The sequence below is a fragment of the Coptis chinensis genome, chromosome 3 (assembly GCF_015680905.1).
Source record: "Coptis chinensis isolate HL-2020 chromosome 3, ASM1568090v1, whole genome shotgun sequence".
Lineage (NCBI taxonomy): Eukaryota > Viridiplantae > Streptophyta > Magnoliopsida > Ranunculales > Ranunculaceae > Coptis > Coptis chinensis.
Window position 1 is genome coordinate 45187506 of NC_141458.1, and position 72089 is coordinate 45259594.

The window sequence follows — 72089 nt, forward strand, 5'->3', positions numbered from 1 at the left end:
CTTATCTCCCGCATTACTCATCCTCTTCTTCCATAAAGAAGTGAGGTTCCTTCGCGTCCTGCCATGCCATGATAATTTGCCAGGCTTCCAGCCATTTATCATCTATTATTGCTAACCTATTAAGAGCCACTTAGTCTGACGGGGTGTAGGGTGTAACCTGATGAGGTTGTATCCTCCACCCTTGCCAAGTCATTGCACGGAACGATCGAATAATACTATTGGTGGGTCGATGCGATTAATGACCGTAATCCAATCCGCGGAACGTGTACAAAAATAGGAAAGAAACATAGCATAATATGGGAAATTAGAACAGGCATAAGAAGGTACTTATGCCTCATGCTATGAGATCGAGCTAAACTAGACATCAAGGTTCGGGGAAGGTCATGACACATACGTCCCGTGGCTAAAGCAAGGAAGACGCTGCAAGTGGCATCATTCACAGAAGAAAAACGTCATTCCCCTAAAATGTTTAGCATGATCCAAAACATAACAGTTCCTACGTTCATGGACAGGCTACCAAAGGCGACGTTATATTCCCCTTGGTCTTCGATACGGAAAATGCCCGCGCCATACGACTCATGCAAAAACTCGTAAGTGTAGATATACATATTATCTACCCAATAGCACCATGGGTCTTGTATTTCAAATGGGCATAGCAAGTCCAAAACAAATGCTAGCAAGAACCCGTAATTTCCATTGGTTCATTATCAATGTTGATGGAGAACACTTGTTCTCCATCCGGTCTTTCAAAGAAAATGTAGTTATCGTAAAAATAAGATGCTAGTGTTGGAGAATAAAGTGCATCAGTCTTACCATAAGCGGCTCCCGGCCAATGTATGTATGTGATTGCCTCGCAAAACCAAGCACCATAAGTAGTGCTTTGGAACAAATCTTCGAAAGACTGTTCGGTATCAATGTTGGAGATGTCATCTCAAAATTACGCTCGAATAGCTGCGAATGATCCGAAACTACCCGCAAAACCGGAATTTTTCAGGTCCACGGAAGTCGGTATGCGAAAGCGCTCTCTTAGAGGCGAAAGTCGCTCAAGATTGGGAATTCCAGTGTTTGAGCTGGTCGCACTCACCTTGGGCCCGAAAAGGCGCTCGACAAAAATCTGAAAAAAAAATTGCAGAGCACGAAAAGTCGCCTCTCCTCTAGCGCTGAAAGAAAGCTTCGAGTTCTTTGAAACTTCGGAAAATGAGACGAAACGTGGGAATCGTGGGAGTGAAAGGTGAGTGATGGAGGTTAGGTGTAATGTGAGTTGTGAGTATAGAATGTATGAAGTTTATATAGGTTTTAAGTTGCTAAACCGGATCGGGAAGTTGCCAAAAGGTTTTTATGGCAGTTTCCGAAAATACCAAATTTTCCAAACCCGAAAACGGAAACAACTCATTTTCTTGATTCTAAAACAAACCTAGTATCTTTTAGGTTGAATTTATGATAGAATCTACCTATTTAATCGAGACGAGGGTCATATACAAATTCTAAGACGAGGGTCATATAAAAATCATGCTGGAATAGATAAAACCACCCCCAAACAATTTGGGAAGGTGGGATCAATATTAAACAACCACGCATAATGAAAATAACCGCATTATATTAAAATTTTCATTCGAAGTACATTTCACTACAAAATTCAAATTACGGAAATAAAACTTACATTAAAATAAATGGTAATAATGAAACTACAAATAAAAATAGAAACATCAAACGATACTATCCCTAATCACTCCAGTACTGGTAACGGAGGGCACACGGTCCGGGGATGGCTCCTGAGCTCCCGATGGGCCAGCACCATTCGTCTTTCGGTGACGACGCTTGTGCCTCGATGGTGTGTCCTCAGAAAGAGAATCCATATGAGGTGGGAATGGTGCAAGCATGTCGGCCCGGAACTGACGCTGAGCTTCTAGCTCGGGCCTCATCTGTTCCCACCTCTCATCCTCTCTCTGGGTACGGATCTCGAAGTTATGATGGATAGTTGCCTGTCGAGTCCGGAGGTCTTCGCAGATAGTGTTGAGCGAACGCATGCCACGATGAATTACGGCCATGCATTCTGCATCTGACCAACACCTCTCCAGGGCATCCGCATCAAAACAAGTCAAGTCCTCCTCATCCTCCGAGGCATTCTCATTTCCACCATCCTCCTCGGTGTTCTCGTTTCCCCCATCCTCCTCGTCCTCTACCCTATCCTCAGGCAACCTCCAAACTCGTTGGACACACTCCTTATAGATGCGAGGATTTCGTGTAGGGTGATGTAAGACCTATCGACGCTTTGTGCTCTCTAACTTCCAAGATGATCTTGGTTATCAACACGGGGAGAGGTGCAACGGACTTCCTACTCCCCTAATCATGCTAAGCAAAAACTCTAATCTAGAACTTCGTATTTCTGCTCCTCGGAGTCTCCATAAAATGTGGAGGCGATTAAGACCGATCTCGACCTTCTCCTTCCCGGACGTTCGACCAATCCACTGAAATTCTGCAGTAGCCTTTGGTTGGTTCTTAGGGATGCCGGCGAACACAATGCGATCTCGCATTGTAGTTCCCTTCGATGGGTATCCGCTCATCGGTGGCTCTACCCCATTATATTGGGACTCTGCAACGCGTCATCGGATGGATTCTAGGCGGAATGCCTAGAATCTCCGCCAACAACCCAATAGTTACTTCCTTTCTCTTCGCCACCATTACAAAAATTCTAGTCCCTCCACCTCCTTCGTGTTTGTAAAACCGTTGGGCTAAGTCTTCGTGGTAAAAGGCTTCGGTCGAAGTACCACAAGCTATTCCAGCCTCTATCGATCATTTCAAAACCGTGTAAAAAGACGGCAAACGGTCGTCGCAAGAAAAGCTTGCTCTGGCAAAATTCGACGTTGTTGAGCCATTTTAGTGTTTGGAATATATTGTTACTTTTTTAAAAAGAAAAACAATAAACAAGAAAGACATAATTCACCCCATAGAGAAACATGACTCAAAAATCCAAGAAAACATGCAAGAGTGGAAAACGTGAATTATGTCAAACGTGGACTTAGGATCCGATACTTACAGCCACACACTCCGTAGGGAGGGCCCGGTTACCTTAATGGTGCACTCACCAATATATGGAAATGAAAGGAAATACACCAAACACAAAAGTTGAGTCGTTTATAGTCAGATACTCGAGACTTTATCTAAACATATGTATGAACATGCAGTTTATCATATATCAACAACCGAAATAGTTGTGGATCATTCCATAAATAAATATCACAGAAAACATATCCAAACACAATCAAGCACCAAGATTTCCTATGACGCAACCTAGTGAAATGAAAGTGAAGTCGGATAACCCTATTACGTAACCTAGCATGCACCTTCTTTTTCATTTTTGAACGAGTGGGTGTTCTAGTAAATAAGTGTGGAAAAGTGAATGGTTGTAGAGAATATGGTGGATATGGATAAGCTGTAGAAGGACAGCATGTAAACAATGAGGATGTGGGTTTAGCACAAAACTCATTCATGGTGTGTGTAGGGACTGTTTCAAGTCTGAAAATGAAGGTGTCAAATGCTTTTGTCTTCTGAATTATTTGTTTACTAGGTGGATTTCAAAAATTATGAAGCACAGAAGAAACAAAATGATCGAGTGCAAACTCGAGATTCCTTTGAAAGGGTGGAAGGAGGGAAGTCGAGGTGTATGTTGTGCAAAGTAGTTCTTGATAGGGTGATTCATCACCTGCTCTAAGAAACTCATCGAATTCATCATCTAGGTTGGTCATATCCTCGTTACTATGATATTCCTCTACATCTTTGAGAAAGTCATCTATCTCATCCTCATCCATAATATGTGTATCGACTAGTGTAGGGATGGAAATGTTGGAGTCTGAACTTCCAAAGGAAAGAAATTTGGGCATATGATTATCATGGAACGTGTTGTTGAAATAATCTCGAGCAAAACTCTCGATCATGCTAACCTCTCCATCCATAGACGAATCGGGTAACTGTGTCTTTATTTTAAAAACATTGACTTCAACAGCAAGATGGCCAAAAGACATGGACATTGAACCATCGCGACAATTAATGAGCGCATTGGCTGTTGCCAGGAAAGGACGCCCTAAGATGATTGGGACTAGAGTCTTTAACGACTTCTGTATCGAGGATGACAAAATCAGCCGGATAGTAAAAATCCTGAACTTTTACAAGAACATTTTCGACGACACCCTTAGGATACTTAATAGACCGATCAGTTAATTGCAACGTCATTTTAGTGGGTTGCATCTCCTCTAGACCTATTTGTCTATACAAATAAAATGGGAGTAACTTAACATTAGCCCCCAAGTCTAATAACACGGTCGTCGTATAAGAATCTCCTAAGGTGCATTGTACAGTAGGACGACCAGGGTCCTTGTACTTAACAATTCCATTATGTTCAGATAGAGTTGGGAATTGTTACTTCATTAAAAAGCGTCTTTTGGTATATTGGTCTTACGCCTAGTAGTACACAACTCCTTAAGAAACTTAGCATGGTGTGGTAGTTTTTTAATAGCTTCGAGGAAAGGAAGGTTTATAGTTAGATTCTTGAAAACGTCCCTAATCTCCTCATAATTAGTATCCCTAGTTAACACGGCTAATTTTTATGGAAACGGTGGTTTCTTTCTATATTTAGCAATAGTATCACCTAGATGTTTAACCGTGGCTTTCTGTTTCTTAGGTTGTGTTGTAACTGGTACCTCTACAGTGGTAGGCTCTTCAGTGTCTATTTCGATATCTAGTAAAATAGCAGGTGTAGGGGCTACTAGTGGGGTACCTATAGGCATAGTTACTTTGTTATCAACCACTCTGCCAGAACGGAGAGTGGTGATGGCCTTTAGCTCACCTACATTTTCATATTCATTACTAGTATTATCGGTTACCTCAAAGGTTGTACCTGTTGTTTTAGGATTAGGTATTTCGTGACCTGGAAACACACCTTTGGGTTGGGCTTTATCTTGAGCCAACTGTTGGGTTAAATTATTAACGGATTGTAGAAGTTGTTGGTTAGATTGAGCCATGGTTTGGAAAAGTTTTTGGCTCACTTGTATGAAGGTGTCAAGACGATCCGGTTGTGTGGGCGTAGTAGTCACGGGTGGTGTGGACCGAACTATTTTACGTGAATTATTTATGGGTGGATTTTGATAGTTATTATTTACCGGAACGATACCTCTATTAGCATTATAATTATTATAACTACCTTGACTTTGTGCTTGACCTTGTCGAGGTTGCACTTGGTTGTTATAATTATTAAAATTACCCTGACCCTGTCCGTGTCGTGGTGGAGCTTGGTTAAAACTTTGTGTTGGCCTAACATATTGATTATTGTACCCTGGAGGTGTGACGTGTTGGTTATTTCTCCAACCGAAGTTGGGATTTTGTCTCCAAGGGGCGTTAGGTTCACTATTAATGGAACAAGCCTGTTCATAGGTTATAGGATAGTGGAAGTCGGGATGCTCAGGGCTCCAACATAAACTACATGGATTTGAATTTACATTCATGACGGGGATAGGCTTTTGTTGAACCGAAATGGCCTCTACCTTTTTAGTGAGTGATTCAATTAGAGTTTTAAGCTCGGGATCGTGTTTAATTTCAAACATACCGGCGACGGCCTTAATCTGTATTAGAAGAACTAGCGTGGCGGTGGATATCGTCACTACCCCCCCGTTGTTATTTAAACTTAGTTTGATCCTCTAAAAATTTATAAGCCTCGAGGCTCCTTTGCTTAAGAAACTACCCCATTCATTATGTCTAGGACTTCTTTATGGTGGTGTAGAAGTCCTTTGAAAAGGCACGAACTAATGTGTCTTTCTAAAGTTATGATGTTGACACTCTATAAGGAGATCGGTGAAAGCGATTCCAAGCCTCTGAAAATGATTCATGAGGATTTTGTCGAAAAGAAATGAATCTTGGAAAGCATCTCATCCGTCTTTAGGGGTGGGTAAAATGTTCAATAAACAAATGAACAAGGTTAGCCCACGAGTCCACAGAGTTAGGCTTGGGCGCTTAACCAAGACGCCCTTATCGGGCTAAGGTGAAGGGAAATACCCTCCGGTTTAATTTGTTCCGTACCAACCATAGGATGATGGAATGTTGTAAGGACTTGTTCAATCCTACGCATGTGTTGATAAGGTTTTTCATGGTCTAAACAATGGAAAACGGGTAACAAATTAAATTTGTTTGGGGGAATTCGAAAATCCCCCACTGGGTCTGCTAGAACGATGCAAGATTTAGGGCTATCGCTCAAGGCTTTGTAAAAGTCGGAGAGAGGAGTCTCTCTTTCTTCAGCCATTATGTTCGGTGTGGTTGGTGGAATAGTAGCTAGAGGTGTAGTGATTGGTATACTCGATAGATTTGTTTGTTGACGCTGACGGTTAATTACGTTCGGTGTTTTTCTCCGACCAGACGTTAATCTCATGCAAGTCTAAGTCTAAACACGACAACACTCCAAACAATCTTGATATTTTAGTATAAACCTCTAACTGGAGATGCGAGGTATGGAAGAAAGGAATACCTGATAGCGTCCTTGCTTTGCTTATGAATAGCGTCTTGTTTACGCGTGTTCAGTGTAAATAACAAGTTAGAACACTGAAAAACTTAAAAATCGAAGTTCGAAACAAACCTGTAGAAATCCAGAAAATTTGGCTTATGCGCTCGCATAGGGCGCGGTCGCGCTCCGTGTAATCTTGAAATTACAGTGTTTTAGGGCGGGTCGGGCTCCACATGGGGGCAGGTCGCGCTCAGTGTTCCAGGCTTATGGGCGTAGGTGCGCTCCGTCTGAGCACGGGTGCGCTCAGTGTAATTTTTCGCGAAACTTTTTAACGATGAAACGGAAAACCACAGTATGAATCAAACAAGGGTGGGTGGGTGAAATGGGACTTTAAGAAAAGTACTTACACTACGAAAACAATGCGAAAGTGAAACTAAGATGGCAGCGGCGCCATTTGATAAAACATAAAATGAGCCTATATTTTATCAAAGTTTTCTACTCTCAATCCTATGAGATATAGTGGAGTAGAGTGATTCGTTCCACTCCTAGTCCTTCCGCATGCTGTGTTCTCTACGTATAAGTACTCTTAACTCTAAAGTCTAATGAGAGATTTACGAAGTGGCAACTAGACTACGATGCAACTACCCACAAGATGCAACTAGTCGATTATCAGAACAACTATGGGAATGCTACGTTGATTCGATGATAAGGAGTTAGAGGGGGGATTGATTCCACCTTAACTCGACTTAATCCTATTAACGACGAATCGTCGTAATCCGAATTTGAACTGCTTCGCAGAACAATATGGTTTCTCCTAATCCCTAATTACACATGGCATTTCTACCAATTCATAACTAGTATGTGAACGAATAAACCCATTCTCATGGTGAACTAATCGTTTCTAGATTGGAAAGGAAATTACGACGACTCTACGATAATCGGAGTCAAGCTTTCATCAAGGCTTCTCAACCCCCTCAATGGAGGTTTAGCTGAGAATCATTGCGCAATCATTTCCGATTAAATTAAAACTAAACATAATACAAAGAATTGAAATTTACTAATCTAAATTAAACAATAATTAAAATCTAATTAATAACTAAGAATTGAATAACAAGTAATAAATGAAATCAGGTCTAACACAATATAAATGACAAGAATCGAAATTGACAAATAACTATTTTATTTATCAAACTAATTAAGAATAATGATTCTAAGAGTTTAATCTAAAACCAAAATTGGATTTGAAACTAAACTTAATTAAAAACAATTAAATCTAGATCTAGAAGCTAATCTAATGGCTACTTTCTATTCTAAGCTATCTTTATTTTCTAACCTAACTTTCTACCATTAACAAAGAGTTAAGCTTTGGTTTTTATACTTTCAGATCCAAAAATCGTGCATGGGCTTGGAGCCATGTTTTGGGCCAGAGAATCAGGCCCAAAACCCAATCTTCAAATCAAAAGGCCTCTTCAGCTGCAGTTGGCTTCAACAGACTTTTCGTCCACTTCTGCTCCTCTGATTGGATTAAGGCTTAGACCATTAGAAAGCTCTTTCCGAGCCGGTCGTTTTGACATAAGGTAGGCCCCATTCCGAGGTCTGAGTCCAAAGATATGGCCTTCGGAAGTTCTGCTGACTTCGGGTGTTGTTTCTGCCCGCGTCGACTTTTCAGCTTTTGACCGGGCTTTAGAAAGGCTTTGTCTTCTTGAATCTTGGCCTTTAATCATGGAACTCCTTAGTAACCGACCTTTGCTCCTTTATCTCGCTAAAGTGGCACATTTCTGCACATAATGGACTTTGAAGCCTGAAATGTATAAAAACACGTAATCAGTGTTAACTCTTAATTATAACTCACATAATTGGTCTAAAAGTATGACTGTTACAGGGTTAAAACTACAGTTTTGGGCTCTTATCATGCAGCCACTACACTACACTATATCTATAATATATATATTAGTTTGTGTGATAATTATGTGATTGTGTTAGAAATTACTGTTGTTTTGAGACTACATAAATATATATGTCTGAGATAGAAGGTGTATATAAATATAGACTTTAGTATATGTGGATCTGTTTTGGACATTAGTGTGTGTGGACTTGAATTTGGGCTAATGAACTATTTGTTTATGATATTATGTATATGAGTGTGGTTATGTAAATTGTATTTGTTTGATTACAAGTTTGTTTACATTCAATGATATTTAAGTGCTTGATTTGCCTTGACACGCGAAAATGACTCTCTGCATGTGTGGTCTGTTTTGACATGATTAATGCTAGTATAATTATAAATGATAATAATGTTTTAATGTGTCGCCACATCTTTAGAACTCTCCATGCCTCAGGATTTGGTAATGAGATATTATGACTTGTGATATCATGTGATAGATGGGTATTCATTAAATGTGACATGAATGACCCGGGTATTCATTGAATGTGCCATGAATGACCCAATAGTTTGGACTGCCCTAGAGAGGAACTAAGGTATTCGCCTTGCGGGTTGGTCGTATTCCTTGAATGTACGGGAATGTAGGTTTGGGTATTCCTTGAATGTGGCAGGAATGACTCAGGGCATTCATTGAATGTGCCATGAATGACCCATTAGTGTTATAATGGGTATTCCTTGAATGTGGCGGGAATGAACCAAGGTATTCATTAAATGTGCCATGAATGACCTGAGATTTTATGGCCAAAGAGGCTGTGATTATGTGTATGGAAAGCCCAGAGATTGGGCTGTGACTCACAAGTTACGAGTTTACAAGATGAAAGTATGTTTCTTGGAGGTGATATCCCGCTTGGGACGTATGTCTTGTAGTGGTACTCGGTGTGAGTGAGGCACACGGATATGTGTGATTTGGCAAATGTGTGTAGTGCAAATCGTGGAGTAGAAACTAAAGGTTAGGTTGAGTCTGTTTATAAATGAGTCAACAAGATAATTAATAAGCAAAGTGAAATATTGATTTTACATATGAGTGAGTTAGTGTCTATGAATATTTATGTATTATGATGTATATGCTTTCTTATAAAGAAATATAGAGGTGATTTGTGTGAGGTTATGGATGTGAAGTATGACTGGGAATAATATTATTGAATGCTTGTGATCTTTTATGTGATTGTGGAATGACTCTAAAATGATATGTTATTATGAAAGCATTATTGACTTGTAATAGTCTGAGATATATAGTTATACACTTGGAAACTTTATGACGTAATGATGTCATGTGAATGACTACCCTGGATATAGGTGGTATGATAAGTAGTATTCCCCAAATATGCGGGACGAACTATGTTGTATTAATTAGACTTCAATATCTTAAATGAGGCTTGATTATGAATGGAAATTTGACTGGCTGAGATAAATCATTTTATAGTGCTGTCTAACTCTGTTTTTGCAGGAGGGTAGGATCTGTTAATCTTTTATGTAGGGACGTAAATATCCTACCCTGAGACGAAGTGCTGGCTTAAAGGTAATGAGTATCAAACCAATATTTAATTAAGTTATCATATATGTATGTAATAAGTGGTATTTCTATTGTGAGTTATCTTGGAAATATATATTGGGATTGAAATCTTACTTTGGAAGAAACTACACACCATTTTGGAAAACGGAACTATATTGTCTTCCAAGTTGAAATGGTTGGTAATGTTATATTTATTAATTTGAAAGATTATTATATATATTTTGTTGTTAGTATACTCATACCAGCAAATTCAATTTGCTGACCCATGTTTGCTTTGTTTTGCAACGTGGGTGTGTTCTTGGGAACATAGATGGTGGAATGCATCGGATTAAGACGCTTGATTGGGATTCGCTCTTGGAGTCCTACTGGTATAAGTTTTATGAAGTATAAAGTCTTTATTTGAAACAGATGTAATAGAGTGGTTTAGTAAATTCTTGAATTTGTATATTAAGAGTTATTCGTTTGGTTTTAATTTGATCTCATATTTTAATATCGTGGTTGATAATGGGTTATTAGGGTTTTGTTTCATCCTGGATTTTCAGAAGATGGAATAGGGTGTGGATAATTCCCTATTTTTAATTTTCTGGAAATTTGGGGTGTGACACTATGTAAGTTGTTTTCAATTTCGGAAACCAACCAATCCTTTACATCTTCTTTGGAAGATGAAATCAACGAGGAGGGGTTATTAAATAGCTTATTAAATCCTCTTCTTAGCAATTTTTATCAGTTCATTATAGCTTATTAAATACTAACATGAATTAGTTTTGTGAGGATATCTATGATTGTCGCAAATGAATTGTATATTATTTAATTAATAGATGATTGAGGAGATATATCTTGAATTGGTTAAGGGTGTTTAATACGTCTTTATCTTAGTATCTCCTTACAATTTGACAAATCAATATGCTTTGTGCGTGAGCAAGATGTATGAAAAGCATGTTAACATATATGCCTTCTTGAATGAACACAGGTGATAAAAATCTATTTAGACGAGAAAATCAAGCAATGGGCAACTTTTATATTTCAATAAATAACTTACTTTAAGGAATTTTTCTTTCTTGAATGTATGAGAGGTTTTGTAATTTATTTGGTTTAGTTTGATGCAGGAAGTGTCCAACAAAACTCTTGGTTTTGGGTTTTTGAAGCCCGAAGAAAGAGATTGCTCTGTATGCAATGGTATGATAATGACTTTTGCCAAGTTTTAGAAGTACTTGGAGCTATTTTGATTACTTAGAGTCTATGGAGTTGGGTCTAACTAAGTGTCTTTGTACTATGATAAGAGCCCAAAACTGTAGTTTTAACCCCTTAATATCATTACATTTAGACCAATTATGTGTATAATAAATATGAGTTAGTACTGTTTATGTGCGTTTATGTATTACAGGCATTGGAGTCAAATATGTGAAGAAACATGTCACTTTTGTGAGATAAATGAGCAAAGGTTGGTTGCTAAGAAGTTATGTAATTAAAGGCCAAGATTCAAGGAGAAAAAGGATTTTTAAAGCCCGGTCAAAGCTGAAAAGTCAAAGTCAACGCAAGCAGAAATAGAGCAGAAAAGTCAACAGAACTTCCGTAGGTTGTACCTTTGGTCTCAGACCTTGGAATTGGGCCTATTATATGTTAAAATGACCGTCTCGGAAAGAGCTTTCTAACGGTCTAGGTCTTGATCCAATCGAAGGAGAAAAAGTAGATGAAAAGACTATTGTAGTAATTTTCAATAGAGAAACCCTTTTTGGACTTATGTAATTAGGTTTTGGGCTTGATTTGAATGCCCAAAACGTGGCTCCAAAGCCCATGCACGAAAATATAGACCTAGCCTCTCTTATATAAAAAGGACTAAGGCATACACTTAGATATACTTAGACTTAGATAGATATAATTAATTAGAGATAGATAGTTAGGATTTGGACTTAGTTAATTATTGTTCTTCAGTATTCATTAGATTAATAAAAGTTCATTATTGTTCTTCATTATGTCTCCTTCTTATATATTTGTTTATGATAGTCTAATGACATCTAACTAAACCTCCATTAGAGGGGTTTGATGAAGTTTGATGAAGACTTGACATGTTAGTTAGAATTATTGCTTGTTAAGAGTTTCACTCTAGAAGGATAGTTGATTCGCCATGAGAATGGGTTGGACTTCCTCACATGCTAATTATTAGTTGGTAGAGATTGCCATGAGTAATTAGGGATCAACACTTAATCTTATTTGATTAGGACTACAATAATCTACACTAGCATATTAGGAATACATCAAGTGGATTCAAATCTCCCTAATCCCCTCTCCATATTCACATTTTAATATTCTATTATCATAGTATAAGTTAAACATCTTATTTAAGTTCAATTGCCATATTAGTGTAATTCAATTCATTACTCTCATTCTGTTTTGTTAGTATCGATTAAACTAGCGGAAACTTACGTTTAAAGGACTAGGAGTTGAACGAATTCTCTACTCCATTTATTGCATAATTCAAGATAGTAGATAACTTTGATACATTAAAGTAAAATTACTATAGCATTTACTTCTGTTTAAGTTTAATTAGTTAAGTAGGAGTAAACGATAGTTTTTACATTTATCAAATGGCGCTGCTGCCATCTTAGTTCTGTTTAAATTCGTTTACTTTAGTATTTTCGTCCCTACCAAAATCCCATTAAACCCACCCACCCTTGTTTGGTTCTGACTGTGTTTGTTTGGTTTAGAAATTTTTTTTCTAGAAATCTACACGAAGCGCGCCCGCGCCCATAGTAGGCTATCTCGAGAGCACACACGCCCTAAAAACACTAGACATTGGTTCAGGTAAGAGCGCGCACGCGCCCTTCTACGCCTAGTTCCAAGCGCGCCCACGCCCACTTTTGAATTAGCTTAATTTTCATAGGTTAGTTTCCAACTCATTTCGTTCAAGTTATTCAGTGTTTCCAACTTCATGAATACACTGTGATCGCGTATACAAGACACTATTCAAACGCGTAGCAAAGAGGCATTCAGGTACTCCTTCTTCCACTCCTCACCTCTTCTGTTAGAGGATTAATTCTAGCATATCAGGGTTGTTTGACTGTTGTTAGTGGTTTGTTTTTTTATTGGCCTTAGCCTTGTATGAGATTAAGGTCTGGTACTAGTAAACCATCTTTTGTTATTTATCGCAAATGTCAACGCACACACCTATCTAGAATACCACACACTACACCTACACCAACGGCTGACGAACTAGAGACTCCTCTCTCTATTTTTACAAGGTCCTTAACGATAGCCCTAAGTCATGCATCATTCTTGCAAACCCAGTCCCCCGGAATATATTTAATTTGTTACCAGTTTTTCATAGGTTAGACCATGAGAAGCCTTATCAGCATATGCGTAGGATAGAACAAGTTCTTACCATATTTCATCATCCTACTGTTGGTTTGGAGCAAATTAAATTGAGGGTGTTTTCTTTCACCCTCGCCGATATGGCGATATCTTGGTTAACTGCCCAAGCGCTTAATTCTATGGACTCATGCGCCAAACTTGTTCAATTATTTATGGAACAATTTTACCCACTGCTAAAGACAGATGAAATGCTTCAAAAGATTCATTTCTTCCGCCAGAATCCTCATGAATCCTTTTCAGAGGCCTGGAATCGGTTCACTAATCTACTCATTGAGTGTCCACATCATAACCTTGCGAAAGACACGCTTGTTCGTGCCTTTTTCAAAAGGCTTTTACTTCACCATAAAGAGGTTCTTGACATAATGACTGGGGGTAGTTTTCTTAGTAAAGGTGCCTCTGAGGCTTATAGGTTTTTGGAAGATCAATCTAAACGTCAAAATAATCAAAGGGGGGGGGGTCATGACATCCCCGCTCCAGTAATTCTTCTTCCACAGTTAAGGCTGCCAATATGTTTGAGGTTAAATATAATCCTAAGCTTAAAACTTTAATCGAATCTCTCAATAAAAAGGTAGAAGCCATTTCTGTCTAACAACAACCTACTCCTGTCATGAACGTCAACACTCTTCCATGTAATTTCTGTTACAGCCTTGAGCATCCCGACTCCTGTTGTCCTCTAGTCTATTAACAATCATCCTCTCAATCGGACAATGTTTATTCCATTAATAGCGAACCTAATGCACCTTGGAGACAACATTCCAACTTTGGTTGGAAAAATAATCATCACGTTACACCTCCAGGGTTTAATAATCAAAATATTAGGCAAACACCAAATTACAATCAAGCTCCACCGAGACAGGGACAAGGACAAGGACAAGATAATTATAATAATTATAATAATAACTATAATGCTAATAAAGGTATTGTTCTGGTTACTAATAACTATTGCAATCCACCCGTTAATAATCAACGTGAGATAGTTCCAGTCACACCATCTGTGCCCACTACATCTTCACAACCGGATCGTCTCGATGCCTTCATACAGGTTAGCCAACAGCTTTTCCAATTCATGACTCAATCTAACCAACAAATTTTACAATCCATTAATCATTTAACCCAACAGTTAACTCAAGAGAAAGCCCCACCGAAAGGTGTGTTTCCAGGTCAAGTCGTACCTAATCTTAAAATGCCAAACACAGCTTTTGAAGTAACCGATAATCCTAGTATTGAAAATATCAATGTACGTGAGCTAAATTCCATCACCACTCTCTGTTCTGGCAGAGTGGTTGATAACACCATAACGATGCCTGTTGTTACCCCACCAGTGGTCCCTACACCTGATATTTTACTAGATACCGAAGTCGTAACTGATAATCCTACTCCTGTAGAGGTACCAGTTAAACCTCAACCCAAGAGGAAAACAGCCAAGGCTAAAACTCCTATTGATCCATATGCTAAATATAGAGAGAACCCACCAGAGACTAGCCATGTTACACAAGGATACTAACTTTGATAAGATTAGGGAAGTTTTTAAAAATCTAACGATTAACTTACCCTTTCTTGACGCTATTAAAAAGTTACCACAACATGCTAAGTTTCTAAAAGAGTTGTCCACTACTAGGTGGAAGACCAATATACCAAAAGATGCATTTTTAAATGAACAGTTCCCAACTCTATCTGAACATAATGGAATCGTTAAGTACAAGGACCCTAGTCGTCCTACTGTACAATGCACCTTAGGGGATACCCATACGACGACTGCGCTATTAGACATGGGGGTAAGTGTTAACTTACTTCTTTATTATTTATATAAACAAATAGGTCTACAGGAGATGCAACCTACAAAAATGATGTTGCAATTGGTGAATCGGTCCATTAAGTATCCTAAGGGTGCTGTTGAAAACGTGCTGGTTAAGGTTCAAAATTTTTATTACCCAGCAGACTTCGTTATCCTAGACAAAAATCACTAACGACTTTGTTCCTATCATTTTAGGGTGTATTTTCTTGACAACTGCCAATGCGTTCATAAACTGCCGCGATGGTTCGATGTCCATCTCCTTTGGTCATCTTTCTATTGAGGTAAATGTTTTCAAGATGATAAAACAGTTACCTAATTCATCTATCGATGGGGAAGTTAGCATGATAGAGAGCTTAGCTCAAGATTATTTCAACAATACGTTTCTAGAAAATCAGATGCACCAATTCCTTTCCTTTGGTAGTTCCGACTTCGACGATGACTCCTACTTAGAGGAAGTCAACGCCCTTTTCGATTCTAGCCCTATCTTAGATCCTTCTGTTCCTCCTTCTTCTGAGTTTGAAGACCTCTTACCTAAACAGGTTTTCACTACTCAAGACGAGGATCCTCCGAAATCCTTTTTACCCATTCCTCCCACGCCTGTGCTTAAATCTCTTCCTGCTGAGTTGAAATATATCTAGCTTGATCCGGATGGTAGTCATCTGGTGATCATATCTTCTCAGTTATCTGCTGATGAAGAGGCCCGTTTGATTAGGGTGATTAGAGAACATCGTTCCGCGATCGGTTAGTCCCTGGACAACATTAAAGAGATTGACCCTGGTGTATGCACACATCGCATACATTTGGAAGATAATGCAAAGACTTCACGCGAACCTCAGCATCGTTTGAACCCTACCATGAAAGAGGTGGTCAGGGAGAAAGTCTTACGGTTACTCGATGCGGGGATCATATATCCCATTTCCAATAGTAAGTCCTATTCACGTAGTCCCTAAGAAATCGGGGGTTACCATTGTTCGTAATGCTGCGGGTGAATATGTTTCCACGCGTGTTCCTATGAAATGGAGGTTCTGTATTGATTACAGATGCTTAAACGCCATGACACGAAATGATCACTTTTCTTTACCATTTATAGATCAGATGCTCGAACGTCTAGCTGGTCATGCTTATTATTGTTTTTTAGATGGCTATTCTGGCTATTTTCATATCATTATTGATCATGATGACCAAGACAAGACTACCTTCACATGTTCCTTTGGAACATATGCGTATAAACGGATGCCTTTTGGTCTCTGTAATGCTCATGGTACCTTCTAGCGGTGTATGCTTCATATCTTTAGTGACATGGTGGAGCGCTTTATGGAAGTTTTCATAGATGATTTTTCTATCTATGGATACTCTTTTAGTGAGTGCCTGTCTAACCTTTCCCAGGTGTTAACACGATGTGAGAAGAAAAATCTGGTTTTAAATTGGGAAAAGTGTCATTTAATGGTAAAGAAAGGAATAGTGCTAGGTCATATTGTATCTAGTGGCGGCATAGAAGTAGATAAGGCTAAATTGGATAAGATAGCGTCTTTACTTATACCACGGACTATCCATGACATTAGAGCCTTTTTAGGCCATGCAGGTTTCTATAGGCGTTTTATCAAGGATTTTTCGAAAATAGCTAGGCCTTTAACTAATCTGCTTTTAAAGGATGTCATCTTTGATTTCAATTTTGATTGCAAGCAGGCTTTTGCAACTTTAAAAGCCGCTTTAACATCTGCACCAATTATACAGCCTCCCGATTGGTCTAAACCTTTTGAGCTTATGTGCGACGCTAGCGATTATGTTGTTGGTGCTATGTTAGGACAAAAACTAGATGATAAGTCGACTGTAATTTATTATGCTAGTAAAACTTTAAATGATGCTCAACGCAATTACACTACTACTGAAAAGGAATTTTTAGCTGTGGTGTATGCTTTAGATAAATTCAGCCCTTATTTGGTTGGTTTTAAGAACTTAGTCTACACCGACCATGCAACTATTATGTACCTTCTTGCCAAGAAAGATGCTAAACAGAGATTGATCCGATGGATTCTTCTCCTATAAGAGTTTACCCTAGAAATTAAAGATAAACGAGGGGTAGAGAATGTGGTTGCAGATCACTTATCTAGACTTACTAATGACAGTGATAGTGATTCAGAGTCCATACCGGATTTTTTTCCTGATGAGCATCTTTATGCTATTTTTTCTGCAACATGGTATGCCGACATTGTGAACTACTTAGCTTCTGATATTATTCCTGATATTTGGTCCAGAAATGAACATAAGAGGTTTTTGGCCAGAGTTAAGCTATACTACTGGGATGAGCCCTACCTTTTTAAGTATTGTGCGGATTAGATTATTCGTCGTTGTATTCCCCAGTGATAATATAATGAGGTTTTATCCTTTTGCCATGACAAAGAGTGTGGTGGCCATTTTAGTGGTATGAAAATGGCTACTAAAGTTCTTCAATGTGGTTTTTATTGGCCTACCCTTTTTAAAGATGCCCAAGTTCATTGCAAGACGTATGTTTCTTGCCAACAACTTGGGCGTATTACTAAACGTAATATGATGCCATTAAACCCATTTTGGTGGTAGAAAATTTTGATGTCTAGGGCATTGATGTCGCGGGGTGCGCTCTGAATTTGCCTTGGAAGGGCGCGGGGTGCGCTCTTGCCTTGGACGATGTCCAGGCACTTTAGCATAGGGCGCACTTGGAAAATAGGCCAAAGAGGCGCAGGGCGCGCTCAGTGTATTTCTGCAAGAAAAAATCAGTTCTTAAGCAAACAACCACAGGTAGAACCAAACAAGGGTGAGTGGGTTTAATGGGACTTTGGTAGGATTAACACTACTAAGGGAAATGTAACTAAACACAACTAAGATGGCAGTGACGCCATTTGATAAAATGAAAAATGATAGTTTAACCTACGAATAAGTTGTGAACTCAAATGTAAGTAAAACTAAAACTTTTTTCATGTATATATATCAAAGTTATCTACTCTCGTTATTAATGCAATATAGTTAAAGTAGAGAATTCATTCCACTCCTAGTCGTCTAGATGTGAAGTTTTCTAGTTCGTGTAAGCTAACAAAGTCGTGAGAGTAATGGAATTGAAATTGACTACGATGGTGAATCAACTAATCAAGATGTGATAAATGAAATGACGACAATTCAATACTAACTCGACAATATGAGAATGAATTAGGGGAATTTGATTCCACCTTGATTCAACTTAATAAACTAACGAAGAATTATCGTAATCCGAATTGCAATGTTTTCGCATAACAATTGGGTCTTTTTAATCCCTAATTGTTCATGGTAATCTCTACCAACTAACAATCAGCATGTGAAGCAATCAAATCCATTCTCATGGAGAACTAATTACTTTCTAGAATGGAATAGATTACTACAACCATTTCTACGCTAATCCAATCAAGTTTCATCAAGGCTTCCTCAAACCCCTCTAATAAAAGCTCTTGCCTTGATTTACTGAGTTTTTTTTTTTTTTTTTTTTTTTTTTTTTTTGAACATGCAGTTTTCTCTGATGAAAGCCCAAGTTCGATCCGAGTCACTTTGATGGGTTTATTATCAATATGTGGTATGTTGTATATATATATATATAAAACCAAACAAACTTAGTATTACTCTACCTTATTATTTGCATATAAATGTATTCGTCTAAGTTTTGATTCATCAATGGAACTAAAATAATATTTTTTAAGATATGTGGGTGTCATCTGATGGTGAATGGATTCAATGTGTAGGAAAGATATGCATCTACTTAAAAGCTCTACCTACTTTATTCAAGAAGTTGTAGATACAAAACAATAATATTGGTACTCTTAACATGTTTAAGGGAAAAATCCATGTATATCTCAACATTACTTACTTTTCTCATCAAGTTTGATTTTTTTGGTGTAACTATGTCTTCATAGCTGGAAAGTTACGTTTAGATATAACCTAAAGGAACAAAATCTATGAAACATAATCTTCAAATGATGCAACCACATCATACATGAAAAAAAAAACAACTTAAAATTATTTATGTCGCCACTTTGTTGTTTTTTTTATCTTCACATGGGTTCTTAGTTCTACTCAAGGACATATATATTGAATAGAATTTAACATTTGCCTAATGAAATTTTTGAAATGTTTTTCGTATTTGATGTAGTCATGCCTTTTATGGTACATCAGGTGGAACTTTGGAGTGTTCATGGTAATTTCCCAAAAGAACGAGTCATGTAAAAGCTGCCCAATTATTAAGAAGCGGTGGGAAAGAGAGAAACTGTATAAGATAAAAAAAAACCCCACATTTGCATCTTTATTTGAGTAAATATATATCTGTGTATTAGTTAAATAAGTGATTTATTTTTTAGCATACCAACAAAGATATTAGTCTATGAAATTTCCTCTACTATTGATCATGCATGACTGTTGAGTTAAGTCATTGCAAGTGTAGCATAGTTGATGTCTCAGTGTTAGTCAAAGCTATATCAATTTTCAGGTCAATGCTCTTTATGTTTGTTAGGTATGAGTTTGAGTTATATTTGTTCCGGTAATATATGAAGACATGACTTGATGGTTATAACTGACAAATCTTGGCCTTAAATGGTTTTATGCTCTGAGGCAATTCTCTTAAATGTGGGAAATAGTACTAATTGTGGACTATCTCATAATTAAGTAGGGTCATCACGGTGTCGAATGGGTGAGTGCTATGTCTTTAATTTGAAGAAGCAATATCTATTTCTCCATTGTAGCTTCAAGACACGGAAAAAATATTCCATGCCTCGGTGAAGAATTGTAGTAGAACTATGAGATTTAAAGTAGAGTGATGGCTGCAAGGCCAACTAATATTAGTGGTCCTGGCAAACTAAGAGAGATTTTGGGAGGGGTCGATCTCAAGGGAGATCTCATGTGATACAGATACGCTTTATTTTTAATTATTGGAGTCATCTAATCTTTAGGTTCTTGACATCTAGAATCCTGCTCATGACTTTCGCAAATAAGGACGACGATATCTCCCAGCTGCTATGTACTTCAATTACAAACGGATTACAATCCTTATTTTGTCTCTACTAATCCTTATTTTGTCTCTACTTCTTCACCTTCTCATTCTCAGAGAGTGCTAATGAATAACTTAAGGTGAGTGCTTAAGCATTGTGTTAAATACTGAGAGTCATGGAGACTATTCTATTGCATTATTGTTTTGGTGCAATTGATTTTTGATTCATTGAGTGTTTTAGAAAGCAAGTGGGCTGTTGAAAGTTCATCCAATTACTTAGAGATCTATAGTTATGAATTTAATACCAACAACATGCAAAAAAAGGTGTTATCTTATTTTTTGTTAAAGCTATTGAAACAACAAATGGTTAGTTAGTTATTACAATGATGTTTAGCTTATAGTGATTTTTTCCACTATGTCCAATGCTCCAAAATCAACAAAAGTCACCTGCGTGTAGGCTCTAATTGCTTCTTTAATTTTTATGTTTTTGGTTTTGTTTTGGTTATCATTTTATCGAACCATGAAGTAATGATGATGTTGGTAAGATTGGACTCTATAGGATCTGCAATCAAAGAGGAACCATTCAACTGTGGTGAAAGCCAAATCGAATGAGGTGAGCTTTAAGGGTCTGGTTTCTAATTTTTCTTATTTGGGCTCATTATTTTTGGAGTCATGTATTGATGTCATAATTCATGTCGTTCGAACCTCAAATGTTGTGGCAACTCCTGAACCCAAGTTGGAAGGACCAAAAGTATTCCACTATTTTAGTCAATGGGATAGTGATTTTATTAGTCGTACTTTTATATTCTTTTTGCGTTTTTTGTCATAGTTTGGATTTGTATTGCTAAGTCATTAATGGTATGAACACATTAATTTACCCGATATGTAAGACCAGTAAAACTATTAACCCGTGATTCTGATTATTGGATGAGAAAATATAAATTTAACATATTACAGTATATTAGGTGGTTGATCCAAGGATGCTTTTGCAAGGAAGCGTTACAAATCCTTACTAAGGATGCTTTGCAATTTGTTGCTGACTTGCAACGTGAGTTCCGGAATCACATAAAGTATAATTTAAATAGCTTGAAGAATTCTTTGAATCGTATTTCATTAAAATCGCTACTGATTTCCACAAAATATTCAAAATTCATGATGAATTGTATATTGGATTAGCTATTGATGCCCAAACTATGTAAGTTTGTTATTTGAAGTTATGGGGTTTGAAGTTTGTTGGGCTTTTGTTATTTTAGGGTTCATGATGAGTTTTGTGTTTTTTTTGGTAGCCTATTGTTTTTAATAATTAAGTTTTATTTTCTTTTCACAACATTATGTTAAAATGTATGTGTTGATGGCACTCAACAATGGTGTTTATAAGGTTTTGATTGTATTAGATAAGGTGGCGTTGTATAATAGTGTACTTGCAATTAGTCATATTATGCATGGTTATTTACTTTGTTTGGTTAGTGGTTGATTGTTGGCATCAAGCTATGGCAAGTGGATCGTGCGAGGTCATCCAATAGAGACTGGTCTTCACTTTTGAGATTATGTAAAAAGGGAGCTCAGATTGGTGATATATATGTATATGCAGCTTTCATATGTGCTTCGGTGGATGCAATATGGAGAGAGAGAAATGCGAGGATGTTCAAGAATAATTCAAAGCCTGCGGCAGTGGTGTTGGGTAGAATAATCAGAGAAATGAGAGTTTATCTTCATATTCAGATCAGTGCTCTTCAAGATACGCCTGAGAGTAGAAGTTTATGTCAGTCAATAGGTATTCAGGTACATTTCAAAGCTAAAGAAAGAAAATGGTGCCAATGGCACCTACCGATTGGTCCAATACTTAAACTGAATACAGATGGGGCGTTAAATGATCTAGGTACAGGGTATGGAGGAGTGATACGTGATGGATTGATGGGCGTGGAACAGCGATTGAAGCATATTCAGGTTCTGGGGGGGATGCAATCGGTAATATTTCAAGAACTCAAGGCAATTGAGATAGGACTAATCAAATGTCATGAGTTAGAAGTACAAGACATTGAAGTGGAATCAGATTCTCTATGGGCAATCCAGACTATCAAGAACGTGAATATTGTATGAGCGGCTTTGAGGTTAATACAGGTGGGGTTCTGCCTAACCCTAGCTTACTTTTTTTTTTAAAAAAAGTGGATCGTGTGCAGGTACATGTCGATGATCAAGGAATTAGCATTCGGATTAGGTATTGAATGTTTTTTTTTACCACATTAGCTCTGTAGATATATTTGTTGTGATGCCTTGGGTTGTCTTCAATTTTATGAACCGGGCAAGTGTTTGATCGCCTAAATGATCAAACACTTACCATTGAAGGCTGAAGAGAACAATCGGGTAAGTGTTTCAGCAGTGGATGTACAATAACTTTTATCCAATTGTGTGTGTAGTACCTTATCAGTTGGGGATAATATAATTAATGTGTTCTGTATGCGCTGCAAATACCATTGAAGGCTGAAGATAACAACCTCATCTCAAAGTTCTTTTCGAAGAAGAAAGTTGATAGTGAGCAAGAATCAACTTCACAAATTGTAAGTTCATCAAAAGAATATGTTGATGAAGATCCATAAGTGTTGGAGGGAAAAACATCTTCAACTGATTTTGAAGAACCTAACGAAAGTTCTGACTCTGGTATTTCTCTTATAAATCATAATGAAGCTGAACGGTGTGGAACCAAACGAGATTATGAGTCAATGTCCGACTGAAGCCATATGCCAACAACAACACGAAGCCGTCATTACACGAGCCAAGTGAAGAAGAAAGGCAAGCTGAAGAGTACAGAAGATAAGTAACAGACACAACTTTCTTTCTTTGGAAGAAGCAGCTAAATGAAGCCTTGACATGTATACGAATATATATATAGTAGATAAAGTTAATGGAAGATGTTTTTTTGCTGTATCAAGTCAGCCAAAGAGTAAGCTTTATTTCTTTGGCAGGTTTGAGTTCTTGGACTTTTTGAACTGACTCAACTACTGGGTGATGTTCAATCTCAAAAAAGTTGGTGTTGAATTTTGCTTTGCATCTCTGTATTGTCCTATATAGAAGTTATGTGAGGGTATGCTCTGTTTAGCTTGGAGCAGCCAACTCAACCCAATTAGCATGGCTGGAGTGCATTGAGATTATTGTACACTGTCATGAGTGCCCTTAAATGCCCAATATGAGAATATATCAAGTGACAACATTATATTTCCTAATTTTGAAGAGTATAAATCCCATAGACCAAAATGTTCACTTGATTATTATTAACAAGACATTTTTTTCTCCAGTCTCTATGGTGGATAACCCATTGAGCCTTCGAGTTTGGTCGCAAAACTGCAAAAACGTGTGTTCGTAAAGAGCCTCCAGGTCACGTTTCATCCTTTAATGCGTAGTTTGTTTATGTGCAATTTGATCGGAAATATTCGGAAATAATGGTTTACCAATAGAAATACTTTTTATTTCATTTTAATAATTTATTTGTTAATGTGGCTGAAGGTATGTTTTGTTTATTTAATTTGTCTTAATCCCTTTGATATGTTCTTTCGTGCGGAAGTTACTTGAGCATAACAAACAAAGTGGTTATAATTTTTGGGGTATGCTGAATTGGTAAATGACCTTAATGGCTTTGTGGCTTAGTACCTTACTGATTCCATTTGCAAAGCATGATCTTCAATGCACACTACACCTTCCACACATACATTGCAAGTGAAGATATCTAATGAAGTACAATCTCTCTGCTCAAGCTACGATCTCTCCGTCATATCTCTATGTTTCTATAAATTTGGTTTTCTTTGTGTTCAATCTCTCTCTCTCTTCGTCACCCCCCCTTCTCTCTCGGCTTAAGTTTCTTCAGTTACTATTGAATATTTTATAAATTCATCACCTCTCCCTCTATCTCTCTCTCTACAAAAGTGTTTCTTTTTCGACGATTGTGAGGTCCGCTTCTTTCCCTACCTCATTACATTTCATGATTTTTTCCTTTTTTTTTCCACCCACTAACAATAAGTGCGACTAATTGAACCCATCCACTAACAATAAATGTAACTAATTGAAGTAGGAACTAACTTGATTGCTTTCAGTAAGACTTTGGTTTTTCCTCCTGTTTTGATGGGTTTTATTTTATTCTCTTTGATAGGGTTTATAGGTAGTAACTACTAAACCATACTGGAAGTAAGACTTTGAACAGGAGCTAATGTTTTGGGTAGGTTTGGAGTGTTGAGTCAATTGTTTTAGGATGCTGCCAAAATTACTGAACCTAAGTCATCTTTTATAGTTACTCTGCCTAAGAATTGAAAAGTTTGAGTATGAGTATGACTCCCCTACTCTTGATGCGCACTCTTATTGAAACATACACTCGCCAATGGAGAAAAATCACTTTGATAATGAAACAGTCTGAGCCAGTTACTCACCAACCTCAGGTTCATTTGGAAATAGGTGAGAATGATAAGGATTGTTATTTAGGACAATAATAACCCAAAAATAGAAATAAAACCCTTAAAAAAAATTAGAAAATCATAAACCCTTCAAACAAAACAAAAAATATATATATATATAAGCAATGAATCATTAAATATCAATATACATATATTATTTATTCAAATGGACTTTAGGTTTTTGAGTCATTAGCTATATATGAAGCAAGTCCAAATGGCTAGTTTGTCTAGTAAAATTGGAAAAACCCACCCGGGAAATGGACCTGGTGACGACAGCCTTAACAAGTTAACATAGCCCCAGGGTCGGTCGCGAGTTTCACACTTCCACATCAGCCAACACTGGCTTCAACTAAACCCTCAAACAAAAAAACAACACTTCAAAGCGGTTTACGCTGCTGCCTTTCTTCTTCTTGACAAGCCGGCCCTTTCTTTCTCTCTTCCCCCAGGCCCCCATCTCTCTCTCTCTCTTCAGTCTTCAGTGTTGTTAATTTGTTATACAATTCCTACCAAAAAAAAAAAACAATGGCATTATTCTACTCTCCTCCAGTCCTAACACCCACAAACCACCCTTCCATCCACCCTGCCAAAAACCGGAGGCCACTCCCCCCGGTTCAGTCCCTCTCCTCTTCCAACAACTCTATTCCTGACACGTCACCCTCCTCTAAAACCCCTCCCCTAGCTAAAACCCTCGCCCTCTCCGCTGCTGCCGCTTGCGCCATAGTCCACTCCTCCTTCGGTGGTGGAGGTGGGGGCCTCGGCATTGGGGGAGGAGGAAATGGTGGTGGTGGTGGGGGAGGGTTTTGGTCTAGATTTTTTCATACACAACCAGCCATGGCAAAAGAAGAGGAGACCAATGAATGGGACCCACATGGTTTACCAGCCAACATTGTAGTCCAGCTAAGCAAACTAAGTGGATTCAAGAAATACAAAATATCCGACATTGTGTTTTTCGATCAGTGGAGACGTACTAATATAGGCACAGATGACTCGTTTTTCGAAATGGTGTCGCTTAGACCTGGTGGGATATATACTAAAGCTCATTTGTTGAAAGAGTTGGAGACTTTAGCTAGTTGTGGAATGTTTGAGAAGGTGGATTTACAAGGGAAGACTAAGCCGGATGGGACTGTGGGTGTTACGATAGGGTTTACCGAGAGTACTTGGCAGAGTGCTGATAGTTTTAGGTGTATTAATGTGGGGCTTATACCGCAGTCCAAAGTTATTGAGATGGATCCTGATATGACTGATAAGGAGAAAATGGAGTATTTTAGGAGTCAGGAGAAGGATTATAGGAGGAGAATTGATAAGGCTAGGCCTTGTTTGTTGCCTATGATTGTGCATAGGGAGATATTGCAGATGTTAAGTGATAATGGGAAAGTTAGTGCGAGGCTGTTGCAGAAGATAAGGGATCGTGTTCAGAAATGGTATCATGATGAAGGGTATGCTTGTGCAAATGTGGTGAATTTTGGGAATTTGAATACTAAGGAAGTTGTGTGTGAAGTGGTGGAAGGGGATATTACTGAGTTAGTTGTTCAGTTTCAAGATAAGCTTGGTAATGTCTGTGAGGGGAATACTCAACTTCCTGTGGTTAGAAGAGAATTGCCTAATCAGGTATATTTGGTTATCATTTTATGTATGTAAGTTTTAATGAGTTTATGCATTTAATTTGCAAATAGTAGGTGTGATAAGAACCTGATCAAATGGTTTCTTGTACAGCTTCGCCAAGGTAGCATCTTTAATATTGAAGCAGGGAAATCAGCCTTGAGGAATATAAACTCGCTTGCTTTGTTTTCTAATATCGAAGTGAACCCACGGCCGGACGAGAAGAATGAAGGTGGAATCATAGTAGAGATTAAGCTAAAAGAACTTGAACAAAAGAATGCTGAAGTCAGTACAGAATGGAGTATTGTGCCAGGGTGTAATGGTCGTCCCACTCTGGTAATATGTCAGTTATCTTTAAGTTGTAATTGTGGTTTTTCATGATAGAATTTCCCAGTGGGATGCAATTGTAGACTAATCATACTATTTGAATTTTCTTTCACAGGCCTCAATTCAGCCTGGCGGAACTGTTACAATCGAACATAGGAACCTTAAAGGGCTGAACAGATCCCTAGTTGGTTCGATAACCACTAGCAACTTCATCGATCCTCAAGTAAGATGTACACTGAGTTAATCTTGATTTATCTGTGCTTAGGTGTTGAAGTGTGCTTAGTTATTGAGTTAATCTTGATCCTCACTTTTGTTTCCTCCAAAGTGAGGAACTATTTGTTGCACACCTAAGCAAACATTTTGCCTAAGCAAACCAAGGGAAAACAGTTGGTTAAGCACATTTTTTGTACAAACATGTTGGCGAGGTCAGGATCCGTTTACGTTTTGCCTAAGCAAACCAAGGGAAAACAGTTGGTTAAGCACATTTTTTGTACAAACACATTGGCGAGGTCAGGATCCGTTTACGTCGGAATATGTACACCAATGTTTACACTACCCATTTAGATATTCCATTGACTAATAATCATGAGTGTCAAATTGTGGTTTTGGTTGTGGACTTGTGGACATCGTTGAGTGGCATTAGTGGAGGTAGTGGGTTTGGGATAACTCGTTCATCTTTGAAAGGGATTGTTTTTGTTAGGTCTTGCGTGAGATTCTATTCTAACCTTTTTGGCTCACATATCAACATCTTGAATTTCCCATCACATGTTTTGGTAATCAACCTCATTAGAGGTCTAGTGGGTTGTAAGCTGAAAATGAAAAACAAAGCCAGCTCCTTACTTATTTTCCTCCAAACTGAGAAATTACTTGATTCGAGCGTAAACCAACATTTTACACCCAAGTGACGCAAGTAATAATCTACTGCCTAAGCATGCTTACCAATTACCATACATAGTCACAAACCAAGCGATGAGCCATTTAAGGTGGTATGCAGTAAAGTTTTCACTACTTCATTTCTTCCGATGTCTAATCATCTTGATTGTCAAATTGTTGATATGGTTGTGCACATTGTTGAGTGGCATTAGTAGAGGTAGTGGGCGTTATCCCTTTTTTTTTTTTTTGATTGTTTCTGTTAGGTCTTGTGTGAGATTCTACTGTGACATCCTTTCATTCCATAGCAAAATGTCCAATGCTCTTTCTGTCAAAATCTTAAGGTAATTGTCTTAGTCTCTTAGAGCATCTTTAGGTGAGATACTATCCTAGCATCAAACACCAAATTTCCAATAATTTGGTGTTTTTTCATCTTCAGGAGAGACACATATTGATGAAAACACCAAACCAAACACCAAATCGACCAAAATTTGGTTCCAACTTTGGTGCTATATCAAATCTCTCTATCGCGGTTTTTCCAAAACCGCACGGTTTTGGAAACCGCGCGGTTTTCTAACACTACATGGGCTTGGGCTTCTAAGTGGGCTTCTATGGCGCGGTTTTGCGAAAACCGCGCGAGAGATTTGAAAAGAGAAGAAAGAAGAAAGTTGATGTGCAACACATCACACAGTTTCTGGAAAACCGCGTGGACTTGGGCTTCTAAGGTGGGCTTCAGTGATGCGGTTTTGAGAAAGCCACGTGGGCTATACGGCGCGGTTTATCCAAAACTGCTTCATTTGATGTTGAATATTTGATGTTTCTCCTAAAGTTGGTTGGTGTTTTTTTGGTTTGGTGTTTGGTTTGGTTCAAAATTTTGGTGTTTTCTTGGTTTCTCTCCTAAAGATGTTCTTAGGAGATATAAAAGAAAACATAAAACATGAATTATATAAAAAGAAGGGAGGGGATCTAGGGACAGACAAAATCACTTAAGATTTAGGCCTAAAGATCTAACAAAATATTATGGCTGAAAAAAGAAATCAGCTAATTAAGTTTTAGAAGGGTTTTGTGCTGGTTAAACGCCACCAGTTCAATTGGTTGAAGTTCTCCCCTATGAAATTGAAGACAGAGAGATAGAGAGAGGAGGATGGGCAGGAAATTCTTAAGGTGAAATGAGACATTCGACCAAAAAAATTCTTCCACCTCCTTCCAAACTCTAAAACTCTCCATTGAGAGCAATTAAGCATTCCGATTAATCTTCAAGGACTCTTTTTAACATAAAGAGAAAAACAAAACCTTTAATTGAATCTCTAATATGTTCTGATCTTGGTATTTAATTTAATCAATACCAATTCTTCTTGAGTGTCTTCGTATAATAAAACTTAATCATCTGATGTTCCAAAATCTCGAGGAGATGAAAGGTTGAAACCCCCTGTCCAATTATATAGCTGAAATTGGTTGTGGTGCAGACGATTATGCTAGTCGTAATGGTATCAATCCAGCAAGAATGAAGGCGATGACAGTCTTTGTGAATGGACTGTTGGTGGAAAATGTGTAGTTCCTTAAAGTCAGTGTTATGAGAAGCTTGGGATAGTGTAACACAGACTGTTCAAATGCTTATGACGACGATAACCATAGAAACTCTGGAGCCGAGGAAACTTTTGTGGGTATGCGATCCTCCTAATATGGATTTTGCTTCACAATCCTTGTCTTCCAATGCCAAATGTAGACTCATCTTAACCATGAAAATGGATGGTGCGCAATTTTTCATTTTGTGATGCAATTTTGGTTTGGGTAGATATTTTTGATTTGTCTGATCTTGGAGATGACAGACACATTTGTATAGCTGTTTGTGTCCTCTTTACCTTTTTTCAAAGATCTTTAGGTTTTTAGAATGCTCCTTGGGTTAAGATCCTTAGCTATTTATGAATTTCTTTAGTTCTATAGTAAGTTGACGTGTGAGCAACTACTGAGACTTCAGTGAGTTTGAGAGGTATACATTTGAAGGAAGAGGTATGGCACAAGGAAGTAAAAAGTTAAAGCAAATGGCTACTAAAAAAATCCATGGCATGATGATGGATAATGATTATGACTTTCGGAAGATGATTATCAAGCACATCAGTTTTGTGTTGTCAGTTGTCACTTAAATAGTCTGTTGATTATTTGCAATTTATAATGGGGTTTTGATAAATATAGTACTTACTACTTGTATTTGATGGATTGCATGGTTGTTAAATGTTTTCTTGCTTCTTATATTTTTGTTTGGATGACTAATTATGTTATTGTAATGTGTTAAATATCTTTTGATGGGATTTTATAGTTTATAGTAACAATTCTTATATCATTTATCAATTATTTTTCTTTTCAAATTTCTGTCACCTATGTAGTCGAAAGATTGCCCAGTCTCATGGCCTATGTTGCATGCATGGATTCAGTGTCCATTCTGTTCCTTTTAGCTAATTTATTGCGATTCTCATGTTTCTTGAGCTTACCTGTGAAACATTTTGTCTAGGATGATCTTGCCTTCAAATTTGAGTATGCTCATCCGTATCTCGATGGCGTTTATGATCCGCGGAACCGTACTTTTCGTGCAAGCTGTTTCAACAGCAGGAAACTGAGTCCAGTATTCACAGGTGGGCCAGGGGTGGATGAAGTTCCACCAATTTGGGTTGACCGTGCAGGCGTCAAAGCCAATATCTCTGAGGTGCATTGATGTCTCTATTTTTTCCAAGTCATTCTAATTTACTTGTCGACTTTGTAGTTTTGTCTAGATGGGACTTTGCCAGGCTTATTTTGATGATCCACTTTACAGAATTTCACCCGTCAGAGCAAATTCACTTATGGACTCGTTATGGAGAAGATTACAACTCGTGATGAAAGCAGCCACATTGCTCAGAATGGTCAGCGGCAGTTGCCAAGTGGAGGAATCATTGCAGATGGTCCACCAACAACACTCAGTGGCACTGGCATAGATCATATGGTATTTGCGCAAGCAAATATCACACGTGATAATACCAAGTTCGTGAATGGAACAATGGTTGGTCAAAGGAATGTGTTTCAGGTGAATCTCCTATGCTTAATTTGTGTTTTTTGGTTGTTCGCTAAGCTGCAAACAGAATAATTGTGGATAAAGAAACTACACATCTATGTATACAATTAATCAATAGTGTAATAAGAAAAGAGCTATGCTGAAATGTTTAAACACTAGAGAAACTAGAAATTGAATTTATAACATAGTTCTGCACTTCTGCCTATTTTCCTTAACCTCCAATAAACTAGGATTAATTAGGGGAAAGGAAAATTATTATAGATAAGCTATAGGAAGGAAGAAGCTGAAAGTAGCAGCCCACTTCTTACAATTCCCCACTACTAATACTGCATTCTCAGAATTATAAGGTATGCTGATCTATTTAGATGCTAGTTTCTTACAGTTTATGAACCCAAATAAAAGTCCTCATTCTTTTGCTCTTTGCTCTTAGTTGAAAGAATGCCACCACAGCATAAAAGCTTTTTTTCATATCCTTACATTAAAGGTGATCTTCTTTCACCTTTCTATTCATTATGATTTCCGAGGTACCCAGTAGGTTGATAAAATCTTTGGTGGAAGAGGGACTTCATAATGGGTTCAAGGCATCTAATAAGGAGGGGGTTATCTCTATTTTACATGTGCAATTTGCAGATGATACTAGTTCTTTGCTAGTGCCAAAGTGGAGAATGCATATACTATCAATAATCATCTTGCTTAGTTTGAATTGATTTCCGGATTGAAAATCAATATGTCCAAGTCAAAAGTTTGTGATTTGGGAGATGGTCAACTTGGGTCAGATAGCAAATGTATTAGGTTGTGAGGTGGAGGAGTTGCCAACAACTTATTGGGGATTGCCTTTGGGTGCCAAAAGTAAGTCAAAAGTGATTTAGGGGAAGGTTATTCAGAAGATTGCATGTAGGCTATCTGGGTGGAAGTTTAATTGCTGTACAAAAGGGGGAAGGTGTACTTTGGTCAAATCCACCTTGTCTAACTTCCCTAATTACTTTCTTTCTTTGTTTCCGATTCCTTTGAGAGAAAGAAACCTAAGAAGTTTTCTAGGGCTAGCGGTGTGGATTATACCAAAGTACACATTTCCCAAAAGTAAGTCGAAAGTGATTTGGGTGAAGGTTATTGAGAAGCACCTTGGCTAGTGGGATGGAATTGTAAATGCTGATCAAAAGGGGGTTAGTAATAACTAATAAGCCAATACTACTACCGCTTTCTACCAAGGCATCATGGATAGTGAGCATCTTCATCTTCCTTGAGTGATTGTATGGATTGTGTGGAAGGAAAGGAATGCATAAGCAAGAAGAGAAGGAGATCCACAAAGTAATGGAGGGGATTAAGGAGTAGCTTTACAATTGTGCATGTGCTAATCTTTGTTTCAAAAGGATGACTTACCAAGATTTCATGTGTAATGGGTACTTTTGTAATGTAAATATGTAATTGGGGTCTAGGCCTCTAGGGTACTTCTCGTTGCTCAAGTAGCATTATGTTGTGAGATAGTTTTGTAAACTATTGTAACACTTGTGTTATTTATTAATGAAATTAAATGAGTTTTATCGATAAAATAAAATTTCCGCATTAAAAAAACAAAATAACAATTAAATAAATATTTTAGAGGATATTGCTTGCAACCCAAGCAACTAGGATATCCTGAAATTGGCAGAATGATTAGCAAGAACATTTTCTTTTCTTTAAAAAAACTATAACTGAATCTGCATTACCTGCATCTTTGTTAAGAAGTAGGTGATGTTTAAAAAAACGCACCAAGGCTTACGCCTCAAGCCTCATAGACAAAAGACGCACTGAGGCTTAAGCCTCTTTGTTAGTTGAAGAGGCATACGGGTCAGTTTAATGAGGCGTGTGCCTCAATACCTACACCGCGAGGCTTAAGCCTCTATGAAGCCCCTTTTTAGCCCCTATTTTTTATAAACGAAATAAAATAAATCTATCCTATTAAATATGAAAATTACATACAAGTCCCACACTATGAGTAGGTTATGTTACCCTAAACCCTTAGAATAGGAAACTTTTCTTGTCCACTATATATAAATTATTATTGCCTAGTAATTACTATCTCAATGTTGACATATCACTTATACAGTATCTATGGTGGCCCTAGTCAATTTTCTTGTTCCTTATAAATTATAATCTAGGTAACATTGGACAATTCATATTCTTAAAAAAATTATGTGTCCGGCACACGCACAGAGTCGGACACGTAATGCATACAATTTCAAATTAGGGTTTCTTTTAGAACCTAAAACACCCAAGAACATAATGTAATGACAGTTACAACTTCATGATATACCATTTTCAGAGTAATTTATTTGTAAGGAGGCACTTTTTAAGGTTAAGAAATTGTTGTGTAAATAAAAAATAGTAGTATCGTTTTTTCAATTAGATGTGTCCATGTGTCCTACATCATATAGGTTGCCGTATCGGACACTCTGTATCCCTCATGTCAATGTGACTTGGCTTGTAATAATGTATCTCTTGCTTTGTTCAAGCTTTTTCCTATGCAGCTCGCCAATGTCACTAGCAACTTATAACTTATAGCCTCAATAGCTTTTATTCTTGATTAAGCAAATCTGTTCATATTACATTAAGTTTTATATCTTGATTTATTTATGTTTATTTGCTTAGAATTTTCAATTTTAGGCGTTCACCAATTACGCTTTTGAGGCTAGCTTCAAGCCTTGAGGCCTTGAGGACGGCTTCCGCCTTGAGGCTTGAAGGCGTGTTTTTTAAACTTTGGAAGTAGGGAAATGATTTAAGGTTAGTTCCATGCACCTTACTCCATTAATGGAAGTAGTGCACTTCAAATTTGCATTCTAGGATGTGACAATACTATAGTATTGGTAATTCTCACATAATTATGGCCTAACCCTGGTTTTGTTTGTCTTAGTGACTTTTAAGTCTTCAGAGAAAGTCCGAGCAATGTTCTTTCCTTTGCTAACAATCATAATATTATTGACTTGCAGCTGGACCAGGGCCTTGGCATTGGTAGCAAGTTTCCAATATTCAATCGCCACCAGCTGACATTAACCCGCTTCATCCAGTTGAAGGAGGTCGAAGAAGGAGCCGGTAAACCACCCCCTCCTGTTCTGGTTCTACACGGTCACTATGGTGGTTGTGTCGGAGATCTCCCAAGTTACGATGCTTTTACGCTTGGTGGTCCCTACTCTGTAAGGGGGTACAACATGGGTGAGCTTGGAGCATGCAGAAATCTTGTTGAGGTATGAACTACTCCTGAACTGGTCCTTTGTATCATTGTTCATGGAACGACAGAACGTTGTCATTTAATTCTATCTATCAACAACCTCATCAAAGTGCTACTCTCTAAGATGTGTTGATGTAGTACCACTTGCTTTATAAAATGTTGATCTAGTACATTTGGTTCATCAAAAAATTAGTGAACTATTTTTGGACTGTCTGCTAAACAGCTCTGTTTGTATCCCTTCATTTTCTCTCCGGAATATATCATTTGACATGTTTTTCCTTTGACATGAGAGACATCCTAAACTGAGGCATTGAATGACCCTGCCTGCCTTATTTGATACCCGAAGTTGACTGTATACATACAATGAATAGAATCTAAAGCTTCACACTTTTTTGTGGTTAAAGCATTACATGACCTGTCTGTCTAGTGGAAGATTATTATATTAAGTTGTGCCAACTGTTGTACTATTCAATTTTAATTTTAGTCGTTACAATCGTGTGCAGCTTGCAGCAGAGTTAAGGATACCTGTGAAAAACACCCACGTATATGCATTTGCGGAGCATGGTAATGATTTGGGAAGTTCAAAGGATGTCAAGGGTAACCCTACAGAATTCTATCGACGAATGGGGCATGGCACATCTTATGGAGCTGGTGTCAAGTTGGGTCTTGTACGAGCTGAGTATGCTGTCGACCACAACTCAGGTACTGGTGCCGTATTCTTACGATTTGGTGAAAGATTTTGAGATGGCTTTCTTACGATTTGGTGAGAGATTCTGAGACGGCCTTCTCATATTTTAAAATAGATTCCCCATGTTATTTGAAAATTTTGCCCAAGATTAATTATTGGTATTTATCTATTTATTATATTGTTTGCTTTCTACTAGCTTGTATGGAATGAACTCCCGGATCTGCTTAAATTAGGTTGTGAGAAGAGTTAGAATTGAAAGATTTGTTTCAAGTTACTTAGTTTGACTCTTAAGATGCTTCAATATATACCAAAAGCAAGATTTGGTGCAAACATCTTAATTAACAGATTAGCGGAGCACTTGAAAAAAAAAATCCTGGGAAGAAGCTAGGGGTCAAGCTCAACCTGCATTACACAAACTCCATAGTACACTATCCGTAGCATACTCCCCTATTGGGCATTGTAGATGTCTAGAGGGAGGGAATACATTACATACATCGTGGCACATACCCAATTTGGATAAGCAATTGGCTGCTTGGTTTTCTCACGATAACTACCAACCAGCCAAAGGCTCAATGCCGTTAATGTGACTTCTAATACCTGCGACTTCAGTCCAACATGTTAGCTACTCTACTAGAGTCAGAAGCACCTGCACCCTCGCGTACCAATTTCAAACTACCTTCAAAAACAGCTTCTATGTCATAGTTCCTGGACCAGAACTGAATTCTTTGACGAGTTGCCTACGTATAGCAATTTAATTGCTCCTTTAACATCTCTCAGTAATCCACCATCGCACTGTTGGTCTGAGTAACAGGTCCATCAATGTTTATAACATAACACGATAATTACACTAGAAAGCAGTGTTTGCTTTGCCTTTTAAGTTCAACAACTATGCCTAGTCTATCTAGCAAGGTTCTCACACCATTTGAATCAGGTATTTATGGTTTTTCTGGCAAGTAAGTCTTCATGGTTCTTGTAAGTCTGGTTCTTATCATCTGAACATTCTTACACTTGTTCTTGAATATGATTCTTTTCCTATTCCTTTTCGAACCAAATATCATCGAGTGTTGCATAGCCTTCATTATCTCAGCGTCCATTTTGTTGCTTCTGCATCGTCTGATAATTTGGTACCATTCTGAATTGGAGCATAGAACCTGTAATGGCACTCCTAGTAGAGATCGATTTGATTTTTGAGTGCTGTGATTCTCCCTACTAGAGTTGCAAAGGAACTAAGTAGAATGAGTAAGAACATTCCTCTTCACTGGTCTGTCTTGTGTAGCTTGTAAAGAGCGTGTGGCATGGTTAAAACTTTAAAACCAAAAATAATCTGATTTTGTTGTGGAGGCGAGTTATATTGTGAGGACTGAGGAGGTCATATCTACAAAAAAAAGTTCGTCAAGTCTAAATTTTATGAACGCAATAATTTAATTATTTTTAAGTGGAGACGAGTTATATAGTGAGAGATCATATGGAAGAAAGTCAGTAATATTACAAGACGAACGCTGAGATCAATGATTTGGAGAGTGCCAAGAGGGACGAATTACATGGTAAATCTACTTTTCAATGGTGAATGTTCACGAGATAGAAGCATACAGCAGAATCAATACCTGCTAAAATATTCATGGGAAATTCTTCTGAATGAGTTCTCTCTTGCCTTCAATCTAAAGGCTTCTGCTAATGTCAGAGATGACCAACTTGAGTTGAGCCCAGAGACAACACTTATAGTAATAGTAGTGGTACAGTGGAATCTGGTATGGAGGTAGCAACGCTTTTGAATGCACAGAGGTACCAGTTATGGTCAAGGAAAAACTCAGTTGGGTAACTGTTGCTTCATCTCCCCAGGATTGCATCTCTACATCTGTTCTTGTTCAATTTTGCTGAAGATGCCGGTTAATAGTAATACTTGTTGTTTTCATGTACATATCGCACTATCTCAGAAAGTTTTATTTCTTTATTTATGGAATAATCTTTTAAGTTGGCCTTGAAGTGTGTAGGAAATGTGAGGACTTAGAAATTTGTTTTGATGTCCTAGTAAATCCAAAGTAGAGCCGCAGAATTGGTAGTATAGTACAAATTCTAGTTATTCTTTGTGGTATGCAGTAACTTTGTATGATTGAATTTCATCGTAGCAATTAGAAATATTCATCTGAAAGTTTTTTTCGTTTCTATTTCTATTATAAGAATATATAACACACTATTTCATTGACATGGAAAGGTATATGTATTAACAGTACATGTGAAATAGAAACACAAATAGGACCTTGATTCTGCTATCTATCTACATAGTATAGGCAGCCCCATAATACGGATGGCAACCTGATACACAAAATTAACAAAACAAAGAATAAACTTATATTAATCAAGAATCATCTGTGCCTTCATCAACTTCTTCGGTTTCCTGCAACATATTCATCAACATGGAGACCTGGTTCTGCAGTACTGTGTTCTCTCTTTCTACATCAGCACGTTTGCTGCGTTCTTGCAGTAGTTGAAGCTGAAGATGTCCTATGATCCTTGCATCATCTTCTAGTTGCTCATTTAGGCCATTAATCTCCCTGTCCTGAAAAACAGAAGTGGAACAAGGGTCTGTCATTGACTAAACATCATCAGTAGTTAAAAATAAGTCTTTAAAGGTGGGAAGAAGACCTTCCTATTCATTTCTTGTACTGCGATTCTCCTCATGCTCTCCACAACATCGACATTTACCAGTTTCCGTTTCTTCCCTATCAACCAACCTTTGGGGTAGCTTGCAGCATCAAAGTCTGGAGGAGGTGCTAGGGCTTCATCCAAGAGCCTACGACCAAAAGTTGGTTCTAGCGGTTCAAAGAGAGCCTTCCTTCGCTCAGAAAGAGCTGGCGGTGTAGAGGCCGACTCTTGTGCATTCTCGATCACTGGGGTTTTCTCAATCATTGGAGAATCCTCTTGTTTGTTAGGTTCTGCATTGAGGGGGTCTTCTGTTTCCTTGGGTAAGTTCTGTCCGTTGGCTGCCGAAAGGCAACTAGTTAAGTGATGTCACATCAATTCAAGCATCCTCATAATACAACCCACTAGATCCCGCATCACCAATCTCATATTGCCATAAAAAAAAAATTCGTTTGAAAGATCAATAATGAAAAAAGAAAAAGAAAAAGAAAGAAGAAGATTCCCACTTAAAAAATGAGATAAGACCACCGACGACAACCACCATACCGGCTAATGCCTTAATATTGGTTTATTTTACATGTTTCAATTAGATCACTGTTAAACCGACACCTACTAAGCAGATATATGCAGAGCAAAATATGATAGGTGTCGGTGGAATGATGTAGGTGTAGATCACACTCAACATCTAAAGCAACAAACTTTAACAGTACACTCCTTATATCTGGGATGACAAAAAGCTCTCCTTACTCAATATAGAAATATGCTTTTTAGTTCCACACATACCATTCAATTAAAATTTATGCAATATATGGCTACTTCAAACTAATTCCAAGAGATGGGTGTGTCAAATATAGAAAAATACTTCATCACAACTCCTGCAAACTACAACCAAATAACGTTGACAATAAAAAGAAGGAAAAAGCTGGGGGGAGGACGAAAGAAGTACCAGAACTTTTGCGAGAATTCCAGAAAACACGAGTCTCCGAAATAGCTGAGAAACCATCCATCAAAGAATCTTTCTCCTCTGACTTCATAATGAAAAAAATGGATGCACCAAAGCTTAGAAACTAAAAAGTTTTCTTGCTAGGAAGGAAGTGTGGGTCGATGTTTACAATGACGTTTTTCTCATGTGGAGTTAAGTTAGCTGGGACGAATGGATTGTGTTGGTAAGAAACGGAGTTTTATTTCTGTTGCATTTTTCATCATCATAAAAAATGGACTTGTCTTTCGGTCCAAGTCTTTGTCGTGTCGTAAAAACTTGATAACTCCCTCTCACTCTTTCATTCGGTTTTTCTTTGTTTTGATGAGGGTTGAGATCAGCTACTCCACCATACACTCTTGTTCTATGCGCTACAGAGGTCAGCCTCAACCTGAAGCCCAACTATTCTGAGCTACACTCGAATTGGGTTTCGGCCTTTGGGCTCTACACTGCACAATAACTAAGACGTTCACGATTTTGAAGGGAAGAAACTACAGCTGCAGATCAATGCTCAGAAGTCAGAACGGCCTCCACTGCAAGGCCTGTTGAACTTTAGTTCAATCAAGTGGACGATGCCTGAAGCTGCTGCGGCCCCGGATATTCAGCATCGGTCAAATCTAACGAAACTTTTCCCTGGGATCCAACAACAAAATGGTCAAACTGGTGGGTGTCTTCTACAGAACTATAAGCAACCAAGATTTACGGAGAAAAGAAGACTATTTACATGCATAGCAGCTGCAATGCTGCAAGTTCTTGCTTTAAAAAAAATGCTTGATCTGTAGGCGCATTCCAACTCTTTTCAATTGCTTTTCCTATGGTGTTTTACATTTAACTAAAATTCAGAAAAGCAGAACGTCTGCACAAAACCATAATGATGACCAAACTGCACTGAAGACAAAAAAACTAAATTTTCAGCTTGGTTTTACAATTTAAAGTGGCTTCCAACCATTCTGCAGAGTCCAGACCAAAATGATCGTACATGGCCTGTAAGCGTCACAACCCATTCAAAAGCTCAGTGGAAGTAGAGGGAGCTATTCAGTATCCAAAAATTCGAGACCTATCTGGTAAGGAGTTAGAAACACGTGCATATAAGAGACTATTATTCCGTCAATCGTTTTTGACATGCCGTTGTCTTTTACCAAGTACAAGTACGAATCCCATGGACACCACCATTCCGACAGTGTACCCAGCCACTGCTCCATAACTGACACAAATTGGCCACTCCTACAAATAGAAACAATTGTTATACTATCTGTAACAAATATCTAAATTGTTGAATATTTACTTTTTTATCAAAAAAAACAAACAAACATATATCTAGTTAGTTTGCTGATCAATAACAAAGGTAATAAAGATCAACTAACCACTATAGTTTGAAAAGATATTGGATTGACTGATCCAAGGATTCTACAGTTTTTATAAGGTCCTTTCTTTAAACTCACACCAACAAGCTGTTAGAAAGATTCAACTGTCCAAGTAACAAGAGCTGCAAAATCTGATCAGCTTGGTGTTAGAGAGGGGCGTACTAAAAACTACATTGCCCCAGGATCAGACAAGTCCATATTATATGATGAAATGAGAACCAGACAAGGAAGTTTTATCTTAGCTCTCATCAGAATGTCTTTGAGACTGGTCTCAGATGAAACGTCAATCGATATACAGCCCTGAGATTAGCCAAGTCCATCTTATTTGAACGCACAACTATGAGCTATGCCATATTACAGAACCAATATTGGGTCAAAAGGATGGCAGATTCATTAAAATCCAAGGCAGTTTACGTGATTTTCAAGTTTCAGCCTTTATCTTGACCAATAAAGCCTACAGATTGAAATGATTAATGATCTTCTACACATTACAAGTTTACTTACACAGGAACATAACCGGTGACTAGTGGAGTCACAACCAATCCCTTCTGCAGACGTATCTCATTTTGCCACCACTTAAAGGATTTTCTATTCCATCCAAAAGATTGTTCTGTTGATTGCAATACAAACAATAATGCAGGATTTGTAGTTATTCTTTTTGTTTTTTGGATTTGTAGGATATCTCATCCTTCTTCGTGTAATAGTTTTTCTCAATAGAAATTCTCATTTTACCAATAAAAAAAAAAAAAAAACAATAACGCAGTCACGGAAGTCAGACAGGTTTTGGAGACTCAAGCAGCACATGTTTGTTACTAGTGGACCATCAAACATTGCATTATCAACTTAGCATGGACAAAATATAAAGCTAAAGATCGGCAAAGACAACTGTATTTGACGCAAGCTTCGCTATAAAAAGAAGTTGCCATTATGATCCCTAGTGAGGAAAGATACCTGCCATGGCCTCTCCCAATCAAGTGGCATAGGCCAAGCTCCAAGCCAAGCTCCTATAATAGCTCCATGTGCTGGTATGCAGATTATATACTCAAGACTTCCAGTAGGCCTAAAACAATATATACTCCATCAGCAGCGGAAATCATACAGTAATAAACAATAACTGAAACTGACTCTTATCAAAACGTAAAGCATTAGATTCTCTTAAAAGTCTTTTTCTCTTTTCAGATAAGTAATAATATTTCATCAACACTGCACACTCACTTTGTATTGGCAAATAGACGTTGCCAATCCTTCCATGATGAGCCATAAACAGAAGCTGCTGGGACAAACTGCAAAACCACCAAATTTAAAAGGCTTGTTTTTTCTTTTTTAATAATAATTATAATAATAAAATTATTAATATATTATATTATATTTAGGGTTTATTTCATGAAAATTTGCAAATTATATGAGCCACTGATTTTGTTCCTCAATTCAATCTTTTCCGAAAGCACTGTTTCTTTAGCAAAAGCTTTCTTCGTCAGATTTATTTCCCACCATCCCAGTCGATGTCCTCTTCTGCTGCCTTTTTCTCTTTTAGAAACTTCAGTCTCTGCTCTTTCTAACTGGAGTTTCTACAGCCTACATGGCTACATGTCAATCGACATTCCCTCAGCCTATACTATACTGGAGTACGACAACTGCACCTTTTTGAATGCACTCATTCCTGGCTACATGTCAATCGACATTCCCTCAGCCTATACCTATTACTTCCTTGTCTAATGAATCATCCATCTTAGTATCCTCATTTTTGCTACATTAAGTTTAAGAACATCTTATTTTAACATTCTCATTATCCACAAAATGCTTAGATAGCCATTGTTCTTCCATGTAATCAGAGAACAACAGAAGACTCCAGAAATGTCCACGTCAGTAAATCAGTTACGACAGATGATTCTAGAATCTCCACATCAGCAAATCAGTTACAACAAGCTCACAATTGTAACTAACAGAATCCTTGACAGCTGTACACATTGTTGTATATAAATAGTGCAAAATGCAATAGAATTCTTGTGAGAATAAATTCTTCTTTCTCTCATCTTAAATATGGTATCGGAGCTGCAAGCTCAAAAGAGAAAAAATAATTCTAAGATCAACTACCATTAACAATGGTGATAAAGCTTCAGCAAGCTAAGTTCTCACTTTTACTCAATCTCATTTCTCAAATCTGTCAATTCATAAGTCAATTTCTTTACTTGTTCATTCAATTTTCATTGTTTAATTCTTCAATTTCAATTTCATCTGGTTAGGGTTTTAAATTAAATTGAGTAGAATCAAATCTTGTTTTTCGTAATTCGGTCTTAGAGATATATCCTCAAATCTTGAAATGAATATTCAATCCCAAACTACTGCTTCTTCTTTAGCAACAAATCAATTGTCTTCAACAATGAATCAAACTCCTTCAATGACTTCAGTTAATATTAGTCACTTTATACCGATCAAGCTTACAAGAGAAAATTATTTGCTCTGGAAATCACTTTTCATGCCTGTTCTTCGTAGTAACAATTTGTTACACTTCATTGATGGATCAAGATCTATTCCAAATCAATTTCTACCCAGTGATTCTACTTCAACATCAACAACTGTCAATCCAGAGTATCTTTCTTGGTTAAAAACAGATCAAACATTACTCATTTGGTTTAACGCCACGATTTCAGAAGGAATCTCACCATATGCGATTGGTTCATCTACATCAAGAGAACTTTGTCTTGTTTTGGAGAAGTGATTTGCTATGTCTTCAAGGTCACATATCCATCAGTTCAAAACCAAACTTCAGATTGTTAAGAAAGGAAATCAATCTATGTCTGAGTATCTGCAAAAAATAAAAGAGCTATCTGATTCACTTATGGCTGCTGGTAGTCCAACCAGTGATGGTGACCTGGTCACACGTGTTGAATGGGCTCACACATGAATATGATGCATTCAGTACTTATATTCGTCTCAGGGCAGAAGAAGTTACATTTGATGAGTTGTATGGTTTACTCTTAAGTGAGGAAATTAATGTGCAAGCTAGACAATTGTCATTAGGGCATCTCCAATGGCGGGTGTAAAATTACACCTCCACATAGGCTCCACCTAGGTGCCATTAGGATTTTACAAGTCCAATTGCACACTAATGTTTATATTATAAATATTCACTCTCTATAATCCCCAATGGAAAAGTGTTAAAAAATTTGAATTTTAAACTCAGACGTCACTCCAAGTGATGTTCGAACATATTTTAAATTCGTGCGCCCAAACTTTTTAACAACTTGTATCCAAGTGGGGAATTCCCCACTCCCTCTATTAGCTATTAGCTTATTACCTACGCTTTACAATCCCCGTTGGAACAAGTTTTTTGAAATTGGGGGTGTAAACAGTGCCTCAAGCCTTAGCAGCAAACTTCAATCAAGGACATTCTTCAGAAAATCGTTGTAGAGGTTATCTTATCAACGAGGAAGAGGACATGTTTATATCAGTAGAGGCAGAAACTATAATGGAAGAGGATCTAGCAATTTCAATCCAATGAGAGGATCAGGTTCAAGTTCCAGTACTAGTGATGAAACAAGAGAGCATAGCTCCTTTCCGTCTTCTCAGAACTGAAGGGTAATCTGTCAAATTTGTGGAAAGAACAATCATACTGCAGTTGATTGTTATAAGTTATAACAGGATGGACTATGCTTACCAAGGAAGAATTCCACCAGTGAAACTTCAAGCAATGGCTTCTAACTACAACAGCAACAATGATTATGAAGCTCAATCCAATCACTTCTCACAGCCTAGCTACAACTATGAATATGGTCAAAGCTCTACTTCGTACACTTCAAGTTATCCAAGTTTCTCTGGTCATGAATCAAGTTGGATAGCAGATACAGGAGCAAATAATCATCTCACACCTGATTTGAGCAATCTGATGATTTCTAATGATTATGCTGGGCATGACAAGGTTGTCAGAGGCGATGGTCAAGGTCTGTCTATCTCTCATATAGGAAATTCAATTTTTCACACACCACACTCACGCTTTAAATTCAAAGATATTCTTCATGTGCCTTCCATCTCACAAAACTTATTGTCTGTTCACAAATTTACAAATGATATTGATTGTTCAATTCATTTACTCCATCTTCTTTCTACGTCAAGGACAACAACACAGGAAAGACTCTTTTCCAAGGGAATCATAGAAATGGACTCTATCCCATGACATTCAAGCATTCATCAAAGTTGTTGCACTCTTCGTCTCATCCCTCTACTCAAACTGCATTTGTACTGCCTTCAGTGCTGAAAAAGCATCATAATCTATTTGGCATCAAAGGACAGGGCATCCTTCATTTCCCATTTTGGAGAAAATTCTGAATGATCATCATATACCTATTTCATCATGTAATAAAGTTGAATTCTGTAATGCCTGTTGGTTTGGCAAGAGTATTTAACTCTCTTTTTCTTTGTCTCAATGTACTTCTACTAAACCTCTTGAGTTGATACATTCTGATTTGTGGGGACCCTCCTCAATATCATCTTATGTGGGATATTCATACTATGTTTCTTTTATTGATGATTACTCAAAATTCACTTGGATTTTTCCTTTGTTTCATATATCTGATCTCTTGAATGTTTTTTTTTCAATTATTTAAAGTAAATGTAGAAAACTTGACAGAGTGTAAGATTAACACTCTCAGGTCAGATGGAGGGGGTGAGTACTTAAGTAAGAGTTTCAAGTTCTTCTTGCATAGTCATGGTATTTCTAATCAGTATTCTTGTCCATACACACCTGAACAAAACAGGATAGCTGAGCAAAAACATAGACACATCACTGAAATGGACAGAACTTTAATAGCCCAGAGAAATGTTCCACCAAAATTCTGGCTCCAAGTTTTTCAAACATGTGTATATCTCATCAATAGAACACCTACACCATTTCTTTCATATCAATCACCTTTACAAAAATTATTCAATGTTTCATCCAACTACACCTTTTTTAAGGTATATGGCTGCTCATGTTTTCCTTGGTTAAAACCTTACACAACAAACAAGCTACAGGCTAGAAGCAAGGAATGTGTTTTTATTGGGTATAGTCCTGATCACAAAGGCTATCAATGTTTAGATCCTACTCCTGGTAGAATCTATATTAGCAGGCATGCCATTTTTAATGAAAACTCATTTCCTTTCAAAATTTCTACTGCTACTTCCATTCCCTCTATTCCATCCACAACAAAAATTCTTGTTCCCACACTCCTTACTGGTCCTGTCTTCGGAAAAATCTCAAAACTCTTTCTTCATCATGCATATCTTCAAATCCACACTTTACTCCTCCTCAACAAATAGCTCCTCTTACCTCTCAGTCTGACATAGTTTCTTATTTTGAAGACTGACAATTCTCTTACTTCTGACACACCTAACACTTCTTCCTTTATCAACTCAACCTATCACTCAAACATCAAAATCCATTCCTCACACTATGGTTACAAGGTCTAAGAACAGAAATTCTCAATCTAGTCATCCACCTGACTCATCAATTAACTCAATGTCTACAAGATCCAAAATGGGAATTTACAAAAAGAAAGTCTACACAGCTTCTAAACATCCCATTTCTGCTTACATTTCCTTATCAAATTCTCAAGTCAAGGTTCCTACATGCTACACGCAAGCTGTAGAAGACAAGAACTGGAGAGAGGCCATGACAACTGAATGTACAATGCCTTACTGCAAAACAACACTTGGGATTTGGTTCCATATCATCCTTCTCTCTACTTGGTGGGCAACAAATGAGTTTTTCGATTGAAAGAGAAATCAGATCGTACAATTGATAAGTTCAAGGCAAGATTAGCTGCCATGGGATACCACCAGGAAGAGGGAGTTAATTTTATAGAAACCTATAGTCCTGTTGCAAAGTCAACTACTATTAAGGTTAATTCTCACTATTGCAGTTCATAATGATTGGGGAGTTAGGCAATTGGATGACTCCAATGCGTTTCTACATGGTGATCTCAAGGAAACTATGTACATGACGCAGCCTCTTGGCTTTGTTGATCCAGCTAAGCCTACTCATGTCTGCAAGCTACACAAATCATTATATGGTTCAAAATAGGCTCTGAGATCTTGGTATGAGAAGTTAATGAGAGCTCTAATCAAATATGGATTTGTTCCAGCAAAACCAGATCCTTCTCTATTTGTAAGAGCAGCGAAAGATTCTATAACTTACATCTTGGTGTACGTTGATGACATCCTACTTACAAGCTCAACCCCATATTGTCAAGCAATCATCAAGCAGTTGAGTCAACATTTTGCAATGAAAGATCTCGGTGACATCCATTTCTTCCTAGGCATGGAAGTACAGAGAACAGCTAAGGGCTTCGTTCTATCTCAATCTATCTATACGCATTGGTAGTTCTCCAAAAGGCACACAGGCTAGATGCAAAACCATGCTCCGCTCCATGTGCAACTGCTACCAAGCTCGATAATTTCACAGGTGATATTATCTCTGATCCTTCTCTTTTAAGGTCAATTGTTGGGTGTCATTACAGTATCTCATTTGGACAAGACCAGACCTAGCATACGCAGTTAACCAAGTGTGTCAGTATATGCAAACACCAAGAACAACTCATATGGCTGCTGTAAAAAGGATATTGCGCTTTGTTAAAGGATCCATTACTCATGGTATTCGGCTTACTAAAGTCTACAGAACTATTACAGCCTTCTCTGACTCAGACTGGGCTGGGTGTCCAGACACCAGGATATCAACAAGTGGCTACTCAGTATTCTATGGCTCAAGCCCTATCAATTGGAGTTCTAAAAAGCAACCAACGATTTCCAGATCCTCAGCAGAGTCTGAGTACAGATCTCTGGCATACACAGCAGCTGAACTTTATTGGCTATCAATTCTCATGAAAGACCTGCATATCTATCTTTCAGAAACACTGTTATTGCTTTGTGACAATGTCAGCGCCATATCTCTTTCTATGAATCCAGTATTTCACAGTCGCACAAAACATATAGGAGTTGACTTCTACTATATTAGGGAAGTAGTCACAGAGAAATGCATCAAACTTCAATATATATGTAGGGCTGTTAAAAAAAACTGGAAAACCGGAAAACCGAACAGAACCTCGCCGAACCGGGTGAAACTGAAAAACAAAAGTTGTTCCATGAAAGTAAGAATATATGCAACATGCATATTTTTTGGATGGAAAATGTACGAAATCACCATTAACATTCTAAGACACCAAGGAATGATAATTCCAAACAGATGCATACTTTGCGGGGTAGAAGAGAATCAACCCTTCATCTATTTGATCACTGCACTGTGTCAAACCAGATATGGGACTCCCATCTTCCGAGTTCAACAGCAACATTGTCTCCAATCTGCAACGTAATTCAAAGGCATCTTCCTAAATTGGTCAAGGAGTAAATCAAAGGGCTATGGGGACTAGTCTGGAAGATAATCCCTTATGCTTTATGTTGGATTCTCTGAAATACTAGAAACTATATGGTGTCTACTTATTAAGAATGGTGCCTATCCATAGAGAAGATCGTCATAGATACAGAAAGACAAGTATATGAGTGTGGATAGTAGCTAGAGCACAACGCTGAGATCATCACTTTGGGCAACTTATCTTTAACTGGAATTGGCTGCTTGAAAGTTCACAATGAACGCTTCCTAGCGTTTATTGAGGACCTCCCTCAAACCAGTATATATCATTAAGCATAAAAAATAAGTAAAATTTATGAAATCACTAAAATGCTAAGAACCCAAGCAGCATCTAAGTATTAAAAGTAATCTGTCAGAGTCTTCTGAGTTTAATACTCACAGTGAACACTGACATTAGAAGGGACCAGTAAATAGTCTTTTCCAGGTACCTGTCAACACATTTAAGTATTAACAAAGGTGGTTTGTTAATACTTTGTTAACAAATAATAAACTTACTGAATTCCGATAGGAGCTCCCAGAACAATTGCACCAAAAGCCATTAAGAAAGCCCCTGCAATAATCCAAAACTCTTGTACAAAATTCAACTAGTTTAAATATAAATAAATTGTAAGAATAAAAACCCACCAATGGGAAGTCCGAGTACTCCTCGCAATACTGCTTTCCAATACTGTTAAAAGGTCACCATTTAAAATGTGAATAAAATAATGGAAGAAACAAAACAAAAAGAAAAAAACATACCGAGCATTGTTGAGGATTCTGTCTGAGGAGACTGAATAGTAAAATCGTAATCGGCGTTTGAACCAAAGAGATGAGAGCAAGTGTAGGAATTGGGTGTGAAATGAGATTGATGGAGTAGATGTTGTGGGCCACGTAAAAAGAAGTTGTTAGAGATAGTAAAAACGCAGTGGAAACGGTTATGTCTCGGCTATTCGATGAAGCCATGATGCTGCTACCTTCCCAATTGCAGGAACAGTATAAATTAATTAGATTATATCAAGACTGTCCCACACGGGCTATGTATGGTCCAACCAAATGTACGGTCAATTATTTTTCAAATGCAAGTAAATGCGAATGATATAAGACTTTGTTAATGTACCAATATTTACAGATACGGCTGTTGAGGACAATGATAAACTCAATGCTGATGATCTGGTTGAATGGCTCAAAAGTCAAAACATCTATTCAGAGCGACCTTGACTCCCAGGGACACCTTCATCGAAAAGCTTCAAATTCTTTTAAACCGACAGGTACTGACATGCACTACTTTGAATATTTGTTTTTTTTTAGTGATTGCCTTTCCTGTATTATGATATCACACTAGTTTTGATTAACCCTTAGTGTTCACTGAGATTAAAAGCTTGTTTGAGATTTAAATTTTATCTACACATGTTTTGTTTTAAATATTTGCAGATTTCAGATCGATGTGCTTGTATTGTCACAAGAACATAATCTCAGATGATGTTCAGATCAGAAGAAAGTCGTGCGGGCATTGCTTCCCCCTCAACTGCTTAACTAGACAACCTGCTTATTTGCATGATCATAACACGCGCTTTCCAGACTGCTATACTTGCTACATTCTCAACCTAGTGAGATTTCATAGAATGTAAGTATGCTGCTGAAATTGGAGACTTCCATTGTTTTTGTTTGTAACATATCTTGAATTCTATCAATTTTTTTTATTTTTTTTTTCTATTTTCTCCATTCTCTTTTAGGGTAAACATTCAGAAGGAGAACAACAACGCAAATGTCAATCACCACGTTGGGCAAAATTAATCTTGTTGAATGTTCACTCTGTTGAGTAAATAAAACAGGTCAAGTGGGGTTTTAAGCAACAAATAAACACCAATTAAGCAACCAGTGTAATATCACCCGTAGAACAATGTATTAGTTTCTATATTCTGGGGGATAATTAAATCCTTTTGTTACTTTTTTCTAATTCAAGAATGTCTAGGATATATCTTTTTCGCGAAATGAATGTGAAGGACAAAACAAATCTAGGAAGGAAAAATGGGTCTGAGCGGAAGTACATAGAAATCTGCTATAGTCAAGTCGTTACTTAGTTTTGAATTTCTACAGTTCGGGTTTTCCTTTGGAAGAGATATGCTTTTTCGTTTGTAGGATTGTGAGAATCTGTTGTTTCTCTGACCTTTGCAGGATGGATAATCAAAACAAGAATAGCGATGCATTTCCCAATAAGCGAATTAGACTAAATAGCTACGGTGATCTGTCTGTTGACATGAGACAAGAAGTACTTGGTAGTGAATTGATACTTTGTTGGTGAAGACATGTCTGTTGAGGGAAGCGATAGACGCGATGTTCATATTCTGGTTGGACTTCTAGTTAATTGGTTTGAAGCTGATAATACTATAGCTCAGCCACCCAATTCTATGGTCCGTGGACACACCAGTCAGAGAGCACCTCCTGCTGGTATGATACTAAGCTTCCTTCCTCAATTGGAATGCCATTTATTTTTTAATCCAAGTATTTGTTAGTGAAACAATCACATTTTTCATGAACGTACCAATGAATGCAAGATACCACTGTTGCGGAAAACAATAAACACAATGCTGATACTGAGAACTGACAAAAACTGAGCGAAGTTTTGGTATGGCCCAAATCTAAGTCACCCAAATGTATGGTCCATGGATGCACCAGTGGGGAAGCACCTCATCGTATGATACTATGCTTCCTTCCCTCGATTGGGAAGCCATTTATTTTTTGAATGCAAGTACATGTGACTTTGTTAATTAATGTACCAACAAATACAGATACGGCTATTGAGGAAGACAATAAAATCAATGCTGTTGATCTGGTTACATGAAAGGGGACAGAGCTTATGGTTATATGGCTCAAAGAATCTATTAAGAGTATCCTTGACTCCCAGACGCACCATAGTGAGGATCGTGTTCATAAGAAAGCTCCAAATTCTTCTAAATCAACAGGTATCTATAACCTGCAGTAGTTTGGATATCAGTTTCTTTTAGTGATTGCAACTATATTATAATAAAACACTAGCTTTGGTCAACATTTTTTGTTCACGGAGATTAAAAGATTGTTTGAGGTTTTAGTTTTCTATCCACTTGTTTTGTTTTCAGTATTTGCAGATTTCGGATTGATTTGCTTGTTTTGTCACAAGAACATAATCTTAGATGATGTTCAGATCAGACGAAAGTCGTGCAGGCATTGGCTTAAGTAGACAACCTCCTTATATGTGTTGTCATGACATGTGCTTTTCAGAGTGCTATACTTGCCACAATCGCAACCTAACGAGATTTCATAGAATGTGAGTATGCTGGTTGATAGAATTTTCTTATCTTTTCCTCCAATGCTTCAGCTCTAATCTTGAAGTAGTACTTTTAAAATTATTAACTTCCAGGGAAAAAGTTCCTAGTCTAGGTACAATGTACAAAGAGTAAAGAGTGGAAATTGTTCTTCTAGTAATTGTCGTTCAAAATTATTCTTCTCAATGACACTCTCATTCTTGGTCTGGGTGGATCTAGGGGCCCCTGATTAGCAACTATTAATTTTTGTATTACTTGAAAGATTGTAAGAAAATTATTATGACATCAATCAAACTTTAGTGTGTACACTTGTAACTTCCATATTTGAATTCTTCAAGTATAATGCTGGCTGAATCTGTCAAGTTGGCATTCCTTTTCTGTAACTCTACTTTTAAGTTGCAAATTAAGTCTGTATAACAGTCCTATTTTTTTCTTTGGAAATATTTGTTAAGGACATCCAACTCTTAATTTTCATTTATCTATGTTTCGATTTTCCTTCTATTTGCTTCATTCTCTTTCAGGATAAACAACCAAAGGGAGAAAAACAATGCGAATGTCTAAATCAATTTGCTGAGCCTTCTTTTGACATTTGGGAGAACCTCTAGAGGGATGATGGTCCATGGAAGCACCAGTCAGCAAGCACCTCCTGGTAAGATGCTAAGCTTCATTGCCTAATTATTTTTCAAACCTGACTGCTTGCTAATGTTATGAATTTGGATTATGGATGTACCAATATATACAGATACTGACCTTCATGAAACCAATGAAATGAAGAACATCATTGATCTTTTACGTTCCGAAAAAGTGAGGGAGTTTCTGGTCCAAGGGAATTAAGATAAGCATATATCGGTAATGTTTAGTAATGTTCGGTCTCAATAAATCGGTATACATCACCCTCCACTAGCAAAAGTTAATTAATTCAACAGTTCGTACTTTGACCTTTTTTTTTGCTTGGTAAGTTTAAAATATATTAAAAAGTAAAAAAGTTACAAAAGGTGTTTAGAGAGGCAACAGACTGCACTCTCTAAGGTCTTGCCAATTCAAGCAAGTAACTACCACTGCCATTTATAAAAATGGTGTAGTTTACATATACTAAAATCTATAAAAGCTTTGGTAAGGGCCTTCCCATTTTCATAACCAATCGGGCTTTCCCTCACAGACAATTGCTTCATCATCATTCATAGTTGCACCCCTCTTAGCCAGGCTATCTGCTGTGAAGTTTGCTTCTCTGAAGGTAGTTGTAATCTTGATATGTTGGACAAGTAAGAGGCAGTTGTGCCACCTTGCTTGCATTCTCCAAGGTACATTATCAGTTTTGAATGCGACAGCAGCTGCCTCAGAATCTGTTTCAATCCAAAGATGGAACCAACCTCTAGTAACAGCAAGCTCCACTCCTTCCAAAATGGCCATGCACTCGGCCCAATAGTTTGTGCCAATGCCAGCTGGTCCTGGGTTGCCCAAAGAATCTGTATTTAACTTGACTGTGTTTAGATCCGGGGGAATCCACATACAGTCCTTAGTTCTTGGTGCATTCTTGATCCTAGAACCCACATCCCAGAACTTGAGAACTGAACATTCAAAAGTCGAGTTATAGTTGTCGCATTTGGACAAGTTTGCAGTAAGTTTAATCTGTGTTGCACTCTCCAATATTGGGCTTCTTACCATCAAAGTTAATCTCATTTCTCTGTTTCCAAATTATGGCCAGAGCAGCAACAGTACATGCATTCCACAATCTCTTCAGTCTAGGGCTCCAGTTCGTACTTTGACTTGAATGATTTGCGTGATATTATGCAGCTTTTTCTCTTTCCTTTTTTTTTTTCTCGAATAATTATCTCCAGCCAACAGTAGTCTTGATCTGTTAAATGTCCTTTCTACTACAGGGGAATCTTCCTGGCGCACCAAGTGGACAAGGAGTTTTGGAACGTAAGCAGTCAATTGGATTAATACGTGGTTCATACATGTGAGAGAACAGAAGACCAAGTAAATGAGCATCCCTGTGCCTGTGACTTTATCCACTTTTGTGCATAATTACGTTAATTGTTTAAAAGTTCTTGGGTTGTTATCAGATGTATGAAAACCAAGTTGTTCATAATTTCATTACAGTTACTGGTACAAATGAAAATTGTGAAGTCTAATCTGTATTAAGTTGCCTGAACTATCTTATCTATTTTGCTAGAAGTACCAAAGGCAACCAGTGTCAGTGTAAATCTGATTGCTGTAACATTCCATGTTGAAGACAAGTGTGGAGTCCGAGAAGATTCATGACTGAAGTGCAAAACTCTTCCATATAACATTTCATCACTAGGATTACAGGGATCTGCTGCAAAACTGTTATATGAAAAGTGGAAAACATGTGACTGCAAACTTTTCTGTCACCAATCTACGCTGCATGAATGTGATAACGATTATTAGCATTACCTGGAGACGTTCTAGCTTGTTACAAAACCAAAATATCCAGGAGAAATAAAGAAAAGGACAGACCCCTTCAAGTGGCTTGGAAAAAAAGCTACGGAAGATCTTGTAAGTATCATACCCGGTCGACTTTGCCAGATTACATTCACTTGTAGTCGTATTAATTAAAATCAATTATTACCTTTTCCATGAAGTTACAGTATGTGGTTGGATTATCGAAAAAAAAAAAAAACAGTATGTGGTTATGAACTTCGCAATGTCCAATCCACTGAGGTCCTTTTCTTTTTTAATTTTCTTATGGAGGGAATTGTTGGCCAAAGCAAAACCAATACAACCATTAGCTTTCTTCCCTAACTAAGTATTGTTCATATAAATAAGCTGACCAGTGCTGATCTCAAAAATTGGCCGGCTTGAAGACATTGGGGTCTTCAGCTGACATGGTAACAACAATAGAAGAAATAGACATGCTCTGTCCAGAAAGTCTGCTTTTGCGTTAGAGGTGTGGCTCCTCATTGGCAATCTTTCGTGTCTTTTGCCTCTTTTCACCAAGAGTCAAGAGAAATAGGTAAACTCTGGAAACTCGGCAACTAACTGTTTATTTTCCTCTGTAGTCCTTCCTAGCAGGCTCTTTGTTATTTTCTCCAACAGTGCCCCTGTACCATGAATTCCGACTATCTGAGTGTTTTTATACTATGAGCTCACCTTAACCACTCTCAAAGCTCGCATGGTAAACTGAGAATGTTCTTTCTATTGTTTGAAAGTGGAAAATACTGCACTATTCATTCTAGGTTTTATACTTTTAGAAAGATCGTATTATCTATGCTTTATTGCCTACAGATAATAAACATGGTGCAACTCTATGCAGTGTGTCCAGCAGACAATGCAAAACTGGTAGCTAGAACTCGGTCTAATACTCAAATCTAACTTTCAATTTACTGAAGGGGATTGTTTACCTACAAATCTCTTCTAACAAAGAATTCTAAAATTGTGCTAGGTCTTGAGCTAGTAAGTCAAATGGTTGACGACAATTTAACAACAGGGGACTTTGAAATGTCCTTGTCATGCATCCTTAAATTAAACAAAATTCATTTGTCTCCGGTAATATAATTCGCAATTCTCACCCAGTTTTCCAGGGCCCGTAATATAATTCGCTCGTGTTAATCTCCAAAGCTCATTCTGTCGATAGCAGAGTTGATCTAAGGCATGGTCACTTCGAAAATTCAGTTATACTGTGCTCATATGCGTGATCAAACAGTGCCCAACAGGCGAAAATGCTTGCGTCTGTGAACTGTTTTCTATTTGCCATCCATATTTTTATGTCAATTAATTTGCATGTTATGTGCCAAGCTCGAACTGTTCATAACTGGTAATTGTATTATTCTTTCGGGACTATCAACCGACGAGTTATTGATGGCATTCATCCCTTCATTGATACATGTTTCCCAGAATTAACCGATTGCAAACTATATGAAATTCAAACAAGGGTTAACGAGTATGTTGACAGTGTTTTTTTTTATGTGTATTGGGGGGAGATCCTAATTTCCCATCTAGTTGGGGGAATCCTAATTGGCTCATCTAGTTGTGTGTGTGTGGGGTACTAGTTAACCCATCAAACAATATGTTTTGACAAGATAGTGATATTATTATTTAGTTAATTAGTTAATGTTGAAGTATGTATAAGTGTATTTTGGTATAAATATATGAACCGGTGGGTAGAGAATATGATGCAGTGCAGGTGCTTGCTGAGAAGTACCTTGATGCATATGATGGTGTCGTGAAAGTCTGGAGAGTGTGTTAGCAGAGGTGAAAGCGCGTCCGCGCTTAGTTTGCCCTTCTGACAGGCGCGCACGCGCTCAGGGCTTTTCTTTAGGTTTTACGAGAACAATCTTTTGTTTTCATTTGTTTTTCTGTAGGATTGGTTCGGTGAACTCACCGCTTGTTTGTTTTAGGGTTAGAACGCCTATTTAAAGGCTTAGGAGAGTGATGATTCATCCATTGATTTTATAAAAGTTATTTCATCGTTTCTTGGTTAAAGAGCGATTATTTGATTATTTGTGAACTAACGCACTTAGTATTATATTAGTTCGTATCAGATTTAGCTACGATCTAAATATGCCTTGTCAAGCAGGAAGAGGACGTGGTAGACCTCAGAGAGAAGCTAATCTGGACGATGTGTATGCTCGTGATCGAATGGCCGAACTTTTAAGGCAGGTAGCAGCGCTAACTCGCCAGGTCGAGGCCCTTAATCGGCAACCCGACCAACCACAAGACCGTGAACCACAACTGGTGGAGGACGATCTGGAGGCAGAGGATAATAACCCCTTTGCCGATTTGGAGGAGATGGACAATTTCCCGCGTGTTCCACAACACAAAGAGAACAGACACTGGGAATCCGGTTTGAAAATTGATCTGCCCGAGTTTCATAGTAGCTTACAACCAAACGAACTAATTGATTAGCTCGGGACTGTGGAAGAGGTTATGGAGTTCAAAGACGTGCCCGACAACATACAAGTGGCACTCGTGGCAACTCAATTTCGAGGTCGTGTTATGGCTTGGTGGCAACAGTTGAAGGCGACTCATGCACAAAGAGGTAAATCTAAGATTGTTGCATGGGAGAAACTTAAGAAGCATCTCCGTGCTGATCTTTTACCTTTTAATTATACTCGTGAATTGTATCAACGACTTCAGAACTTGTGCCAAGGTGCTAAGTCTGTCGATGACTATACTAAGGAGTTTTACCAATTATTGGCTCGCGTCGAGATCACCGAATCGGATGACCAGTTGGTGGCACAATTCATTGGGGGTTTTTGTTCTAATATACATGATGCCTTGAATTTGTTTGATGTGTTTTCTGTGTCTGAGGCTCATCAGCGAGCATTACTTTTGGAGAAATAGTTGAACCATCGGGGTGGGGTTACTCCCTCCCAAACCCCAGTTGCTCCTATACCTAGGCCGAGGGGCCCTCCAGACGTTGTGGCTCGTGGCCCTAGCTCAGTTAAGTGTTTCCGATGTGGGGAAGTCGGTCATTATGCTAATTGATGCTTTAGACCACCTGCTCCTGGGAAGATTTTATTTGCTAAGAATGAGGATGTGGATGAGGACCTTGTTGGTGGTATTCTGGGCACCCCCATCTTTGATGCTGACTCTACGGCTGTGCCTGAAGAGCTTGTCCAGGGGAACAGGGGTGAACATCTTGTTGTTTGCAAGTTATGTTTGGCTCCTAAGGAGACTGAAGGTGATGGTTGGCTACGTAACCATATTTTTCAGTCTACTTGTACTATACAGGGTATGGTCTGTAAACTTATTATAGACTCGAGGAATTGGGAGAATGTGATCTCTTCCAAAGCCGTTCGCAAGCTTGGGTTACCGACTGAGAAACACCCAAATCCTTTTTCATTGTCTTGGCTTAAGAAAGGTACTGTAGTTACTATCTCTAACCGTTGTTTGGTTCCATTTTCCATTGGGTCTACGTACACAGATAAGGTGTGGTGTGACGTCGTCACTATGGATGCGGTCATTTATTATTGGGCCCACCATGGCAAAATGATCGCAGAGTAGCCCATGATGGTTGGCGCAACACCTATAGCTTCTTGTTCGGCGGTGTAAAGATCATCCTAGTTCCCAGCAGAGAGACGACTCCAGTTCCTCCTCCGACCCCCAAACCCTTTTGTTTGGCTATGCATAGTTTTGAGACTGAGCTGCTAGAGGCGGGTCAGGTGTTTATTTTAATGTGTGAACCAAGTTCCCTCACAGCTACAATCCTCAATTGTGTACATGGTTTGGTACAGAATTTTCCTTATCTTTTCCCAGCTGAATTGCCTACGGGTTTGCTCCCCATGCGGGACATTCAACATCAAATTGATTTGATCCTTGGTTCAAAAATCCCGAATCGTCCTCACTACCACATGAGCCCAACCAAGCATGCTGAATTACAGAGATAGGTGACCGATTTGCTTGATAAGGGGTTTCTTCGTGAGAGCCTCAGTCCTTGTGCGGTGCCCACACTGTTGGTTCCAAAGAAAGATGGCACTTGGCGCATGTGTGCGACAGCAGGGCAATTAACAAGATTACTACCAAGTACCGGTTTCCCATTCCACGGTTGGACGGCTTCCTTGATCAATTACATGGTGCTGGCGTGTTTACAAAGCTTGACTTGAAGTCTAGCTATTATTAGATTCACATTCGTCTTGGTGATGAGTGGAAGACGGATTTTAAGACAAAGGAAGGTCTTTATGAGTGGCTCGTTATGCCTTTCGGCCTTTTTAATGCTCCTAGCACCTTTATGCGTGTTATGAATCAGGTCCTGACACCATTTTTGGGTAAATGTGTGGTGGTGTATTTCGATGACATTTTGGTATACAACAAGGACATCCAGTCTCATCTCCAGGACCTGCGAAATCTCTTGTCTGTACTCCGTCAGGCTCAGCTTTTGTGCTAATGTGGCTAAGTGTGTGTTTTGTATTGACTCTGTGTTATTTCTGGGTTATGTGGTTTCTAAGGAAGGGATTTCGGTTTATCAGTCTAAGGTGGAGGCCGTTCGGTCTTGGCCTAGCCCGATGACCCTGACAGCAGCATGCAGTTTTTCATGGGTTTGCATCGTTTTATCGCCGCTTTGTTCCTCACTGTAGTACTATTACTGCTCCTATTACTGATTGTTTGCGTAGTAGTAAATTTTTGTGGTCTCAAGCTGCAGAGGAGAGTTTTCAAGCGCTCAAGGCCAAATTAATTTCTACCCCAATCCTTAAATTGCTGGACTTCTCTTCTCCTTTTGAAGTCTGTACGGATGCGTCGAAAGTTGGTATTGGCGCTGTTCTTAGCTAGGGTAATCATCCTGTGGCTTCTTTTAGTGAAAAACTCACTAGGGCGACACAGAATTACAGTGCTTATGACTTGGAATTTTATGCCGTTGTTCAGACTCTCAAGCAATGGCGGCACTATTTGATCCACTCAGAATTTCTGTTATACTCTGACCATGAGGCCCTTAAACATATTGGTAATCAGGATAATGTTAGTGCCCGACAATTACGTTGGTCTAGTTATTTGTAGGATTTTACTATTGTTTTACGTCACAAATATAATGTTCAGAACTGTGTGGTTGATGCACTGAGTTGACGTTCATTCTTATTGGTGTCATTGCGCACTACTGTATTGGGTTTTGATTCCTTCCCTGATCTCTATCCGACTGATGCTTATTTTGCTCCTATCTTGAGTGCCATCCAGGAAGGTCAGTTATCTACATTTTCTTTACAGGACGATTTTCTGTTTAAGGGTAAGCGCCTTTGTGTTCCTGACTGTAGCCTCCATCTTCGTCTCCTTACTGAATTACATAATGAGGGTCATTTTGGCCGTGACAAGACTCTCAAACTTTTATCTGTATCATATTTCTGGCCATCTTTGGGCAAGGAGGTCCAAAATTTTGTTGCTCGTTGTCAGGTCTGTCAGGTCTCTAAGGGACATGCTACTAATGCCGGATTGTATATGCCTCTCCCAGTTCCCACTTGCCCTTGGTGTGATATTAGTATGGATTTTGTTCTTGGTCTCCCTCGTACTCAACGAGGCTTCGATTCTATTTTTGTGGTCGTGGATAGATTTTCCAAGATGGCTCACTTCATTGCCTGCAAAAAGGCTTCTTATGTTGTCAATGTTGTACAATTATTTTTTCGTGATGTTTACCGTTTGCATGGCTTACCAGATTCCATTGTTTCTAATTGTGACACGCGTTTCCTTAGTCATTTTTGGCGTTCTTTCTGGAAACTATTCCACATTGAGTTGAAATTTAGTAGTGCCTATCATCCACAGACTGATGGTCAGACAGAGGTCGTTAATCGTTCATTAGGTAATTTATTACGTAGCTTGATTGGTACTAAGGTGAAACAATGGGATTCTTCCCTCGCATAGGCTAAGTTTGCTTTCAACAGATTGGTTAATCGGAGTTCTGGGTTTAGTCCTTTCCAGGTTCTCTACGGGTTCAATCCTCGGGTGACTACTGATCTAGCGCCTGTCCCTAGCTTACACCTTGTTCATGCTACTGCTACTGAGTTGATTCAGCACGTTACGGATATTCATACTGCTGCTAATTCTAATCTCTTGGAATCTACTGCTAAGTACAAGACTGCTGCTAATCGGCATCGTAGTGACTTTGTTTGGGCGGTCCTCACTAAGGATCATTTTTCTGCTGGTGACTACAATAAACTGAAACATCGCAAGATTGGTCCTCTTGAAGTAGTTGAGAAGATCAACGCCAATGCATATCGTCTCTGTTTACCTAGCCATATTCGAACTTCAGATGTCTTTAATGTTCGGCATCTCATACCATTCTGTGGTGATTCGTCTGACGATGAGGATGATTTAAATTCGAGGACGAATTCCTTCCATCTAGGGGGGAATGATGCAGTGCAGGTGCTTGCTAAGAAGTACCTTGATGCATATGATGGTGTTGTGAAAGTCTGAAGAGTGTGTTAGCAGAGGTGAAAGCGCGCCCGCACTTAGTTTGCCCTTCTGACAGGCGTGCACGTGCTCAGAGCTTTTCTTTGGGCTTTACGAGAACTGTCTTTTGTTTTCATTTGTTTTTCTATAGGATTGGTTCGGTGAACTCACCGCTGGTTTGTTTTAGGGTTAGAACGCCTATTTGAAGGCTTAGGAGAATTGTGATGATTCATTCATTGATTTTATAAAAGTTATTTCATCATTTCTTGGTTAAAGAGCGATTATTTGATTGTTTGTGAGCTAACACACTTAGTATTACATTAGAACATATACTCTAAACCCTACCTTCTTCTTGTGCCTCCATCTTTCTTCTTCTCCACCTTATTTACTTAACCTAACTAATAATATGACTCTCCTAGTATAAACTAACAATTAACAGCAATACATTCATTTAGTGACACATCTAATCAAATTCTTCCCTATGTCGTGAATTCAAGCTTTCCTAGTGTACTTGTAGTTTTGCACTATGAGCTTACCTTAACCATTCTCAAAAACCTTTATTTTGTATAAATGTTTTTTTTTCCTGTATAGCGAGTACCAAACACAAAGCGGCATTGGTATACAAACTGAAAATGTTATTTTAATTGCGTGCATACGCATATTCTACGTGATGCAACTCTGTCCAGTACGCTAGGGCTCAGTCTAATCTACCTTTCAGGTTAATCAACGCCTCAAGGGGGTGTTGTTTACCAATGATCTTTCTAATAAACAAAAGCACTAAAGTTGTGTTAGGACTTGAGCTAGTAGCTCAAATGGTCGACAACTCATTAACAACCAGGAGACTTTGGATACATGTTCAGTACCTTGGCGATAAAATGTAATTGTGATGCATTTTTCAAATAAACAAAATTCATTTGTCTCCGTAGTATAATTCTTAATTCTAACCCAGTTTTCCAGTGCCTGTAACTCTACCTGCCAGGTGTTAATCTTCAAAGCTCAATCTGTCGATAATTAACAGATCGAGTATATTATTTTGGCAAGGCTTTGACAAAAACAAGTTATTAGATATCATTATTTAGTTAAATCATTATCAGCAATACATTCATGAGGAAGATACGTATGGTGGAGGAGGAGATGCATCATTAAATAGGCAACCACCAAGACTGGTGTTGGGATGGTTTGGTGATCTTATAGGAGGTGGAGGCGGCGAAGGTGAGACCTATTGTATGCGAATAAAGAAAACAATAAAGAGACAAGGACAGAATTAACAGGTAATAACCAAGGCGCGGATTAGTCTGTCCTTAAGGAAATATTTTGCCCTTCTAATGGTGCAGAAAGGCAGCAGTGGCATCTTCCTCACAGGATTCAATGGTTAACAGCAGTCTGACTTTGCACTAGAACAGACTACCCTCTCGAACAACAATATAACTCTCTCTGGCGGCTATAGGAAAAAGTGAAGAAGAAGAATATGGCAGGTTATGGTTTCTGTTGGATGGGTTTCTTATGAACTGTACTTTCTATGGACGCACAACCCCTGTATTTATAGAGGTAGGTCGGTCACAGCAGTCCAACTAGAACAAGGACATGGTCGGTCAAGAGACCAACTCACACTAGGACACTGAAACCGAAACTTGCAGCAAAAGCAAAAACAAATTTAGGCTTTTGGTTAATCCACTACCCACTAGACAACAGTAAGCCCAAGCCCAATTGTTGTTTAATAGAGATGGCATCTACCTTTTTAGTGAGGGTATCGATAAAAGTTTTAAGCTTGGGATCAGGTTTAACCTCAAAAGAAGAAGGAGTGGAGCGGGAAAAGTCGTTACCTCCCCAATTGTTGTTTCTTTTAGATTAATCTTCTAATAATTTATAAGCCTCCAAGGCTCATTTGCTAAGAAGACTACCCCCAGTCATGATATCCAAAACCTCCTTATGATAATGTAAAAGCCCCTTGAAGAAAGCACGAACAAGCGTGTCTTTCGCAAGATTATGATGTGGGCATTCAATGAGAAGATCAGTGAAATGATTCCAGGCCTCAGAGAAGGATTCATGAGGATTATGGCAGAAGAAATGAATCTTGTGAAGCATTTCATCTGTCTTCAGTGGTGGGTAAAACTGTTCCATGAACAATTGAACAAGTGATAACCTTAAAAAGATAGTCTTACTCACAAATAGAGCGATGAAACTCTAAACGAAAGTAAAACTATAAACTGTTGCTTATACTAGACTTATCAAAGATATTTGTTTTCTACCCTCTAATCTATTGACGTAGAGTTGGAATAGAAGATTCGTTCCACTCCTAGTTCTTTAGAATTCAAGTTTTCTATAATTAATGGTCTATCCAAGGTCAATGAGAGATTTACGAAGGGAGTTTATACTATGATGTGAATTCAAATAACAAGATACAAAAAACGGAATGACAGAATGCTAAGAGTTGAATCTAGACAAAGAATTAGGGGAATTTGATTCCACCTTGAATCCAACTTAATAAACTAGCATAGATTTGTTGTAAACCAATTCTTACGTTCTTACAGTAAGAATTGGTCATTCTAATCCCTAATTATACATGACATTTCTACCAATTCATAACAAGCATGTGAGGTCGTCCACCCATTCTCATAGCGAATCAACGACCTTCTAGAGTAGAATAGATTCTTACAACGATTCTAATGGAAGTTTAGCCTTGATTCATCAAACTATCATTTCCAATTGAATTAAAACTAGACATAATATAAAGATTTGAACTTTACTAATTTAACTACTCAAGAATTCAATTCGAAATTAGACAACTAAGGAATGAATAACAACTAAGAATTGAAATGAGATCTAAACAAATGTAAATGACAAAATCAAAATGATCAAGAATAAACTATTTTATTTATCTAATGAAGGATAATGATTCAAATAATTAATCTAAAACAAGGAACGAAACCAATTAATTAACTAATTCCAATTCAAAAACTAGATCTACAAACTATTCTAATGGCTACTTTATATTCTAAGCTATCTAACTATATATTTCTTAAGAGCTAAGTCTTGTTTTATGTAAAGGAGGAGACCAGATCCACAATTTCGTGCATAGGTTGAGGAGCCATGTTTTGGGACGGAAAATCGAGCCAAAAGCCCAATTTCTTCAGTCCACAGAGCCCGTTTCAGTTGGCTTTGACTTCAGAAGACTTTTCGTCCACTTCTGGTTCTCTGATTTAGTCAAAGCTTGGACCATTGGAAAGCTCTTTCCGAGCCGGCCGTTTTGACATAAGGTAGGCCAAAATTCGAGGTCTAAGTTAAAAGATATGGTTTTCAGAACTTCTACTAACTTGTGTACTATTTATGCCCGCGTTGACTTTTCAGCTTTTGACTAGGCTTTATAAAGGCTTTGTCTCCTTAAATCTTGGCCTTTATCACAAAACTTCTTAGCAACCATCCCTTTGCTCCTTTATATCGCCAAAGTGGCACATTTCTCCACATAATTGAGTTCCATGCCTGAAATACATAAAAACACGTAATTAGCATTAACTCTTATTTATTACTCGAATAATTGGTCTAAAAGTAGTATTATTAAGGGGTTAAAACTACAGTTTTTGGGCTCTTATCAAACCACCCCCAAATAGCATTTTGCTTGTCCTCAAGCAAATATGAGAAATTAGCATAAGTGACAAAAAATGGAGTTCTAATTAATCTCGTTTCGCCGAGTGCGATTGCATTGACCATATGCAACAAGGCCTTAAACTACTAGGAATTCCCTAGTGGACGAGTTATAGCCTCGTGAGAGTTTTCCAGTGAAGGTACTCACAAACTTCATCTATACTACAACGACTCAGAAATAATTATTGTTTCCTTATTTATGTCTCAATTATCTATACATCTCACTAGCAATTAATACAGAATAATCAAGTCAAAACCTAAGCTGATATATGCATACTAATCTATCATCTACGAATAAACATATATAGAATGAGTAATACTATGAGATGAACTAGCAGGTCCGTTTTTGAAAACTCAGAATAGCGTCCTTAAGTAGGTCCTCACATAAATGTCAAGACAAAAACCACTCTGATTTTTCCGCTCAAGTTTCGCTACTCCAGTGTGCAGTATGCACACTTTACCTTACAATCTCTATGACACACAAGAAAGCCGGAGTCGATCAAACACATCTGCCACTTACTATCACACTAACCTATTCCTAATTGAGCTAGAGGTCTTTATTAGGTGTTGCGGGGATTAGGAGATGGTTTTAAGAAGGAAGGAAATGGATATTCAAAAAGGACAAGTCTGAGATAATAGAGGCTTCATATTATGTAACTAGAGAAACCCTTGTTCTTTACTTTTGCTTCTACACTTTGTTTCCATCCATAGCCACATTTTTTTTTTTTTTTTTTTGGAGTTCTAACTCTTTATTTTCTTTTATTTATTTTGATGGAAACTTTCTTTTCTTATCTGAAGCGACTAACGAATTCTTGATTTCAAAGGTTCTTCTCTTTTCTATTCTTTATCTCTATTATCAGACTTATTCAAAGAATTGGTAGGTTGATTTTTTTTTTTTTTTTTTAAATTTTGTTTTGTTTTGTAACAGGGTAAAGGATTTGTGGTTTATGAAAGGCTAAGAAGAGCGACTAGCGGAAAATAATTCATAGGTTTGAATTTCTGGATATATCGATCCAAAGAGGGCCTAAATTCTCACTTAGGATATGGTCTAGTAATCAAGCAAGTGGACGTGTGATTTCTCTATCTGGATTTTACTTCTCCCTTGTGTCATTTCTCAAATGTTTCACTCATATAAGACTTTAGGCTATATTCTCACAGGATTTGTAGAATAAGTACTCTAGCCTAGGTTTCAGAAACTTACTACCAACAATCATAGATACTCATGTAACATATTTATAGATAGATGCAAGGATTATTACCTACATATTAGTCTAAGTTTCTAAAAACTATTCTAATGCAAAAGCTACGTGAGACTTCTAGATTATTGAGAGCATAGAGAAAGAAAACAATACCAATATTCCTAAGTATATAACATACTTTTTATTTATATTTTTAAATTTTTTGAATTTTTTTAGCTAGAAAACAAGTGCATATTATACACACACACATATATATATATATATATATATATATATATATATATATATATATATATATATATCCTAACAGATGCCTTAATTACACGTGTTTTTATGCCCCCCCCCCCCCCAAACAAGAAGCATGCTTTGTCCTCAAAGTATTTTAAATAAAGAAGGCAGGAAAATACCATTGAAACGCGTGAAATTCCAGAACATCTACAAAACAAGGTTATAACATACAAATATAGAAAAGAAAACTGACTCAACTCTATAATAGTTCCACCCGTAATGGGTTTAATGAGAAACAAATTTGCTTGGGACATAACCAGACACTCACTGAAACTAACACTTACCTGCACTCCCGTTTAAACATTGTCCTCCTCATTTCCCTCTTCAAAGAGATGAGGTTCCTTCGCATCCTGCCATGCCATGATAACTTGCCAAGCCTGCTGCCGTGTGTCGTCAACTTGTGCTAACCTGTCTAGTGTTACTATGTCTGATGGGGTGTAAGGAGCAACCAAATGAGGTTGCACCTGCCATCTCGGCCAAGTCATTACTCGAAATGAGCGAACCACCCAATTGGTGGGTCTCATGACTTCAACCCTTTTCTAATCCGTGAACTGGGTACATAATTCAGGTAGACAACTGAGCATGATGCGGCAAACCAAAACAGGCATAAGAAGATACTTATGTCGCATGCTTTGGGCTCTCTTAAGACTAGCCACTAATACTCGGGGAATGTCATATCGGTGACGCCCCTCGCCTAAAAACAAGAAAAACGCACCCACCGGTACTATTTGCAGAAGTAAACTGCCACTCCCCTAGAATATTCATCAAGATGAATAACATGGTGGTGCCTACATTTAGGGATAGGCTACCAAGGGCTATGTTGTAACACCCTTGGTCCATTATACGAAATACCCCTCCCTCATAATACTCATGAAAATATGTATAGTCATAGATGTATGAATTATCGGTCATATATCCCCACGTGTGAATAGGATCAGGTATTGGTATTCCCGAAACTAATGCTACCACATACTTATTGAATTCTAGGAGTATGTCGTCATTCGTGATGGAGAATTCTTGTTCTCCATCCTGGTTACAATAGAACTTAACATTATTGTAGAAAAATTCAGTAAGCTTAGGTGAATATGAGTCGTCTTCACTTACCAGAAGATGCCTCCATCCGAACTGCATGATCTTCTCGCGGAACCAATGTCCATAAGACTCGCTCCCTAACAAGTGTTCAAAAGACTGCTCCGGTATTACTATAGGAGAAGTCATCACAAAACTACTCTCTAGAACAGCTACAACTATCCTGGAACAACCCTCAGAAAACTGGAAATTTTTGGTGGCCACGGGGTCAGGGCGTAGGTGCGCTCAAGGCATGCCTGGGATGGGCGCGGGTTGCGCTCTGTTGGATTTCGAGTTCCAGGCACTTGGGCGCAGGGTGCGCTCACTTTTAGCCTGGGATGGGTGCGGGTTGTACTCCAGATGAAAATTGCAATTCTAGTGTTTTGGGCGCAGGTGGCGCTCAGGTTTGGGCTAGAGAGGGCGCAGGTCGCGTTCAGGGTAGAATTTCTCTGACAGTGTTGAGGGCGTAGGTGGTGCTCCATTGGGGCACAGGTGCGCTCGGGGAGCTGTTAGGGCGAAGTGCTAAGGAAAAATAAGGTAAAGTGGGAATGAAACATGAGAGATGAATGTGAGATGTAATTGGGGTTGTGAGTGTAGAATGAATGCAGTTTTTATAGGTTTTAAATTGCTAAACCGAATCGGGAATTTGCCAAAAAGTTTTAAGGCAATTTCCGGAAATAATAAAATTTCCAAAACCGAAAATGGAAACAACTCATATTCTTGATTCTAAAACAACCCTAATATCTTTTAGGTTGAATTTAGGATAGAAATTGCCTAACTCATCGAGATTTCATCCTACCACAATATCTATTTATAGCGATGCCCATATCAGCAATATTCTCAACCCTCACTCCAAAACAACTTCTTAAAATAGATGATCCTATAACGAATTATGCTAGGCTAAATAATACCACCCCCAAACAATTCGAGAAGGTGGGATTAATGATAAAAACAACGCATAATTTGAAATTAACCAACTTATATTAAAATTGAATTCAAATAACATACAACAACCAAATTTAAATTTAATTACTGAACTAATCTTTTTACATCTGTACTAAATCAAAACAAATACAATAAAACAAATAAACTCATTAGATCCCTAAACCACTCGCTGCTAGTAGTGGAATGCGCTCGAGAAGGAGATAGCCCTTGGGCTTCCGATGGGCCAGAGCCATCCGTCTTGCGGTGACGATGCTCGTGCCTCACAGACTGCTCCTCCGAAGAAGAACCCCCATAGGGTGGGAAACGTGCAAGGATGTCGTCTCGGAACTGGCACTGAGCTTCCATCTCGGCCCTCGTCTGTTCCCACCGCTCATCCTCGCGCCGGGCACGAGTCTCGAATTTATGATGCATGGTAGCCTGCCGAGTTCGGAGGTCTTCACAAATAGTATTGAGAGAATGCATGCCACGGTGAATCACAGCCATACATTTTGCATCCGACCTACATTTCTCTAAGGCATCGGCATAAAAAAATGCCGTGTCATCCTCATCCTCCGAGTCAGTCTCCTCGACTACCCTCTCTTCAGGCAACCTCCAAACTCTCTGGATACACTCCGTATAAATATGATGATTTCGGTGCTCCTTCAGGCAAATCCTATTAGACCTCAGAGTCGCTCTCAAAGTTGTCATGATCTTCGTTATCAAAACAGGGAGAGGTGCAATACTCTTTCCAACTCCCATAATCATGTTACGCAAAAACTCCAAATTACAGAACTCATACTTCTGCTCTTAGAGTATCCATAGAACGTGAAGGCAGTTCAGACTGATATCGCTGACTTTCTCTTCCCTATGACATTCCTACCAATCCACTGAGCTACAGCCAGCTAGTTAGTTCGGAGAGATGATTGGCGAACACAATGCGAGCTCGCATTGTAGTTCCCTTCCGCAACAGTCGCGTTCATGAAAGGTTCTACAGCAGTAAACTAGGAATCCTATAATGTGGGATCGAGATGGTGTCTAGGCGGAATGCCTAAAATCTCAGCCAACAACCCAGTAGTAACCTCTCTCCTCCTCCCAGCCACCTTAACAAAAATTCGATTCCCATTCAACTCCCTCGTCTTATAAAACTCTCGGACCAAATCTTCGTGGTAAAAATCGTCTGTCGAGTACCACAAACCACTCCAGTCTCTCCTAACCATCTCGTCACCGTAAAATGGTGCGAAGTGGTCGACAATAAAAGCGTGCTCCGGCAATATCCGACGTCTTTGAGCCATTGGAGTTTTTATAAGATGTGTGGGTTTGATTAAGGTAGGGGGACTTGTTTTGAAACACCCTAACTAAAAATAATGGCAGGAGGCGCAGTGGTGGTGGTGGCAGTCGAAATTTTTGAATTTTCGGTGGTTTTTGGTTGTTTAAATTGGTGGAGGTGGTGGTGGGTGTAGTTAGGAGAAAATTTGGGGTGGGTTTTAACTTTGGGCGTGGGTGTATTTAGGTTTTTAATTTTTTTTATTTTTAATTTTTTTATTTAGGTTAGGTTTTGAAGCTTTGTTGTTTGTTAATGGCGGTTTGGAGAATGAAACGCGACTGTTGGTGGAAGAAGGAGACGCACGTGCGCCCGAGGTTGGGCCCAAGCCCACTTGATTTTCCGATTTTGTTTTTCGATATTTCGTGCAACTTCAAACTTAAATTGCCGCTTCGTTACCGGGCCGATTTTTGCGAATGAGGTATGGAAATGATCAGGAGAGAATTTCCAATCCAATGATTCATAAAACGCTCTAGTCCGACCATTGGTGACATGTAAGAAGATGGAAAATGCCTCAAAGTGCGTGCATGATGTAAGTTATGCGAACGAATGAAATCTAATTTCATAGATAATGTCAACCCGGATTGGAATATGATTAAACGGCCTAAACAACACAAATGGACAATTGAACAATCTAGGACGGAAACCGGACACCCCACCCCCAAACAAATTTTTGACAACAGAGTTTAGAAAATTTGTTTTTAAAAGTGGGTATTTTAAAGTCAGATTCCTGAGACTTCCTAACTTACTATTTTTATAATTTTAACAATTTTTAATTTTTTTTATGAATAAAATTTAATATAATAAAAATAAGAAGGCAATAAATGCATAATTCACATCATAGAGGAACATGACTAAAAAATCGAGAAAACATGCAAGAGTAGAAAAGGTGAATTATGTTAACCGTGGACTTAGGATCCGGTACTTATAGCCACACAGTCCATAGGGAGGGCCCAGTTACCTGAGTGGTGCACTTACCAATATATGGAAATGAAAGGAAGTACACCAATGAAAAAGGTCAGTCCTCATAGACAGGGTCTTGTAAAAGGACTTCCTCTACATCAGGGGATAATAGCTAATGAAAATGTTTCAACCGTTGGCCATTAACTTGAAAGGTACTGTTATCCTTGCGGTTTACCAAGGTGATTGCCCCGTAAGGGGTGACTTCAGTAACTAGAAAAGGACTAGACCAACGAATTTTTAATTTCCCTGGAAAAATATGTAGACAGGAATTGTATAGTAAGACCTTTTGACCTACCACAAACTCTTTGTGCAAGATTTTCTTATCATGAACACGTTTCATGTTAGCTTTATAATCCTTTGCGAGATCAAAAGAGTCGCTACGGATTTCTTCAAGCTCATTAAATTGTAACTTGCGCTTGACACCCGCCTCATCAAAATTGAAGTTAAGGCTTTTTATAGCCCACATAACACGGTGCTCCAATTCAATGGGCAAATGACAAGGCTTCCCAAATACAAGTCTAAAGGGAGACATACCTATAGGGGTTTTGGAAGCAGTCCTATACGCCCATAAGGCATCAGATAGACGCTTCGACCAGTTTTTCCTATCAGGATTTACAGTTGTTTCTAAGATCTTTTTGATTTCCCTATTAGAAACTTCTACTTGTCTGCTAGTTTGTGGATGATACGGAGTTGCTACCTTATGTGTAACTCCATACTTCTTTACTAGTGATGCAACAACTCTGTTGCAAAAATATGTTCCTCCATCACTAATGATGGCATTGGGAATGCCAAATCGACAGAAAATATACTCTTTTACAAAAAACACAACTGTCTTATGGTCATTGCTATGGCAAGCCATGGCCTCTATCCATTTAGACACGTAGTCCACGACAACTAGAATATAAATGAAACTGTGGGAAACTGGAAAGGGACCCATGAAATCAATACCCCATACGTCAAAAATTTCTACCACCATGATTATATTCAATGACATCATATTACGCTTCGTGATTCGCCCAAGTTGTTGGCAACGAATGCACGCCTTGTAATGCACTTGGGCATCTTTAAAGAGAGTAGGCCAATAAAACCCACATTGTAGAATTTTAGCAACTGTTTTCATACCACTGAAATGGCCACCACACTCTTTTTCATGGCAGAATGAGAGTACCTCATTATATTCCCACTGGGGAATACAACGACGAATAATCTGCTCCGCACAATACTTAAAAAGGTAGGGCTCATCCCGGTAGTATAGCTTAACTCTGGCCAAAAACTTCTTATATTCATTTCTTGACCAGTCATAAGGAATAACATCAGACGCTAAATAATTCACAATGTCAGCATACCATGGTGTAGAAAATATAGCATACAAATGCTCATCCGGAAAAGAGTCCGGTATGGAGTCAGAATCACTTTCATCGTCATTTGTAAGTCAAGATAAGTGGTCGGCAACTACGTTTTCGACCCCTCGTTTGTCCTTTATTTCTAATGTGAATTCTTACAGGAGAAGAATCCATCGGATCAATCTCTGCTTAGCATCCTTCTTAGCAAGAAGGTACCTAAGGGCTGCATGATCCATGTAAACTAGAGTCTTAGAACCAACCAAATAAGGACAAAACTTATCTAAAGCATAAACAACAGCTAAGAATTCTTTTTCAGTAGTTGTATAATTCCTTTGAGCATCGTTTAGAGTTTTACTAGCATAATAAATAACAGTGGATTTATTATCTAGTTTCTGTCCCAAGACATCACCAACTGCATAATCACTAGCATCACACATGAGTTCGAAAGGTTTAGACCAATCGGGAGGCTGTATAATGGGTGCGGAAGTTAAGGCGGCTTTCAAAGTTTCAAAAGCCTGTTTACAATCAAAGATGGCCTCCTTTAAAAGGAGATTAGTTAAGGGTTTAGCTATTTTCGAAAAATCTTTGATAAAACGCCTATAAAAACCTGCATGGCCTAGAAAGGCTTTAATATCACGGACAGTCCGTGGTATAGGTAAAGTCGCTATCTTATCTAGTTTGGCCTTATCTACTTTGATGCCATCACTAGATACAATGTGACCTAGTACTATGCCTTTTTCACCATGAAGTGACATTTTTTTAAAACCCTCTTCTCTTCAATTTTAAAACTTTTAGACGAGACTCTTCTCTTCTCCATAGATAGAAAAAAATCATCCATGAACACTTCCATGAAATGGGTCACTAAATATATGAAGCATTTACAAAGGCAAAGGCAAAAGGCATTCGTTTATAGGTGTATGTTCCAAAAAGACATGTGAAGGTAGTCTTTTCTTGGTCATCAATATCAATAATAATTTGGAAATAGCCAGCGTAGCCATCCAAAAAACAATAAAAAACATGACCCGCTAAATGTTCAAGCATCTGATCTATAAAGGGTAAAGGAAAATGATCCTTTCGTATCATGACATTTAACCATCTGTAATCAATACAGATCCTCCATTTCATAGGATCATGCGTGGCAACATATTTACCGTTGGTATTACGTACCATAGTAATCCCTGATTTCTTTGGAACTACATGAATGGGACTTACCCATTCGCTATCAGAGATTGGGTATATTATACCCGCATCGAGTAACCGTAAGACTTCTTCTCTGACCACTTCTTTCATGGTAGGGTTTAAACGATGCTGAGGTTCGCGGGAAGTCTTTGCGTTATCGTCTAAATGGATACGATGAGTGCATACATTAGGGTCAATTCCCTTAATGTCGGCTAGGGACCAACCAATCGCAGAATGATATGATGTTCCCTAATCACCCTGGTCAACTGTGTCTCTTCCTCCTTAGATAACAGAGAAGATATAATTATCGGGTGATTACCATCCGGATCAAGTTGAATATATTTTAACTCAGGAGGAAGAGGTTTAAGCACCGGGGTTGGAGAAATATCGATAAATGCTTCTGGAGGGTCCTCATCTTGAGTAATGAATACTTGCTTAGGCAGTAGGTCTTCAAACTCTGTATAAGGAGCAACCGAAGGGTCTACGATTTGTGTAGACTCAAAGAGGGTGTTGACTTCCTCTATGTAAGAGTCATCGACAAAATCTGAACTTCCAAAAGAAAGGAATTTATGCATATGGTTTTCTGGAAACGTGTTATTAAAGTAATCTTGAGCTAAGATCTCGATCATGCTAACCTCTCCATCTATAGACGAATCTGGTAACTATTTCATCAATTTAAAAAAATTTACCTCAATCGAAAGATGGCCAAAAGACAAGGACATCGACCCATCGCGGCAGTTTATAAGCGCGTTGGCAGTCGCTAAGAAGGGACGCCCTAAAATGATCAAAACAGAGTCGTTAACGACTTCTGTATCAAGGATAACAAAATCAGCAGGATAGTAGAAACCATGGACCTTAACAAACACATTTTCAACCACACCCTTAGGGTACTTAATTGATCAATCCGCTAATTGCAACGTCATTTTAGTAGGTTGCATCTCTTGTAGACCTATTTGTTTGTATAAATAATACGGGAGTAAGTTAACACTCGCCCCCAGGTATAGTAAAGCGGTCGTCGTGTGGGAATCTCCTAAGGTGCATTGTATAGTAGGACGACTAGGGTCCTTGTACTTAACGATTCCATTGTGTTCCATTAAAGTTGGAAATTGTTCAGTTAAAAAGGCGTCTTTAGGAATATTTGTCTTACACCTTTTAGTGCACAACTCTTTGAGAAACTTATCATGGTGAGGTAATTTTTTAATTGTGTCTAGAAAATGTAAGTTTATCGTTATATTTTTAAAAACTTTCCTAATCTCGTCGAAGTTTGTATCCCTATTTAACATAGCTAATTTCTAGGGAAACGGTGGTTTCTCTCTATATTTAGCGTATGGATCAACTGGATGCCTAACCTTTGCTTTCTGTTTCTTAGGTTGTGGTTTAACTGGTCCCTCTACGGGAGT

General features: G+C 38.2%; 4 protein-coding genes across 8 annotated transcripts; 2 read left to right on the forward strand and 2 right to left on the reverse strand.

The window, feature by feature from the left end:
• The first annotated feature begins 24852 nt into the window (after positions 1 to 24852).
• Positions 24853 to 34451, forward strand: LOC147509774 (protein TOC75-3, chloroplastic-like). Its single transcript, XM_086602001.1, has 7 exons — positions 24853 to 26134; positions 26240 to 26461; positions 26568 to 26675; positions 29832 to 30023; positions 30132 to 30380; positions 33335 to 33589; positions 34077 to 34451. The coding sequence occupies exons 1-7, from the start codon at positions 25049 to 25051 to the stop codon at positions 34314 to 34316; spliced, it is 2352 nt and encodes a 783-aa protein (XP_086458127.1). The 5' UTR covers positions 24853 to 25048; the 3' UTR covers positions 34317 to 34451.
• A 1948-nt stretch (positions 34452 to 36399) lies between these two features.
• Positions 36400 to 38072, reverse strand: LOC147509775 (Snf1 kinase interactor-like protein). 2 transcript variants are annotated; one of them, XM_086602003.1, is made up of 3 exons: positions 37848 to 38072; positions 36905 to 37242; positions 36400 to 36818 (listed from the first exon to the last, which is right to left on the reverse strand). In XM_086602003.1, the coding sequence occupies exons 1-3, from the start codon at positions 37933 to 37935 to the stop codon at positions 36618 to 36620; spliced, it is 627 nt and encodes a 208-aa protein (XP_086458129.1). In that variant the 5' UTR covers positions 37936 to 38072; the 3' UTR covers positions 36400 to 36617. The 2 variants fall into 2 exon arrangements, with proteins under 2 accessions (XP_086458129.1, XP_086458130.1); XM_086602004.1 differs by lacking the exon at positions 37848 to 38072 and having other exon boundaries at positions 36905 to 37325.
• A 558-nt stretch (positions 38073 to 38630) lies between these two features.
• LOC147509776 (phosphatidylinositol-glycan biosynthesis class F-like protein) lies at positions 38631 to 47716 on the reverse strand. The gene is made up of 7 exons (XM_086602002.1): positions 47382 to 47716; positions 47268 to 47310; positions 47139 to 47193; positions 47023 to 47071; positions 40460 to 40527; positions 40196 to 40304; positions 38631 to 39104 (listed from the first exon to the last, which is right to left on the reverse strand). The coding sequence occupies exons 1-7, from the start codon at positions 47583 to 47585 to the stop codon at positions 38988 to 38990; spliced, it is 645 nt and encodes a 214-aa protein (XP_086458128.1). The 5' UTR covers positions 47586 to 47716; the 3' UTR covers positions 38631 to 38987.
• On the forward strand, positions 47573 to 52529 carry LOC147509777 (uncharacterized). 4 transcript variants are annotated; one of them, XR_015218608.1, is made up of 9 exons: positions 47752 to 47890; positions 48054 to 48246; positions 48356 to 48454; positions 48798 to 49070; positions 49412 to 49585; positions 49739 to 49926; positions 50446 to 50573; positions 51805 to 51904; positions 52101 to 52529. XR_015218608.1 is itself a non-coding variant. In XM_086602005.1 (8 exons), exons 1-4 carry the CDS (start codon positions 47663 to 47665, stop codon positions 48922 to 48924), a joined length of 474 nt encoding a protein of 157 aa, XP_086458131.1. In that variant the 5' UTR covers positions 47573 to 47662; the 3' UTR covers positions 48925 to 49070; positions 49412 to 49585; positions 49739 to 49926; positions 50446 to 50573; positions 51805 to 52040. The 4 variants fall into 4 exon arrangements, 1 of the variants encoding a protein (XP_086458131.1); XM_086602005.1 differs by lacking the exons at positions 48356 to 48454; positions 52101 to 52529 and adding an exon at positions 47573 to 47677 and having other exon boundaries at positions 51805 to 52040; XR_015218606.1 differs by lacking the exon at positions 48356 to 48454.
• Positions 52530 to 72089: the final 19560 nt, after the last annotated feature.

Coding starts and splice junctions, on each gene's coding strand:
- LOC147509774 (XM_086602001.1), top strand. CDS start 25,049: ATGGCATTATTCTACTCTCCTCCAGTCCTAACACCCACAAACCACCCT. Junction 30,024..30,131: donor TCAAAGCCAATATCTCTGAG/GTGCATTGATGT, acceptor TCCACTTTACAG/AATTTCACCCGTCAGAGCAA. Junction 33,590..34,076: donor CATGCAGAAATCTTGTTGAG/GTATGAACTACT, acceptor AATCGTGTGCAG/CTTGCAGCAGAGTTAAGGAT.
- LOC147509775 (XM_086602003.1), bottom strand. CDS start 37,935: ATGAAGTCAGAGGAGAAAGATTCTTTGATGGATGGTTTCTCAGCTATT. Junction 37,243..37,847: donor GAATTCTCGCAAAAGTTCTG/GTACTTCTTTCG, acceptor GCCTTTCGGCAG/CCAACGGACAGAACTTACCC. Junction 36,819..36,904: donor TACAAGAAATGAATAGGAAG/GTCTTCTTCCCA, acceptor TCTGTTTTTCAG/GACAGGGAGATTAATGGCCT.
- LOC147509776 (XM_086602002.1), bottom strand. CDS start 47,585: ATGGCTTCATCGAATAGCCGAGACATAACCGTTTCCACTGCGTTTTTA. Junction 47,194..47,267: donor AGTACTCGGACTTCCCATTG/GTGGGTTTTTAT, acceptor GGATTATTGCAG/GGGCTTTCTTAATGGCTTTT. Junction 40,528..47,022: donor TTCTAATGTCAGTGTTCACT/GTGAGTATTAAA, acceptor GTGGTTTTGCAG/TTTGTCCCAGCAGCTTCTGT.
- LOC147509777 (XM_086602005.1), top strand. Junction 47,891..48,053: donor AAATTCTTTTAAACCGACAG/GTACTGACATGC, acceptor AAATATTTGCAG/ATTTCAGATCGATGTGCTTG. Junction 48,247..48,797: donor CTAGTGAGATTTCATAGAAT/GTAAGTATGCTG, acceptor TGACCTTTGCAG/GATGGATAATCAAAACAAGA.